The sequence below is a fragment of the Sorex araneus genome, chromosome 6, assembly GCF_027595985.1.
Source record: "Sorex araneus isolate mSorAra2 chromosome 6, mSorAra2.pri, whole genome shotgun sequence".
In the NCBI taxonomy this organism is placed as follows: domain Eukaryota; kingdom Metazoa; phylum Chordata; class Mammalia; order Eulipotyphla; family Soricidae; genus Sorex; species Sorex araneus.
In genome coordinates this window covers 26,462,620-26,534,232 of record NC_073307.1, presented here as the reverse complement: position 1 = coordinate 26,534,232, position 71,613 = coordinate 26,462,620, and the positions used below count along the sequence as shown (strand labels likewise).

The 71,613-nt window shown below is 44.8% G+C and overlaps 2 protein-coding genes and 1 long non-coding RNA gene across 4 annotated transcripts in view; 2 read left to right on the top strand and 1 right to left on the bottom strand.

Moving 5' to 3' along the window:
• The window catches only part of UBE2B (ubiquitin conjugating enzyme E2 B), a 16,575-nt gene extending 12,279 nt beyond the window's left edge, over positions 1-4,296 (top strand). Inside the window, exons 5-6 of the mRNA XM_004609867.3 lie at positions 2,157-2,245; positions 2,958-4,296. Coding sequence (XP_004609924.1) covers positions 2,157-2,245; positions 2,958-3,086 — 218 coding nt within the window. The 3' untranslated portion in view covers positions 3,087-4,296. The remainder of the gene's footprint in view (positions 1-2,156; positions 2,246-2,957) is intronic.
• Positions 4,297-12,858: 8,562 nt separating this feature from the next.
• On the bottom strand, positions 12,859-19,664 carry CDKN2AIPNL (CDKN2A interacting protein N-terminal like). 2 transcript variants are annotated; one of them, XM_055142286.1, is made up of 3 exons: positions 19,369-19,664; positions 17,622-17,721; positions 13,057-13,204 (listed from the first exon to the last, which is right to left on the bottom strand). In XM_055142286.1, exons 1-3 carry the CDS (start codon positions 19,605-19,607, stop codon positions 13,193-13,195), a joined length of 351 nt encoding a protein of 116 aa, XP_054998261.1. In that variant the 5' UTR covers positions 19,608-19,664; the 3' UTR covers positions 13,057-13,192. The 2 variants fall into 2 exon arrangements, with proteins under 2 accessions (XP_054998260.1, XP_054998261.1); XM_055142285.1 differs by lacking the exon at positions 17,622-17,721 and having other exon boundaries at positions 12,859-13,204.
• A 71-nt stretch (positions 19,665-19,735) lies between these two features.
• Positions 19,736-56,240, top strand: LOC129405626 (uncharacterized). Its single transcript, XR_008630706.1, has 4 exons — positions 19,736-19,838; positions 37,923-37,967; positions 52,759-53,040; positions 56,003-56,240. It is a non-coding gene; the product is annotated as an uncharacterized LOC129405626 (long non-coding RNA).
• Positions 56,241-71,613: the final 15,373 nt, after the last annotated feature.

The window sequence follows — 71,613 nt, the reverse complement described above, 5'->3', positions numbered from 1 at the left end:
ATCATCAACCTTTGTGAATTGTATTAGTTTAGTTTTCATACTCCTTCACATTCATAGTATGCTTCCCTTTTTTCCTGCTGTAGTACTTTTGTATTTTATTTAATTATTGGAGGGGCCTCTCAGTGGTTCTCGGGGGACTGGTCATGCAGTGTCAGAGATTGAACCTCTTGTATGCAAAGCATACATTCTAGCCCTTTGAGCTGTTTCTCTGACCCCTGTTTACAGTTTTTTCATAAGTTAATTTTATTGTTTACTTTCGCTAAATATCTTTATTGAAAGATAATTCACGTACCTGCTATTCATGCATTTAAGTTGTACAATTCGTGCTTTTTAGTGTAGAGTTCTGTTACCACCATTAAAAACAAGGACATTTTTATCACCATCCAAATATCTTGCCTGTTAGCAATCATGCCCCGTTTCTCCCTGCCCCCCATCTCTCTCCTAGGTACGCAGGAGTTTATATTCTGTCTCTAGATTTGCCTGTTCTGGGCATTTTATACAAGTAGAATCTTAGGTGGCGTCCTTTATTACTAACTTCTTTTTAGCTAGCATAGATATTATGGTTTATTTATGTTGTGATACTTACCTGTACTTAATTACTTTTATTACTGAATCGTACTCCATTGTTGAATACTGTATATTTTATTTAATTATCTAATGGGGTATTTCAAGTCTAGTTTACTTTTGTTTTACTTTAAATAATTTTTCAGAACTTTAAAAATGAGTTCTATGGATTTTGCAGATACTAAAAACCTGTTTACAGGTTTTTGTTTAGGCTTCCTAAGTTTGATATTCCTGTGGAATAGGCAGTGAGCAGTTGACTATACTACTTCAGAGCTGAGAGTCAAATCTGGTCTAAAACTAATAATTGGAAGTACTAAGCAACATGAATAGTAATTTAGGCCATGGGTGTAAATAAACTGTATGAAGAGTCAGAAGGAAGAGGCGCAGGCTGAGAGCTCTGAAAGGCTAGACACATGATTTGTGTGTAGGAGCCTTGGCCAGCACTGCATGGTTCCCTGAGCACTGCCAAGTGTCTCCTCAAGAAAAGGAGGACTGAGAAGAGTATTTAAAAATATTTCAGTATAATTTATCTCCTCTTCCTCAATGCTCTTTTTTTTGGGGGGGGGTCACCAGCAATTGCAGGGTTACTCCTGGCTCTGTGCTCAGAAATTACTCTGGTGGTGCTCGGGGGACCATATAGGATGCTGGGAATCGAACCCCGTCGGCCGCGTGCAAGGCAAACGCCCTACCCACTGTGCTATTATTCCAGCCCCCACTTCCTCAATGCTCTTAATCCTGTTTCTGTGCTGAGTAATCTAGTTGCATTTTCCCTTCAGCATTTATTCTTACAAGTACTTCTGTGGCTCTTTATACTTGATTTTTATAATTGTTTTGGGTTTGGGGCCATACCTGTGGTACTCGGGCTATTCCTGAATCATGCCTGATGGTGCCCTGGGAACCATATGTGGTACCAGAGATCAGCCTGGGGGTCATCTGCCTTAACCCTTGTACTACCAACTCCTATACTAGCTCTCCAGTTCCTACTCAGTGTCATTTAAAATGAGTAATTCCTTACCACCCCCCCCCAAAGGAATTTTCCTTCATTACTAATTAACTAGGGAGCAATAAAGTAATGTATTGTGTATACCCTTTTACATTCATTTACATGGTTTTATATTCTGGTGGCTACATTCTTACATACTGATTATATCTGGTTATATGAATGTGCCTTTTTTTTTTTTTAACAGTGCCCACTTTATAGGGCTTCTGGGAATTTTTGATCTTTCACTTTTATAGATAATATATGTCATGTAAACATATCAGCATGTCTGATTATTTCTTTGAAAATTTGAATATGGAATTACTCTTTCAAAGATTTAGCATACTTTTTGGTAAGGGTTTACTTAAGAATATTTAGAAATAGGGGCCTTGAAAATGATGCCATATGGTGGGAGGAGGAATAAGTCACTGACAGCCCCCGAATGACAGGTGCAAAATAAGATCTTCATTTTTAAAGATGGGTTTTCCTGCAGGTCAAACAGGTTCAGTTAACACCTGATGCTGATGTTAAAGCTTCTGATTGGGTCAGACATTTTGTTTGTGGTAAAGATTTCACTTACAGATAAGAGCATCTAATTGTATTATCTTTGCAGTGTATGCTGATGGTAGCATATGTTTAGATATACTTCAGAATCGATGGAGTCCGACATATGATGTATCTTCTATCCTAACATCAATTCAGGTGAGTGTTTGTGAAGGTACATCAGGATTCTGTAGAGTACACGTGGCCGCTTTAGGCTAATAATAAAGACCAAAGCCTAACTTCACTGAAGCCTAGGTTACCGTGCAGAAGCCATGCTTTTCCCGTGACTTGTCTGCTTATTTTATTAATTACCACATTGGACTGAAATGTACAATCCATACTTAGCTACAGGGGGACACCATAATCACAAAGATGATTTTCCCAGCCACAGAGGAGGGGGTAAGTGACAAACTGTCCTATAGCAAGAGTGGATATTGTTTGGAGTGCCTTGGGGCCCTTGAGGACACTGTTGTGAAATCCTACAACACCCCTCCACCATCACCACCAAATATCTGTTATTTTGTATGTTAACCAAAAAACTAAATGTCTTGGTTGTCTTGGTTAATATCTGAGTATGCTGAAGAATACTGTTGTTTTCTAATGCTTTGAAATTAGAGGTCTTCAAGCAGTTGAGAGCTGGGGTTTTTCTCTTTTTTTGGAAGATTAAATTTTAGTAGCAGGAAACTTTCTACTGTTTTATCAGAGCCATTTCTGAAAGTATTTGGACCTAAAAATGAGTAAGACTTAAAAACTTAAAATTGTTGCTACTTATTGCATTTGTTGTTCATGTAATTTTTCTGTTCCATATCCAGCACGTATAAATACAGAGAATAGCTCTTTAAATCCTTTCTTCTTCTCCCTTTCCTTTTAGTCTCTGTTGGATGAACCGAATCCAAACAGTCCAGCCAATAGCCAGGCAGCACAGCTTTATCAGGAAAACAAACGAGAATACGAGAAAAGAGTTTCGGCCATTGTTGAACAAAGCTGGAATGATTCATAATAGACAACTGGTCTGTTAATCTTTTTCATCATTGTTGTGTATAATTTACCTCTCAGTAGAAAGGCTAACAAATTTTAAGTGCCACAGGTTTTAAGGATTCTGCAGAAAAGAAAAAGAAAAAGTCCTTCAGTTTAGAACCTACAAAAGCTTGTGTATCTTGATTAATGTACTTTTTATTGCATGGTGTGAACTAAGTTATTGCTTACATAAATTTGTAATATATCCTGTTTGTATTTTTTTCCAAGTGTATAATGTTGGTGTGGAGTTTTCATGACAGAATATACACATTTTGTAAATCTGTACTTTTTTCAAATATTGAATGCCTTATTTTTGAATTCTTTAGATTTTTAAATTGGAGAAAAGCACTTAAAGTTTTTTATATATGAATATTACATGTAAAGCTGTTAAAATACATAACTTCAGTGCAAGAGACTTTGTCACTTATTTCCTTATCTGTGTAGGAGGGGTTAAGAAGTCTCTAGCTCTCCATCAATTGATAGTTTCCAATTTCAAAAAGAACAGATTTATATTTTATCAAGAAATTCTTCAAATTTGAGTCTAAACACCAATTATAATCTCAAACTTTATTTAGAATGTACCTATATTTTTAGTTTCAATTGAGCAATTATAGACATAATTGGTTTGATTCTGTCCGACTCTGTATTTAGGCTACTTGTTATGTTTCTTCATGCACTACTTACTGTCAACTTGTACCTTTTGGTATTTCACAATTTGCACCTCTACCATGAGGAATTGGTGCATCGACCGTAAACAAAGAGCTGATGCAACTTCTTTTGCTGTATGATAGCACTTTAAAAGAGTTATAATAATGAAGAAAGTAAAACCATAAACATTTACAAAAATCCATGCCCCACTCTTAGCATTGAGTAAGAATTTGGTTGCATTGGTTTTGAGCAAGGCAGATACTTGGAAGGAATCTTGGTGTAATTTAAGTATTTGAAAAATTGCCTTTTAATGCAATTGCCTATCTGTTTATTCTGGAAAAAACATGTTTTAATATCAGGGCCTGCTGAGTTGCTTTCTCTTGTGGAGATTTTTTTTTTTAATCTCCTAAGTTGTATAAAAGTTGTACTGCATCTTAGTTTACTGGATAAATTTAAAACACAGTATTGTAGAAAGCTAATACAAAGCTATCTTATGCCTTCAAATAGTATAGAAAATGGAAAATATACAAGTAAATTCTGTTGAATCACCTGTGTAGTCTTTCTAGTAGTTAAAAACAGCTATTTCAGTGACCCCGAGAGTTTCTTGTCACATCCATTCTAGCTTTAGGAGTAAGCTAACAGCTTCTCCTTTACTAGAAGACTGTAGGGTAGTGATATAGACTGCTTACATAAATTAAGCAAAGTTAATATTGCAAAGATAAGTGTTTTGGTATTTCCCACTAAAAGTTACTGCTTTACACATTGGGGGTAAGTGTATGAACTTAGGGAATGAGAGTGCACTCACTGGAATCATGGCCAAAACCCCTGTTATGTAAAGAAACTTTTTGCTCATATTAAATATATGATGCTTTCATATTCAACTTTAAAACAAATTGTAGCTTCTCTAGGCATTTATTACTCCAGTGACGACTCTTAGATACTTTAAGCCAGATACTGACTTAAATACACCGTAGCTATCAGAGTCTTTTTTCATCCAGTGCTGTTTGGAGACTGCTTCAGAATCTATTTCTATCCTTATCTTGTTTTCCATACCCTTAAAACATGAATACTTCAATCTTGGGATAAAGGGATTGATAATTCCATACATGCATAAAATTCACATCTAGCCCACATTCCTATTGGAGAATATTACTAGGAATGTTCTGTCTGACAGATTCCTGTCTTTGGTTGAGTATCGGGTAAGTCTTCAATTTACTAGCTTACATTATACCAAAATAATGTTTACCTTTTTGTTTTTGTGTTTTGGGGCCACACCTCGCAATGTCAGGTGTTACTCCTGGCTCTGTACTCAGGAATTACTCCTGACTGTGCTCAGGGGACCATATGGGATGCTGGGGATTGAACTTGGGTTGGCCACGTGCAAGGCAAACCGCCCGACCCGCTGTACTATCTCTCCGGCCCCAATAAAGTTTACTTTTGAAGTTGTATAGCATGGCAAGAGGCTAGAACTATGTTATTTATTTTGGTACAGAACTATTTTTGTTTTGTGTTTTGGACCACACCCAGTTGTGCTCAGGGAACCCTGATGGGGCTGAGTACTGTATTATGTGGTTAAGTGTTTGTATGAGGCAGCTCATCTGTAAGGTACTTCTGACATTTAACTCTGTAAGGCATTCTAAGCTCTTTATCGTACTGTCATTTCAAACTCAGTAGTCCAATGAAGTAGGTATTGTTTTAGATGTTACTGAGAGATAAAGCGACTTGCCCAAGGGCAGCCAACTTAAATTGATACAGCTGGAATTTGAACCCAGGCATCTAATCATTTAACCAATAATCCTGCTAGCCCTTAAGAGATATCCTCTGCCACAGCCTCGCATTCCCTTACCACAACCTCAGCCCTTTTGTTGAAACACAGTTCAGTGGACTGAGAATCATGGATAGGGGAACCCCAGGCCTCCTGACCACCTCTTGAAAAGGTCCCCACTCCAAAAACAATGCATTTTTTAAATTGGTCTTTTTATTTTATTTTTTTTTCTGTTTGGGGGCTATCTATACTGGACACACTGTTCACGGCACTCCTGGCTCTGCATTCAGGGATCACTTCTGGTGGAGGTCAGGGAACCATATGGGGTTCCAGGCATCAAACCTAGGTTGGCTTTGTGCAAGTCAGTCATCTTACCCACTGTACTATCACTTTCTAGCCCATCTAATTTATTTTACTCTCTCAGTTCTCCCATGTTTTGAGAACTAGGGATTTCTTTTTATTAGTGTTTATCAACAGCTCCTTTCTTACTGTATGTTGAAGCCAGTAGTGCTGTTGCCTCTTCCTGTCTCGTTGGGGAAAACAACTGTCAGCTAAGGGGAAAGAACCTCATTAGTTATTTCTAGTTAGACAAATTTTATAGTTGTTGAATTTACTTTCCTCTGTCTTTTGATAGATGAAATGCATGCATTTTTTCAGTAAGTACTCCCTACCATATTTTTCAAATTAAAAAATGTTGACGGGGGTCATACCTGTTTGTGCACATGGGCTACTCCAAGTGACCATGGAATACTAGTGATCAAACACATGTACTCTAGTTCAGTGAGCCATCTCCCCAGCTTCTGGAGAAGTCAGGGACTTATTTTTAGTTCAGGTAAAAAGATAAATGAGTTGCGTGCTTTACAAACTTTGTTGGGCATATGACTTTCAGGAACTTTAGCTCCTGGATGCTTGAAATAAAGAAATCTGGAAGAAGAGCAAGCTTCAAGCTTCTTGCTGGAATAAAGAGGGTTCAGACTTGGGTGAGAAGCCTGAATGAATCAGTTTTCAGGGACTAGTGCCATTTGCTGAGTGCTAAAGCTTGGCCACATGACACTTGGATTTACCAGTGCATTCTGGAATCAAGACAGCAAATAATCTTTTAGGTGTCTATCATCTGACTTTCTAATGAAGTCTTTACATGATGCTCTTCGGTAAGAGGCTTCAGGGTCTTAGGGGTGTATGCTAGTTGATCTAAAGCCTTCCCTAGAAAACTGATCCTAAAAGATGTCCCTAAGTTATCTAAAGGGGGACAGAACCGTCCCTGAAAGGAGGGTCCTTTTTTGCTGCATGTGGGGTTGCTCCTAGCAACACCCACATACATTCACTACTATCTTTTGAGCTATCTTTTTTTCTATTTGGGTCACACCCTGCGTTGCACAGGAGTTACCCCTGGCTCATGCACTCAGGAATTACTCCTGGCAGTGCTCAAGGGACCATATGGGTTGCTGGGAATCGAACCCAGGTTGGCTGCATGCAAGGCAAACGCCCTACCCTGTGCTATCACTCCAACCCAATTGTGCTATCTTCTTAAAGCCAGCTATTTTGTTTTGAATTTTGGGGCCACTCTGGCCATGCTCCGGGGCTTCTCCGAGCCCTGTGCTTTGGGGACTGTGATGCCAGGGATCAAACCTGTATGAAGGCATGTTTTCCAACCCCTAAAGTTAACCTCTTAAGAGTTTCTTGTTGAAAGCCCAAAGAATGTAATTTTTCTTTTACTTTTCTCTTTTATTCCTGCCAGTTGAATTTCACTAAGCAGCACTCCTGAACAGGCTAACGCAGAGGGGCTTGGAGCTCTTTAGCCTCTACATAAAGCCAAAGTTGAGGTGTTTTATTTTTTTTCCCTTTTTGTGTTGGTGCCAGTGTAAGAAATGGTTGACCTGATAAACCATCCCAGGCAGAGAAAAGGAAAAATAATTCAGAGCCTCTTAACCCAGTGTCACCAGCTTTAGCTAATGACTTGGAGTATTAGCTAATGACTTGGAGTATCACCTCCAAAGAAGTCTAGTTAACAACCTTCCTGATAAATTCAGCTTTGTTGTATTGTACCTGTTTGAGCACTTAGGCTGTGGCTTGGGGTGCAGATTCCCTGAAACATAAACTAGACCACCACTTCTCACCCCCTGGGCATCCCCAGGATTTACCAAGGGGACTACTTGTGAAAGTACTATAAATGGGGAAGGGAACGGAGACAGTCAGTAGAAAGGGGGGTCATAGGAAGGAAACATGATTAGAAGGGGCCACAGTAAAAGGTTGAGAAACACTGAGCTATAGATTGCCTTAAGAGTGAAGACTAGGGGGCTAGAGCAATAGTTTAGTGGGTAGCTTCTTGCCTTGCATACAGCTATCCTAGGTTAATCCCTGGCACCCCCTATGGTGCTTGAAGCACTGCTAGGAGTGATCACTGAGCACCACTAGGTATGGCTCAAAAAACAGAAAATGCAAGCTAAAGAGACAGGTTAAGGAGCTTGCCTTGTATGCAAGCAAACCCAGTTGGATCCCTGACACTGCCTAGTCCCACCCACCCTCACACCTGACCAACAAAAGACATTTCCGGATGTTTCATATGAAGAGTTGGGACCATCATCAGTAATACTCAGGACTTAACTCCTGGTTCTGTGCTCAGGGGTCACTCCTGGTGGTGCTTATGTGGACTGTATGTGGTGCTGCAGATCAGTCACTGAATGCAAGGCCAAGCATCTTAACCCCTGTGCTATCTCCCCAGCGTGCCAAAGCATGTTTGGTGAGACAGGACAGTCCTGGGAGTTGGTGGTATAGAGATTGATCATCAGTTCTTCTGTTCAAGGCAAACTTTCCCCTCCCTGGCTTTGCCATTGCACTGGTTCTTTGGCAGGACTGAGGATTCTTTTGTACAGAGCAGTTTGAGAGCAGACTGCAATTCACCACAGCACCCTCAAGGGCAAGTCCGAATGCCTATGCTCTGAGAGCAGTGATACAAGCACCAAAGATGGGGACTTGCAGCCAGACAGCCTGTGGCTGTAGAGACACGGACCCAGCAGGAGGCTGGTACAACAGGGCCACCAGGTCCCAGCTCCAAATCCTCTATTAGCAGCTTTTGGGTTTGTTTGTTTTTTTAAAATAGAACATTGTCATAAAATGCAGTTTGGTAAACAAATGTGTGTGGGGGGGTCAGAGGTAGTGGAGGGAGGGGAACAGGAATCATTGTCTTACCACCTGAGAAAGCTGCAAAAAAAGGAGGAACTGGAGATGATCAAACAAACCCAAACTGTTGCCAGTCAGATGGGGCTCACAATTACAGCTGGTAGGTGATTCTGGCTTTTATGACAGACCTGCCGCCTTGCAGCAAGCTCACAAGCTGTCCAGGCTTTCAAGAGTAGACCCACTCAGGAGCGGAGCACTGCAGGGCTCAGCAGACAAGGCTCTCCTGCATCTCCATCCTGGAAGTTTTGCTTCAGAACCTTCTCCAGAGCAGTCCAGTGTGTCATTGGTACTGCATTCCGTGCCTGCCCCCTTTCACTTGGTCAACATATCTGGAAACCAAGGAGGTGCCACTGCCCAGCTAGGCCCTGCTATAGAACTTGAACCAGAAGTCTGCCCTCAGCTAGCCTAGTGGGGAGATGGAGGGTATAAATGATGGTGTGGAGTGCCTCATTGTCTTCACAGCAAGTCACTTTTTTTTCCTTTTTTTTTTTTTTTTTTTGCTTTTTTGGGTCACACCCAGGTAATGCTCAGGAGTTACTCCTGGTGGTGCTCAGGGGACCATATGGGATGCTGGAGTTTGAACCCAGGTCGGTCGCACACAAGGCATAAATGCCTACCCGCTGTACTATTGCTCTGGCCCCACAAGTCACTGAAGTGACTTTAGTCCCATCACTAAATCAGGACCTCCATCACTAAATCAGGACCTCTGGAACAATGGGGTTGAAGAGCCACATTTATCTAGCTGACTCACTAGCCTCATTTTCCTGGACTGAAGGATCTGGGGTGTGTTCTAAAGAGGATTCCCTGACTGACAGTACTATCAGATAAAAAGCTCTGACTGCCCAGTCTAGAATGTTAGTTCCTCCAAAAGAAGCAGGAGTGTGTCTCTTCTGTTTGGTAGCCAGAAGACCTGTTCCTCTGAGGTATTCTGACCCCACCTCCACAGTCCCTTTGCTGAATGGGCAAGGCTGCAGGGCTTCCTCTGTCCCCGGGGAAGAGCTCATGCAAAGGGCTCTCTTCTGCTTGTTATGATAAAAATCCTCCAGACAAAATGAGAAGGCCAACCAGCACTGCCAGCCCTGACCCTGGAAGTTGTAACTCTGAAGGGACAGTGAACTTTGGGGAAGAAACAGCCTCACCTGGCTTTCATTTAAATAAGAATTGGGCTTTCTATTTAATGCAAAGCAAGCCAGGCAAAATTCTAAAGATAGACATAATCCCCATAAAGATTCAGATTTGCACTGGGGGGTGGGGGGGATCTCCCAAGCAATGCTCAAGAGGGCCCAGGTGCCACTTGATCCCCTTTAAGATCTTTTGTTTGGGAGAGAAAAAAAAAATCTTTTGTTTTGGGACACACCCAGTGTGCTCAGAGCATACTCTGCTATGGGATCACTCCAAGCAGGCTCAGGGGACCCTGTGGGGTGCTGGGGACCAAACCAAAGTCGTGTGTGCAAGGTGAAGTCCATACCAGCTGTTCTACTGCTCTGGCCCCCAGAAAAAATTATTTTGATAAACTAGAGGTATTCAAAAAGTGAAGGATGGGGCCGGAGCGAGTGCAGAAACAGGACTGCTGAGCATCACCGGATTGTGACCCAAAAAGAAAAAAAAAAAAGATTTGGGAGAAGAGGTGAGGAAATGTGAGTCCACAGTTTAAGCTTCCTTTGATCGATGGATGTGGCTTTTCTGGCATACTTTTATTGGGGTATTTTTTTTCTTTTGTTTTTTGGGCCAAACCAAGTAATGCTCAGGGGTTACTCTTGGCTTTGCAACAAGAATCACTCCTACAACTCGGGACCATATGAGATGCTGGAGATCAAACCCAGGTTGGCATGTACGAGGAAAGTGCCCTGTCCACTGTACTAGTCTGTCCCAGGTATTTTTTTTCTTTATAAATAAGACAACTTGGGGCTGGAGTGATAGCACAGTGGGTAGGGCGTTTGCCTTGCACGCGGCCGACCCAGATTCGAATCCCAGCATCTCATATGGTCCCCTGAACACCACCAGGAGTAATTCCTGAGTGTAGAACCAGGAGTAACCCCTGTGCATCGCCGGGGTTATGCACAGGGGTTAAAAAATAAACATATGTGTGTATATATATATATATATATATATAAATAAGACAACTTATTCACGCAGTAATATTTGCTGTAGTGCTTTTGGGCAACTGCCACCTGTCCAGTGGTACTGGCTAAAACTGTCCCTGAAATGTCCATTTTTTACTCTCATCTTGGCCCCTTAGAGGGGAGGCCACATGTTGAAACATCTGAAGTAAGCTGGACATGTTTTTTCTGATATCCCCGAGGATCCTGATCACTTGGCCCATAGTGTTGCCCAGAACACAGACGCTGCATTGTGGGAGCAGCGCATGTGCAAACAATCCTCATAAGAAGCTCCTGCCTGACTTCACTGTCTGCCCACTTAAGGACTTGCAGCTTCCTATTCCTTTTGAGCAAGAGAAAGCTGTCAGAACTCTGATGTGCTGCTGGCCACATCCAGAGTAAATCCAGGACTTCTATGGCCAGCCAGGAGAAAGGGAATGGAATTTCTGAGTGCAGGCTCAGGGCATTGTATCTCCTAAGGTATTACACGTTACAGATAAATCAACCCATGATGATGAGAAATGCATTAAGTGGATGATTTCTTTTTCCATTTTGCAAATTTGGCTTTTTAAGCCTCAGAGTTGAGCAGATAAATTAAGGGAAAGACTAAGCTATGTTCTGAGGAAGAGGCTAAGGGTTACGAGCTGTGCTTGACCCTCCAAATAGCTTAATCTTTGCCATAGTTCCTGTAGGGATTCCTACATCTTCCACTTTCCAGGGAAGGTAGGAGGAAGAAAAGCAGCTTATTTATTCATGGTTATAGGTCAGAGGTGCTGGCTTCACTTGGTCCAGCCTGGGGGTTGCTCCTGATTAATGGTAAGATGCAGAGCTGTGACCTGCCCAAGGTGTGCTGCCATGGCTGTCTTCCCACGTCCTTGCTTCAGGACATTGTGTTCCCACAGCCTTCTCACTCTCCCACACTTTTTCCAATGATTCAATTATCTGAATCAACTGCCACCATCCCTGTTACCAAACACAATGAGTGAATCCTACTGTGAGTGATTTACAATGCTGCCCCCCAAAGGAAGTCTCTCAGTATATATGCCTCAGACTAAGTATTAACTGGTAGGTATCAAACACAGCCAAAGAAACATAGCACTAAACAGGCATGTCCTGAGGGGCTATTTGTAAGATAATTCAAGCCTAGAAGACCAAAGCCTGTCTGGGTATGTGATTCAGTGGTGGAGTGCATGTCCTGCATGTATGAAACTCTGAGTTCTTTGGTCCGGACTGCCACACACACAGACCTCAGGCTCACTACAAAACAAGTGTGGATTTCACTTGGTAGTCAGGGAAACCTACAGGACTGACAAATCAACTGTGTCAATTTTAAAATAAGTTCAGACACGCTCTTTTTTTTCTGGTTGGGCTGCATCTTCCTCTGAGCTGAGCTGATACCTGAGGATTACTATTTGTTTCTCATTCAGCTCTTGAAAAATTATAGGGCCAATAGTCGAGCTAGCAGAAGTTTAGGTGCCTGCCTTGCATGCAGCAGAGCCTCATTCAAATCTCTGGCTCCACATATGGTCCCCTGAGCGTCACCAGGGATCACACCTAAGCACAGAGCCAGGAACAGCCGTGGTTCCACCAGTTGTCCAAGCAATGCATCACATACATACACATGAGGTTGGGCCAGAAAGACAGCACACAAGTTTAGGCTGTGCACGCTGCTGACCCGTTTGATCCCTAGCACCACACATGATGGTGTAAGGAGCACAGAGCCATTGGGTGTGGACAAACCCCTTCTTTTCCCCCCAAAAAATTTTTAAAAGTATACCAGCAACATCTAAGGATAGTTGAGGCTGGAGAGCAAGGACAGTGGGTAGAGCACTTGCCTTGCACATGGCTGACCAGGGTTCAGTCCCCAGCACACCCATATGGCCCCAAGCCCTTCCAGGACTGATCCCAGAGTGGAGAGCCAAGAATAAGCCCTGGGTACAGTGGGGGTGGCCCAGAAAACAAAGATTTTCATGTATCTATGGATGGTATATACATCAGACATAATAAAATAAGGGTTCTGAGTTACCTTTGAGGGTGGGGAAAAAAAAGACCATGAAACAGAATCACTCTTTAGGTATGTTGTTGAAAAAGCAAAATTATAAAATTCATCACCTGCCATTATTTAAAAAAGGGTTTTATAACACAAAGTTTAACATGAAAACTGAAGGCATGATTTATAAATAAATATCCATGCATACTTGCTTAATAATAGGTATTGAAAGAATGAGAACTTTTAAAATGCTTATTTAAGCAAGACTCCTTTTCATTCCAATTGCCCTTTCCTGCATGCTGGTAACACCAGGAGTATGAAGAGGGCAGCGGTGGTCAATGTCACATTCATCCCAGCCTCCTCTGGAAGCCTCAAGCTGATGACGGAAATGTGGAGCATCTTCTGCCTTAGCTATGATGCTAGGAAAAAAGGAAAAGATGATATAGCCATATTATGTTTCATAGGTTTTCATAGGTTTCAACAGTGATACAATATTTAAATACTACCTAGATGGTATGTAGCCCGGTAGCACTGTCACACTGTCATCCCGTTCATCAATTTGTTTAAGCGGGTACCAGTAACGTCTCAATTGTGAAACTTGTTAACTGTTTTTGGCATTTCGAATACACCATGGGTAGCTTGTCAGGCTCTGCCATGCAGACAGATACTCTTGGTAGCTTGCTGGGCTCTCCGAGAAGAGAGGAAAAGAACCTGGGTCGGCCATGTACACGGCAAACGCCCTACCCGCTGTGCTATTGCTCCAGCCCAGATGGTAAGTAGACCCAGAAATGACCATTATCTTACTATAGGTAGAAAATTCAGCAAAAACAATGACCATACAATCAACTGGGAAGCCAGACAATTGATTTTGGTTTTTGTTTTGTCTTGTCACCTGTGCTCTATAAATGTTCACAAGTGATAACAGAATACTTAAAATTTAACTTTTTGTCCTGGTATTTGTGCTCTTCAAAAAAGAGTTCTAAAACCAGAATCACACAAACACATTGTTCTAAGTTGAAAAAAAAAAAAAAAAAGCTGAGTCCAGGTAGTAATTCACAACATTTCACATTGAGTCAGAATATTTAGGAGATGTGAAGGTTAGATATTTCTGGCTTTCACACTATTAGAAACTGCAAATGCATGTCTTCAAATAGTGGAGAATTGAAGTGGATATATTCTATCTGAGTACTCTCTAGCACCTTTGGTAAATTTAAACTGGGCTTTAGACAACTTTTAAGCAGGGTGTGAAGAAATCATTTTGGCTGTCACCTTGTATTTGAATGGATTTCCTTAACATTTAACAGTTCGAGTAAATCAATCGGAGTCTTTTTAGTAATCAGTGTCTTCAAGGTGTGACCTATTTCCTAGCTAAGCCTGTCATTATCTTTCTGAGAAAAAACAACAGGATTCCTCAGCAAAAACAAAATATAAGAAGTCTATCTCTGGCCAGCAAGATGGCTCAATGGGCTAGACAGCATGCCTTGCCTTGGAGTTCCTGGGTTGGATCCATAGCACCATACAGTCCTCTGAGTACTTCCAAGAGTAGCCCCCAGCACTGGCGGATGTAATCCACTACCCACCCCCACCACAAAAATGTCTCATTGGGTGTGGAGGTGGGTCAGTGGTAGAGCATGCATCCCATATGTATGAAGCCCTGGGTTCAGTCCCCCGCACCACAAAAATAAAGCCAAGAAGTCCATGGCCAGGGAGATGCTCAGAGGTCTGGAGCACACACTTTACATGCAGAAACTTTAGATTCAATCCCAGGAACCACATGGTCCCCCCAAAGCCGGAAGTATGTCTTGGGGGAAACCTGGTTAGGTTTACTTCAAAGAGAAGACTCTCCTGAGCCATCTCTCCAATTTCCAGGAGGAGAGACAAGATCAGCAGCAGCACGATAGCTGTTAACTGTGCGGGCTGCCCGCAAAGATGCTCTTTCACAGAGTGCGCAAGTGATGCTCCCACCTGGGGCATGAGGCACCGCTGCGCCATGAGGTGGGACACGGCTGCTTGGGCTTCGATTTCTCGTGAATAGAGAGGAAAATAAAGGTAGTACCAGTAAGCAACTTCTAGGGATACAACACAAAACCTTACCTGACAAACTTTGGGTTTGTGGTTTGTTTTTTTTTTTTTAAATCTTTTTGGTTGGGGCAGCGGGGAGCATCAGGAAGTGCTTGGGGCCCCACCAGGACCACACACAATAGCAGTTTGGGGTGGGGAATCCATGTGTAATGCCATGCCAGAGACTGCACCTAGGACCGTCCACATCTACTGCTGCTGCCCTGGCACAGTTTTGTGTTCTTGTGGGAGAAGGGGAGGGTTTGGAGTCGTAGCAGTGCTCAGGGGATACTCCTGGCAGTGTCTGGAGGAACATATGCCATAGGCAAGGCAAGTGTCTTACTCCCTAGGCTGTTTTTTATCCTTTTTCCCTTTTTGTTTTTGGGTCACACCTGATGGTGCTCAGGACTTCCTCCTGGCTCTGCATTCAGGATCACTCCTGGCAGGGCTCGGGATGTGAGTGCTAGTGATCAAACCCGGGCAGGTCACATGCAAGGCAAACTCCTACCTGCTGTACTACCTCTCCGCCCCCCGGTTTTTCCTTTTCTTTTTTGGGGGGCCCTATCAGAGGGCTGAGGATCAAACTTGGTAGGTCACATGCAAGGCAATCACCCTACCTACTGTACTGTTGCTCTGGTCCCATACACCTTAAATCAAGCTCAATTACATTATTATTATTATTATTAGTTTGGGGGAGGGCCACACCTGGCAGTGCTCAGGGCTTACTCCTGGCTCTGCACTCAGGGATTTCTCCTGGCAGTGTTCAGAGGACCAATGGGATGCTGAAGAATGAACCCAGAATCACATTGTGCAAGGCCAATGCCCTCCCTGCTGTCCCATTATACCAGCCCCAGGTTGTTTTCCTTAATACCAACACGTCATTTTAGAACCACAGCTCTTCCCATCATTACCTTACGGTTTGTTATAACTGGACATAAAAACTTATGTTATTATGTACTAAGTTCCTTTCCGGCTGAAGAGTTTCTTTCCTACTTCTCATTCTAAAATAAATAACCCAATATAATGCACAAGAAAAAGACCCTCTTGAAAAGCATGCATCCTTGTTTTTCTAATTTTTCTTTCATGTTTCATCTATAGTCACTTTCCATACTGCCACTTTCCCTCTTTGATAAAAAATGTTCTCAGGAAAAATGGGCCAAGTAATTAAGTTGACAACTTCTTTCTTTGAATCAATAGTGATGAGGGCTTCCTCGTCAATCACTCTTCTTTCTTCCTAAGATAATGCACTGGAAATATTAACTGGCAGTCATAGTAATGACACCCTTGAGTGAGCTGCTATTCTTTGTTAATTGTTGCTCATTAACGGGCAAGCTGGTAAACCAGAAAAGCTGTCCATAGGTACCCAAGGATGGCTGAGATAACTAAGATTGTCCTCATTTTTTCAAAAGAAAAACTGTACACACAGCAACTACTTAACAAACCCCACCTGTCAGAGACCACTCATCACTTAGACCAAAAAAAAAAAGACAGACCCAGAGATGTACTTGTCTCAAAACTGCAGAACAACCAAAAAGTATTTTTATAATCTTAAGAGCATAAATCCTTAAGTCATCTTGACTGTCTAGTCTCAAGATCCCAGCAATGCCAGGCGATTTATTTCCACTTACTAGCTAACTTTAAAACCTAACTGAGCTCTAATTTTAGAGCTACAGATCAATTCTGGGCACAACTACAACAGACATTTTCAGGTATAAGACCCATGTCAAGGGTGTTTTGTCTTTGGGCTGGCAACGTTAATAAATGGTTGCCTGCCTCTACCTCCATCACATGCAAAAACTTCAAGCAAGAGACTAAAGACTTGCAGCAAAATTCCCAAAACACAGTTTCCAGTGGGTGCTGAGACTGACCTTCAAAACACAAGCATGGCCCACAACTCACGATTCATTCACAGGATGGGTTAATCTAAAGAGTTTTAACTGACAAAGCTTTTAGCTACCCTCTGTCTCACTTTTCAGGATCAATAGGAGTTTAAGTGGTATTAACTGTCTAAAGAATTGTCAACTGGGGCCGGAGAGATAAGGCACTTGTCTTGCATGTGACTGACCCGGGTTCAATCCTTGGCACCATATATGGTCCCCCAAACTCTTCCTGGAGTGATCTCAGCACAAAGCCATCTCTGAGCACTGCTGGGTGTGGCCCCCAAGCCATAAATAAATATAAATAAAGCAGGCCAGAGCAATAGTACAGCAGGTAGGGTGTGTGCCTTGCAAACAGCTGACAGAGCATCCCATATAGTTCCTGGCATCCCCAGCAACCCATGATCCCACAAGTCCCGGCAGGAGTGATCTATGAGCATAGAGCCAGGAGTAAGCCCTGCGCACAGGCTGGGTGTGGCCCAAAACCCAAAACTAAAATGAATTAAACTAAAGCATCATTAGCAAGGAAACATGTTTCATTTGTAGGAAATCAAAATATGTAATCCAAGGATGTTATAGCAGTGCAGGTTCCCTGCAGGCTTCTCCCGGGATCTATGTGCTAGTAATGAGCATGATGGCAGTGCCAGTTTCAGGAAGGCCATGTTAACCTCTGCGGGCTCCTCTCTGGAGGCTCACACAATCTAAAGACAGTGTCAAAAATACCCCAGGGTCAGAGAGAGAATGCAGGGGCTAAGACTACTGTTCCCCGGTTCATCTCTGACACTGCATATGTCCCCCTTAGAGCACTACCAGTATGCAGATAAGTGTCAGTCTGCAGGGGTACAAAGATGGAAGAACAATGATCTACACTGTTTCAAATGCACTTGAAAATCCTATTTACCTTTTTCATTAATTCACTCCGGGTAGTAAACTGTGGCAGGTCTTCCACTTCAATCCCATCACCCATCTCCATCACCTTGTCTAAAAGGTCTTTGTTGTAACTGCACAATAAAAAGTAGGGAGAAAAAAAAAACTTGGAAGAACTGCTTGTCACTGTGGAATAATAAATTGCAGGGAAGACCATAAACCCAACTCTCTGAGGACTGCTTCGATACTAAAGGAAACAGACATATATACTCAGCAGCAGGTTAGGAAACAGTTTTTCTACCTTGTAGCTACAAAATGGCTCTAGGAATGCCAAGAGAGCAGGTGTTTCAAGATTAAAAAAAAAGAAAGAAAAAGATTTACAAAGATGGAAGTACTATACATCTGGCATGTGTCGCTATGGAATGATGCCAAATTTTACTTTTCAAATTGGGATGTTGATCCCATAAAGAAGCTACAGATTAATGGGGCTGGAGCAATAGCACAGTGGGTAGGGCATTTACTTTGCATGAGGCCAACCCGGGTTCGATTCCCAGCATCGCACATGGTCCCCTGAGCACCGCCAGGGATAATTCCTGAGTGCAGAGCCAGGAGTAACCCCTGTGTATCACTGGGTGTGACCCAAAAAGCAAAAAAAAAAAAAAAAAGCGCTACACATTATTATTAAAACACTATTTTGTTTATTTGTCACATTTTCTGACTTTTGTCTAATCTTGAATACGGTTAACCAGGATTTCCTAGGCAGAGAAATAGGATAGGTAGAACTTACAGTACTACCTCCACAAATCCCATTCTCATAACCCCCAGGATCTGAGCAGAAAAACAAGTGCTTGAGGACTGGAGGAGTCAGGCAGCTATAACGAATATGATCTAATCCAATTTAAGGAAACGCAGAAATAATGGGGAGCTAAAGATTTGGCACATCTTCAAGGTGAGGTGAAAGAGGTGCCTTATCAAGCACTTCAAAGACAGATCCTCAAAGACCTCTTGTTGTTTACAAGGATTAACAGAACAGCAAGACTGACTCTTGCTTGGTTGGTGTCCAAGCAGACTGAGGAGTGAGGGGGAAAAACATGGACTAGGGGTGAGAGTACAGGGGTTACGGTGCTTGGCTTGCATGTGGCCGCTCCCTGTTCAAATCCCCAGCAACACCTATGGTTTCCCCCAAGCTCCACCGGCAGTGGTCCCCGGAGCACAAAAGGGTATGGTCTAAAAAAAATAAAGACAAAATTTAAAAAACAACAACAATAAAAAAAACCCAACCAACAACCATGATTACATTCGCCCTTCAATGACAAAATCCACCAACTTGGCCAGGCTCTAGATATACCCTTCGCTACCTTCAGCTTCTTCACATGTAAATTGAGGTTCTCGGTCTCCTCTGCACGTTTATCTAGTGGGTGAAAGGTGCTAATGGATTTAAAACGCGCTCTGCAAAGGTGATGTTTGCGCTAAGCATGGTAACATACAAACAGCAAAGGCAACTTTAGCGCCCACCTAATAATGAGCGCCTGGGAGACGGCAGCCTGTGCTAAGTGCTTTTGATGCCTTTTATATTGTAATCATCACGACAACCCATGGTTCAACAGAGGAACCAGAGACTCGAGAAGTTTGGGGGGGGGGGGGGGAGCGAAATCTCTGCAATGAGCCGGCTGGCGCGAGAAGCAGCCCACAGGCCCGGCCGCGGCAGGGGACAGCCTGGCAGAGGGCTACGGGGCCCACACCGCAGGGGACAGGGTCAGCCAGCCGGCGAGGGTGCGCACCTGCAACCCAGGAAGAGGTGATTGGCCCAGACCATGGAGAGGGACAGCAGCTGGTCCAGGCGGCCGCCGCCGTCGGGAGGATCGCGGTAGTCGGCAAGGTGGCGCAGGATGAATTCCATGCGGGCTTTCCAATGCTTCTCGCTCTCCGAGTAGGAGCGGAACTGCTCCGCGAAGTCAGTGGCCTGCCGCACCCCCGAAACCAGCTCCTCCACGGCGGCGGCCGCCTCGCCACCCACCATGGCGTCCTCCGTCGCCGAGGGCCCGGGCCCGCCCGCCGCTTTCCCGACACGCACTGCGTTTCCCTTCCCCCCGCACCCCCCCCTCCTCCACTCCCCGCCGCCTCCCCTCGCGGCGGCTAGAGCGGCCCCGGCGGCGCGCGACTGCTCTGGAGGACCGACCTGGAGCGCCCTCGCCGGGCGCGGCGGCCTGGTCCCGAGCCCCTCTGATCTCCGCAGCCCGCGGTGCCTGACGTGAGTTGGGTCTATTCCCAGGCTGCAGGGCGGGAAGCCGAGGGGGAAACTGAGACCCCTCCCACCCCCCTAAACTCAGAGTCGGTGGCCTCGGGCCTGTCAGCAGCTGGAGATACGTCCTCAGCCGAGGGGCTTCCCCTCACGCCGCCTCGCCCCTTTCCCTCACACCTCCGAGGACGTGCGTGGTGCGGGGCCCCGGGTCTGTCAGAGCGCCCCCGACACCCGCGCCCCTCCGCACCCGGCCCGGGTCGGGCTCCGCTCTCCCACGTCCCCGGGGCTCGGCGCGCCCCGAACCCCGCTCTCGAACTTCCCTGTCAGCCGCCCGGGGCTGCGGCAGGGCGGGCGGACGTTCGTGAGCGCGTCCCTCAGGCGCAGAAGGTTCGACGCGGACACGCTGAAGCGCGCAGGGACCCCCGACCGCGGGGAATGTGAATGAGCAAGGGGCGCAAGCCGCGCCGGGCCGAGGAAGCCGGGGTGCCCAGGGGGAGCAAGAGTGAGCCAACAGGCAGAGGCGGAGTCTGGCTTGGGAAAAAGGATTCTCTAGGGGCCCCAGAGAGACGTTACAGCGGGCAGGACGCTGGGACAGGGAGGGGCAAGGATAGGGAAGGAGGTGCGGGTGCACCAGGCCTCTGGCATCAGAGTGGGGACCCACTGAAGGGTTTTCACCAGAGCAGTGATCCTGGGTTTCCAAAATAACGTTGGAAGGGATCAGAATGGGATGTGTCTAGAGAAGATTAGCAGGTGGCCAAAGGATGTTATTTAAGGGGTGTCACCCTGCTCTCTATTATGAGGTGGGGCGGTGCACCTACTGTGAAATTAGAGCACTTCCTTCTAAATAGTATTTCCTGTCCCTGGAAGCAGGCAAGTGCGGTAGCTGAGACATCTCTTGAGCATCAGCTTTGAAAATTATTGTCCCACTAGGCCTCCCTGTCAACCCCCTTCAGAAGTGGTGTTGGGGTACAGAATTAAGTTCATCAGCCAGGCTCTAACAGGCCCAGTGTCATAAGTGGGGCCTAGGGTCAGAATCAACACATATGCTGTCTTCTGTTCCTATCACTGCTCTTGGACGAGCAGCAGTGACCTTGTACAGACTGAAATACCAGGCAATTCAAGGAGCCAACTGCACCTGCAGATCCAGCACCGGGATCAGTGATGTACTGTTAATACCGATTGGAGGCATGCCATTCTCCTGCAAGTAGGGAGAATGTGAACAAGATCTCAAAATCCAAGATGTACTCATTTCCTCCACAGCAATCAGAAATAGGTGTCCAGAGCTAGGCCTTCCAAAATGAAGTGTAAGTCACAACTCTTAAAGGACTTGTTAAAACAGCAGATTCCCATGACAGGATGTTCAGAGTTAAGATTCCTGGTAAGGCCAGGATTTGGCTCAACAGTAAAGCACCTGTCTTGCATGCACGGGACCTAGTTTTGATCCCTGGCCTCAGATGGGGGGAAAAAAGGCTAACGACCTGATAATTCTGATTCCTTCTAAAGCTAACCAAACTTGGAAATACGTGGAATATTAATGAGAGGTCTCTGAATCAAATTCTTGATTACCTGATTGTATGGTGAAGAAGCTGCCTAGAAATAGAAATCTGTTCTCTGTGGCCAGCAACTGCAGCTACACAGCTAATTCAGTCTCTTGGAGTGTAGAAAAAAAACTAAGGGGATCATCCAACAACTAGTTTAGTAAGTGTCATCTTTGAAAATGATGATTGCAATCATATATGTATATACAAACATTCAGGCAAGCACGCAGATTGTAAGCCAAAAAAAGTCACAAGTAGGTAATTTTTTTTATTTAGGGGGTTTTTGTTTTGAGGCCTGGGATTACTCCTGGCTCTGCACTCAGGTATCACTCCTGGCATACCCAAGGAACCACATGGGTTGCTGGGGATTGAACCTCGATCAGCTGCATGTAAGGCAAGAGCTGATCGCACTACCCCTGTACTATCTCTTTGGCCCTACCCCTGTACTATCTCTTTTTATATTATGAAATTGTTAACACTACACTTTCAAAATTCAAAATACTATAAAAATATTAGTATTAGAATTTTATAACACCCTGAAGTGAGTTTGATTACTGCTCAGTTTTATGATTCAAAGTTTTTTAAAGAATATATTTATTTAGACCTCATCTTTCTTAAATGATTTTTTGGTGGGCAGTGATCAGGGATTATTGCTTTCTCTGTGCTCAGAGACATTCCTAGCGGGGCTTGTGGGGCCTTATGGGGTGCTAAAGATCGAACCTGGATCAGCTGTATGCAAGGCAGGTGCCCTAACCGCTGTTCTATGACTCCTCTTAAAGGATCTTTATTGCAGTATAATCAAATTCCCATAATTTTACCAATCTAAAGTATATAATTTAATGGTTTGTTTTGTTTGGGGACCACACTTGACTATGCAGTGGGGGGATGGGGGTGGGGGATGGGAAACAAGAGCTAATTCTAGATGCTCAGGGAACCATTCCCAGGAACCCAAGGCTTACAATGCAAGGCAAATTTTCTACCACCGAGACACAACCTGGCCCCAATTTAATGATTTTAGTGTATCCACAGATTTGAAACAATCAACACAGAATAAATATGAGTGTGTGTATTTGTGTGTGTGTGTATGTTGTGGTGTAGATCTAAAACAGGGCTTCACACATGCAAGGAATATGCTCTACCAATGAGCCACATCCCCAGCCAGTATAGAACTTGTATCACTTGTCATCCCGTTGATCTTCGATTTGCTCGAGAGGGTGCCAGTATCATCTCCATTTGTCCCTGTCGCGTGCTAGTGTAGCCCAATTATATCTGCTCACTCCAGGAACAGGAAGAGCCTCAAACCATTCAGGGTGTTGTTGAAGAAGTCTGACCATCTTGTTGGTTGGTGGGCAACCACACAGTCTTTTGATGTCCCACGGAATCCAGTCGGTAACAGCTCTAGTCCAGTGGTTGTCTCTGAATCACATTACGTGTCCTGCCCATCTGATTTATGAAGCCTTGGCAGATGAGACAGCATCCCTGATTCTTGACCATCAATAGAGGTCGGAACTCTGGATTCCTTCTCTCACTTGAGTGAAACGTGATACTCCAAGCATAGCTCTTTCTATTCCTCTTTGGGATACCAGAATAGCGTTCTCATCCTGTTTTCATAAGGCCCAGCTCACTAAGGCATATGTTAGTGCAGGAAGAATGGTGGAGTCGAAAAGATGTGCCTGGAGCCAGAGGTTCTTCATCCTCTTAACCACTTCTTCGATGCCCTTGAAGGCGTTTCATGCTGCTCTCTTCCTCCTGTGCAGTTTTGGCACCAAGTCATTCCTCATGTTGAATTCTCAACCCAGGTACATATAGCTGCTGCATTCGGAGATGGTCGTTCCATTGAGAGCAAATGGAATGTCAGGGACTAGTTCGTTTTTCTTTTCTTTTTTTTTTCTTTTTGCTTTTTGGGTCACACTTGGCGATGCACAGGGGTTACTCCTGGCTCTGCACTCAGGAATTACTCCTGGCAGTGCTCAGGGGACCATATAGGATGCTGGGAATCGAACCCGGGTCGGCCGCATGCAAGGCAAACGCCCTACCTGCTGTGCTATTGCTCTAGCCCCGACTAGTTCGTTTTTCATGAACACTGTTTTGCTGAGATAAAGCTGCGGTCCAACCTTTCCACACTCGAGGTCGAAGTCGGCCAGCATTTGTGCCGCTTGGCTAATGTTTGGTGTTATGAGAATGATGTCATCAGCGAAATGGAGGTGGTGTAGTTGCTGACCATCTATCTTCACTCCCATTCCTTCCCTCCCATTCCAGTCATCACATGACGTTCTTGAGGGTGGCACTGAAGAGTTTTGGTGAAATGGTATCACCCTGCCAAACCGCTCTTTACGTCAATGATGACTTCCTTGTACAATGGTGAGATCCTGGTGGTGAATCCGTAATACAGCTCACGGAAGATCTTGATGTACTGAGTTTGAACGCCTTGTTTGGCTAGGGCTTCGATGACCGCTTCAGTCTCAACAGAATTGAAGGCCTTCTTGAAATCGAGGAAGGTTAGACAGAGAGGCATCTTGAACTCTCTCGAAACTTCGATGAGCTTGGTCACCGTGTGGATATAGTCAATGGTGCTGAATCCTTTTCAGAACCTGGCTTGCTCACATGGTTGTCCTTCGTCTAGTGTTCTGCCTATTCTATTTAGGATGACTCGAGTGAACAACTTGTAGACAACGGATAACAGGCAGATTGGGCAATAGTTGCCAATGTCATGAATGTCTCCCTTCTTGTACAACAGAACAGTCCTGTTGGTTTTCCAATGGGATGGAACCTTGCATACAGACAGATAGTGTGTGAAGAGCCGAGCCAGTGTATTGATGAGCGAGTACTGGCATCAGATTCTTCAGGTGTTCGGGTCTGCCTTGTCTGGACTGGGTGCTGTACTCGTCTTTACCGATGAAATGGCATGTTGGATTTCGGAAGGGAGGACATTGGGAACTACATATCCATCCTGTGGAATTTGGTATGTGGGCAGGTGGACATGGCTGTCGAAGAGATCTGAGTAGAAGACATGAATAATCCTCCTCTCCATTGCCCTTCTGGAAGATGTGATAGATCCATCAGGACGTTGGAGAGCAGTCATCTTGGTCTTGTAGTTGGCGAAGGACAGATGAGCATTGTGAATACTTTTCCCGGCTTCTGCCGCATCGGCCAACACTGCTGCTCTTCTCTCTTTGATGTATTCCTTTATCGCTTCTCTGCACAGCTTTGCGAGCTCGGACATTAGCTTGTGGCTGCCTGAGGCTCGTGCCAAACCACGTTGGCAAATGAGTTCAAGAGTTTCCGAGAGGTGTCTGTTTGTGGTTTTCCCACTCTCAGCATTCTTCACGCAGTCATGGAGGTGCTGAGCCAGTCGATCGTATTCCTCATCGATGTTGTCAACGATGGCATCTTCCCACGTTGCCGCAATAGTGCCAAAGAGCTCCCAGTTCGTGGTCATTCTGGAAGTTCTCTTCTTAAACTTTGCAGACCTTTCTCCCCATTCTGTGAAGTAGAATTTTGCATGAAGGAGAAGGTGGTCTGATCCCGCTTGGAATTTTGGGACAACAGCAACATCAGTCAGGCAAAACCTTCAGTTGAATATGATGTGGTCAATTTCGTTGTGGAACTGTCCACTGGGAGACTCCCATGTCCAACGTTTAGATTCGGCCTCTGGAACTGTGAGTTACCATGGATGGTCTTGGTCGACATGATGAATTCAGACAGTCTCTCACCCTGTTCATTTCATTCTAGGCCATGGGACCCAATGTGAAGTTCTTCGGGTGACCTTCTCAGTTCTATCTTGGCATTAAAATCACTAACAGTGATCTTGTAGAAGGTGTGGTCTTCTTTATAGAACTTCTCCAGCTCCATGTAGAACTTCTCAATTTCTTCTTCATCGTAGTTGGATGTTGGTGCATAGACGATGAAGATACAAACTGCCGGCAGTGAGCCACATCTATTCAAGCATAATCGTCCAATTCAGGTTGTTAGGCATTCGAATGAATCAATGCTCATGGCCAAGTTCATGTTGACAAGGACACCAACGCCACCAATGCCTCTGTTGTCACATGTTCCAAGGAACAGTTCTTCTCCATTGTCGAAAATGGCGTGATGTGATCAATGCCTTCTCATTTTGGTCAGACCAATGATGTTGTACTTGATCTTCTATGCTTGTACCATCAGGTCTTCAATGGATGCTTCCAATGCCAGCATATGTGTGTTGAAAGTACAGACAGTCATTTAAGTCTTTCTTTGTTTTGGCAGTCTAGTTTGTCCCTGAGATTTTATCAGCCTCTCCTTGCTCATCCTTCTTAACGCTGCCATATTGGGGGCTCTTTTGGTGTCAGGCAAATGAGGCCCATTGTTGTTACTGTTTTTGGCATATTGAATACGCCATGGGGAGCTTGCCAGGCTCTGCCGTGCAGGCGAGGTACTCTTGGTAGCTTGCCGGGCTTTCTGAGAGGGATGGAGGCTTTTAGGGCGGCCTCCAGTCGCCCTTACAGGTGTTCCCATGATTCACACCATATTTGAAGCCCATCAAATATGGTGCGAAAATTATGGAAAATGGGTATTAAGTGTTTTATGCTGTGTCATGAGGCCTGGAGCATGGCGGTGGCTGGGTAGTGGAGGTAGTGGAGGTCTGCTTGTGAGGTATTTATCTGGCTTCAGTAGGGTGGGCCGCCTGGGTTTGATCCCTGGGGTGGGGCGCCGGAGATTGGAGGAGGCAGACAGAGGATGTTGTTTCCGGGTCTCGTTGAGCCCGGAGTCCAAGTTTGCAAAGTTCTGCTTTACCTGGTTCTGTGGGGCTTCACTCATGCGTGAGGTTCGGCCCAAGTGTCTGAAAAGTGGCCTGGAGCGTGGAGGTGGCTGGGTAGTGGAGGTATAGAACATTTTCATAATTTCCAAAAGAAGCACTATACCCATTAGCAATTTCTCCTAAATCCTGCCAACGAGTGTCAACTAACCTACATTTTGTCTATCTGGATTTCTTATCTGGATATTTACATATATGGAATCATAAAATGTTTGGGTTTTATTTTATTCCCTTCTTTTTGATTTTTGGACCACTCTTGGCTGTGCTTTGTACTCAGGGTTCATTTCTTGCAGTGGTTAGGGGATATAGATAGTCTCAGGAGATTAAACCAGATCAGCTGCAAGGCAAGTAGTTTAAACCCTGTACTATCTGTCCAGCACAAAATATCTTTTTAAAATTAGATCTTTCATTTATGTAACATTTCCAAGATTCATCTATATTCTATCACATGTCAATATGTCTTTCCTTTTTATGAATTTCCTTTTCATAATCCACATTATGAATCTACCGCATTGTGTTTATACATCAGATGTTAAGTATTTTATTTATTCCTATCTGGTTGTTGTGAATAATGCTGCTTCAGACATTCATGTACATAATTTTATACAGACATATGCTTTCCATTTTCTTGGATATATAGTGAATTACTGGGTATATGTTTAACAGTTGGTTTTGTTTGTTTGTTTGTTTGTCACACCTGTTGGTATTTGGGAGCCACTCCCAATGATGTTTAAGGGATTGTGTGGTATAGGAGATTAAGTCCTTTGAGCTATTTCCCTTCCATGTTAATCTTTTTAAGGAACTGTGAAAATGTTTCCAAATATCTGTACCTTTCTACACTCCCTCCAGCATTGTATGCCTACTCTAATTCTCTATATCCTTGCCAACATTTTCTATTTGCCTTTTTTTATTATAGTCACTCTAGTGATGAAAAGTAGCATATTGTGTGGTCTTGTTTTATATTTAATGACAGATGACATTGAACAAACTTTGTTGGGAGCTTTTATACCTTCTGAAAGAAACTGTCGATTCATATCCCTTTCTCCTTTTAAAAATTATTTTATTTTTAAGAGCAATTTTAAGGTTTATAGCAAACTTGAGAAAAATATATAACATATCATTATTTCCCCTCTCCCCAACTTGCTACCCCCTACAACACCCCCAAAATCAAGGTATTGCACCATAATGGTGCAGGTATTATACGGACCCATCATTGTCATTCAAAGTTCATAGCTTACATTATACTTTATTCTTGTTATCATATAGTCTGGGGGTTTTAACAAATTCATTACTACTAGAGTGACTTATAGAATAGTTTTGTTTTCCTGCAATACTGGGATTGTAGAGTGGTAGAGCATGTGTGAGGCTCAGTTGTATTCTAGCAACACATGGTTCCCCAAACACACTGTAAGTGATTTTCTTTTTTTTTTTTTTAAGTTTTTATTTTTTGAATCACCGTGAAAAAAATGCAAAGCTTTCAGATTTAAGTCTCAGTCATATAATGATTAAACCCTCATCCCTTCACCAGTGCACACGTTCCACCACCAAGAACCCCAATATACCCCCTCCCACCCAGCCCCCACCTAAGTAGCTAATGATCTTCACTTTATTCTCTCTATACTTTGAATGCATTCAATATTTCAATAGAGAACTCACTATTATTGTTTGGAATTTTCCCCCAACAATCAGGCCTGCTGAAAAGGCATAATTTAATAATTTCTTTTCATTGCTGAGAATGAAGACTCTATGACTCTTCATTCGGTTTTGGATTTCTGATATTTTAGCTCAGTTCACAGTCTAGATGCATTTCTGTAAGAAGCTACTCTGGGTGCCAAAATGGGTTAGAAGATCATAGTCTTTTTTTTTTTTAGAAGATCATAGTCTTTAGGAGCAGAGGGTCCCTTTCATGCGGCAGCTCCGGATCTTATCTGGGCGGAGGGCGTGCAAATAACGCCCCATTCCCATGATCGCCTACGAGCCACATCACTGCAAAACTCATACCTCTGGGTTGGGAGTCTTAGGAGGTGGCTCTTGTCATGTGGATGTTGCCGCCGCTGCCATTTCCACACAGAAAAACAGGGTAGAGAGGGAAAATCCCTCCCCAGGTGGCACGGAGTTGTAGCACAGCTCATAGTCTAGATGCATTTCTGTAAGAAGCTGCTCTGGGTGCCAAAATGGGTTAGAAGACCTCTCAGATCATAGTCTTTAGGAGCAGAGGGTCGTGAGTGATTTTCTCAGTGCCAACATCCAAGAACCACCAGGTGTGACCCCCAAACTAAACAAACAAAGAAACAAGAAACAAGTTAGGGCTGGAGAGATAGTACAGCGGTTAGGGAACTTATCTTGCACGTAGCTGATCTGGGTTCCCTCCCATGCACACCATATGGTCCCCCCAAACTCCCCAGGAGTTCAGTGCCAGGAGTAAGCCCTGAGTACTGCCAGGTGTGGCCCAAAAATAAAAAGAAAAAAATTTAATTTGTTTTGGAAAGTAAAGGTTACATTTTGATGAAAATCTAATTTATTTTTGCTTTTGAGTCATTTCTTTTGGTTCTACCTACGTAATTTTGTCTAACCCAATGACATCAAGATGTTCTCCTGTTTTGTAAGTTTTATAGTTTGAGGGTTTTGTTTTGGACTTGGGGGCCATACCCACCAGTGCTCCAAAGCTACTACTGGCTCTGTGCTCAGAGGTCTCTCCAGAACATGCTCAGGGGACCATATGTAGTACCAGGGGGAACCAGGGTGGGCCACATACAAGACAGATGTCTTACAGAATCTGTACTATTTCTATGGCCCCTGTAATTTCAGATTTTACAGCTAGGTCTGTTAGTCATTTCAGGTTCATTTTTGTTTAGCATGGAAGATACGGGTTGTAAAGGGCTCCCAAGTGGTGTTCAAGAGGCCCAGTACAACCCCAATGACTCTTGGGCAACCAGGCTACTGGTTCAATGCAAGGGCCCAAGGATGAGATGCTGCATGGGCCCTGTCATGCCAAGGATGTCCCAGCCACCCTGGCAGTGCTGTATAACTCCAAGGCTACTCCTGACAATGCTTAGGGTACCTACCATGTGATTCTTGGTATTGAACCTAGGTCAAGCACATACCACTGAACTATATATCTCCTGGCCCCTGAAAAATGAAATTTTAACCTACTTGCAAGCTAATAAAGACTGTCCAAAGACATACAACCCCTATGACAGAGACAAAGAACTTTATTATTCACAGCCCAGCAAGCAGCACAAGTTTCATGTTTGCATTGGTTTCTCATGCCCCCACATCCCACAGGACCTATGCCAGAGACATGGTAGGTAAAATACAAACAGATACACATGGTGGATTTATAACAGCTGAAAACTTTTAGCTTAGGGAGTATCAATCTTTTATATAGGACTATAAGCAAACCCGCCCAACCTTTCCCCAAAGCAATACATTATCTTTTTATATCTGGGCAGTAAACAAACTTGCTGTTTGCTCTGGAGGCAAGAACTATCTCTTGATATTTCATGGGACAGACATCCTGAAAATATAGTATGGACCAAAAGAGCAATTGTGCCTAACTCTTCAGATGTTTGGAAACATGAGAGGCCATGGAGAATTGTCTCCTAATGTAGGTTGCATTTATCCCCCCCCTTTTATTTTCTAATGATTCAGTATAATTTCCTGAAGACATGAATGATACCTTTGTCCAAATCTTTATGTGAGTCTACTGTAGCTCAGGAGTTAGAAAAATTTTTCTGTAAAGGATTGTCTACCTGTAATTCCTGTTGCAAATGTTTCTTCATTTATTGTGATACTAGGGGTCCAACCCAGGGCTCAAGCCATATGAGATATGAGTGCTACCACTGAGCCACATCCCCAGCCTTCTTCATTTCTTTTATGTCAATCATTTAAAAATGCAAAAACTTTTTTTTTTCTTTTTGGGTCACACCCAGCGATGCTCAGGGGTTACTCCTGGTTTTGCACTCAGGAATTACTCCTGGCAGTGCTCGGGGGACCATATGGGATGCCAGGGATCGAACCCGGGTCGGCCGCGTGCAAGGCAAATGCCCTACCTGCTGTGCTATCACTCCGGCCCCAAAACTTTTTTTTTAATGCAAACCCTTTTTTTTTTTAATAGCTACATGAACAAGAAAAGAGCTGGACTACTATCTAAACCCAAATACAAACTAAATTAAAAGTGAGTAAGGGAGCTAGAGCAATAGTACATTGGGTAAGGCACTTGCCTTGCACACAGCTGACGCAAGTTAGATCGCCAGTACCCCATATGGTACTCCAGTCCCACCAGGAATAAGAACTGAGTACAGAACCAGGAGTTATCCCTGAACACCGTGGGCATGGCCCAAAACCAAAACAAAACAACAACAAAAAAATGGATTAAAGACCAAGATGCATGACCCCAGACCATAAAGTATATAGAAAACACTAGGCAAAATATTCCATGACATTATTATTAATATTATTATTATTTTCACTGTATTTTGGATTGATAGCACAGCGGGTTGGACATTTACCTTGTACATGGCTGACCCGGGTTCGATTCCTCCATCCCTCTCAAAGAGCCCAGCAAGTTACCCGCATGGCAAAGCCTGGCAAGCTCCCCATGGCGTATTCGATATGCCAAGAACAGTAACAAGTAACAGTACCAAGTCTCACAATGGAGATGTTACTGGTGCCCGCTTGAGCAAATCGATGAACAACAGGACGACAGTGCTACGACAGTACAGTGCTACAGTATTTTGCATCAAAACTAGTAGTATTCAGTGCTTACCCATGCTTCTGTGCTGAAGGGCCACTCCTGGTGGTGCTTGGGGAACTATATATTGTGTCAGCATCCAAACCAAGGTCTGTTATATGCAAAGCAAGCACATTCACCCCTGTATTATCTCTCAAACCCCATGACATTAACATTAGAGAAGATTTTGGGGATTTCATCCCAATATCAAGGAAAATGAAAGAAAACAATTAGGAACTGCATTAATCTGCAAATCTTCAGTATAGCAAATGAAAATACATTCATACAGAGACAAAAGATAGAACCAATAGCAGTAGAGAGATAGTACAGGGTTTAAGGAGGTTGCCTTACAAAAGACTGACCTTAGTTTGATCTCAGGAACCACATGTGGTCCTCCATGAGTGGTCCCTGAGCACAGAGCAAGGAGTAAGCCCTGAGCACTGCCAATTGTGGCCCATTTCCCTACCTCCAAAAAACAAACAATAAACAAAAAAGAACCTATACAGTTTGACTGAAAAAAAAATCCAAAACCTTAAACATTTCAATTTTTTTTTAAAAAAGGGCCAATTTGCACTGAAGGTTTTTTTTTTAATTTTGTGCAGATACAGACACTTGTTCCAATGAAGATAGACAAAAGACACAAGACAAAGTGTTGAATATCACTGATCATCAGGGAAATGCAAATTAACACCATAATGAGATATACTCTCACATCTGTGAGCATAGCGCACATCAAAAGCAGCAACCACAAGTGTGGGAGAAGGTGTATCGGAAAAAAACTCCCTAGCACTGTTTGCCAGAATGCAAATTGGTGTGGCCAGTTTGGAAAAATCTATGGAGCTTGCTTAAGGAGCTAAAGGTAGGACCTTGAGAGACAGAACAGTGATGAAACTTGGTCTCTAGCTTGTGGACCTTACATAAACAGGTTACAGGTTAGATTTAACCTTGGACTAGAGTTTATTAGCCTCTGATGTAGCTTTATATTATCTTACGGTCAAATAGTTTGAGTCTTCCAATGGTGTTGGGTTTTTCTTTTTATAAAACTGTTGACTATTTTACCCTATTGCTTTTCAATACAAATGTTAACCTTAGTTTGTTAATTTCTAGAAAAATAGCTACTGGGGATTTAATTTGATCAATTTGGTGACTAGTAGCTTCTTAATAATATTGATTCTTCTAATCCATGAAAGTAGAATACCTCTTCATTTATTTAGCTTCAATTTTATGCTATATTTTTTAATTGATGGGACATTGAAATTCTATACTGATTTACCTACCACTTTTTGGATTTGTTTTTTTCTTATTTCTTAACTTCCTTCTAGTTTTATTTTCTTCCACCTAAAAAAATTGCCAGTATTTCCTTTAGTACTGTCCTGCTGATGGCAAGTTCACTTTTTTTTCCCAACCTGAAAATGACTTTATTTGGATGGAGCAAAAGTTCAGTAGGGCTCGAGGGCTGGAGCGACAGCACAGCGGTAGGGCGTTTGCCTTGCAGGAGGCCAACCCGAGTTCGAATCCCAGCATTCCATATGGTCCCCTGAGCACCGCCAGGAGTAATTCCTGAGTGCAGATCCAGGAGTAACCCCTGTGCATTGCCAGGTGTGATCCAAAAAGCAAAAAAAAAAAAAATATATATATATATATATATATATAAAGTACAGTAGGGCTCTTGTTTTGCAGGTTTGATCCCCAGCACTCTATATGGTCCTCCAGGCACTGCCAGGAGTGATCTCTGAGCACAGAGCCAGGAATGAGCACTATGTAATACGGGGTGTGCCCGTCCCCACCTCCCCACAAAAAAAAAGACTTTATTTTACCGTCTGTATTGGCTATAGCCAATTGATTGGATAACAATTTACTCCTAAAATACTCTGAAATTTATTATTTATTTAGGGGAATTGAGGCCACACTCAATAGTGCTCAGGAGCTGCCACTGGCTCTGTGCTAAGGAATCACTCCTTGCCATGTCCAGGAGACCACATGCCATGCTGGGGATCAAACTTGAGTCAGTTGAATGCAAAACAAACACCTTATATCATCTTTCTGACTCCCAAAACTTAGTGATTTAAAGCATAAGCATTTATTGCTTCACAGTTTCTGACTTAGAAACTCAGGAATGGTGTGGCTCAGGTTGTCCAATGAAATTTCAGTGGACAACACTGAAATTGCAATAGCTGGCTTCAACTATGTGAAGACTTGCTTGGGGTTTGAGGACCCTCCAAGAGGGTGACTATTTGTCATGTGACTATTTGCCAGAGACCTCAGTTTCTCATGACATGGAACTCTCCACAGGGTTCTTTGTCATGAACATTTGCAATGCAGACATTTTGTCCCTCAAAATTGATCATAAGGCAATTTTGTTATAAAAGAACAGCGGGGGCTGGAGCAATAGCACAGCGGGTAGGGCGTTTGCCTTGCCCGCAGCAGACCCAGGTTCGATTCCCAGCATCCCATATGGATCCCCCGGCACTGCCAGGAGTAATTCATGAGTGCATGAGCCAGGAGTAACCCCTGGGCATCACTTGGTGTGACCCAAAAAGACAAAAAAAAAAAAGATAGAATAGCTATTTGACAGTTTGGTTTGACAGTCTGGTTTTAAGTTTGGTTTCAACTGATGCAGTCACTCCTGTTTTTATTTTATAAAAATACGGTGATGGAACTTACTGGAAGTGTGAAATAAGAGTGTAAAGCCAGATTGCATACTATACTGAAAAACGATAAGATATTGGTTTACAAACCTTTCTGTGAGCATTCATCCCTTTCACCCATCCAAACCATGCAAGACAAAGCTGACTGGCCAAAGATGCGGTAGCGTGTATATTTTATATATATTAGGCTTTAGGTATGATTCCTCACATTCAAAACCAAATCAAAGAACAAAAATACAAAGTTTACCAACCTATGGCAAATATAAAAGTGGACGTTAGTTATTTATGAGTCTTCAGAAACATTAACTTTGATTTGATTTGATTTGATTTTGCTCTGCACTCTGGGATCATTCTTCAGAGATCACCCTGGAGGGCTTTGAGAAACAGTATGTGGTACAGGAATTGAACCTGGGTCAGGGAGATCAAGTACCTTACCCATTGTACTGTCTCTCAGCCCTCTTTTTTATTATTGAAGGGGGTTTAACCTCACTGATGGTGCTCGGGGGCTACTCCCAGCTCTGTGCTCTGAAGTTACTCCCAGCAGTGCTTTTTGGACTATGCTGTGCCAGGGACTGGACCAAGGTCTTCTGAAGGCAAGGGAAGTGCCATCTATCTATGTAGATATCCCTGGCACTCTTTTTGGCCCTCAATTTAATTTTATTTGTTTGTATTTGGTTTGGGGCCACATCAACTGTGTTTAGGGGTTACTCCTGACTCTGATCAGGAGTGATTCCTGGCAGTGCTCAGAGGATCATATGCAGTGCCAAGGATCAAACTAGGGTTGGTTATGTGCAAGGTAAGTGCCGCCTTCATCCTTACATTATGTTTCAGGAATTCAGATTCTTTTTTTTTTTTTAAATTTCTTTTCCTTCCTACTCCTCCCCTTTCCCTTTGAGGTGGATTTTTTTGTTGTTACAGTTGGGGGGGCTTGGGGGGAGAGGCAGGGTGTTCAGCGTGCATACCTTGGCAACAGAGCTGGCACATTTTCAGCTGTGGTTCCCAAGGTGGTTGTAACATAGGTTGTGGTATTTGCATACTCAGTTGTAGTGCCACCTTTAGTTGCTGCGCATGTGCTCATCAGGAGTTGAACGTCTTGCTCATGGTGGTCTCATGTCTTTTTAGGAGGTTTTGTTTTGTTTTGTTTTTGTTTGTTTTGGGGCCATATCCGGCTATACTCAAGGGTTACTCCTGACTCTATACTCAGCAATTACTTCTAGAAGTGCTCAGGGAACCATCTGGGATGCCAGGGATCAAATTTGATTCTGCCTCATGCAAGGCAAATGCCCTACCTGCTGTACTATTGTTTCAGCTCCCATGTCTTTTTAGTTTTGGTGCATACTTGGTCTTGAACTCCCTTTTTGTGGTGCTTCTACACATCTGACTGCAGTGTAGCTGGAAATCACTTGCAGTATCAGAGATTGCAGACAACCGAACAGCCAGGTGGGAACAGCAAAGCTGCCACAATTACACTCAGTGCATCTAAGATATCAGGGCTTTGAACTTATGACTGTATGATTGTACTTGTAAGGCCAGTGCCCTATCTACTGAACTTTTCCTCTGGGTCTGATTATCAGTAATTCTTCTTTTCCTCATTTTCCTTGTTCTTTTTGTCCTCTCTCTCTCTCTCTCTCTCTCTCTCTCTCTCTCTCTCTCTCTCTCTCTCTCTCTCTCTCTCTCTCTCTCTCTCTCTCTCTCTCTCTCTCTCTCTCTCTCTCTCTCTCTCCACCTCCGTCCCTCCCTCCAAGTCCCCATACCAGTGATACTCAGAGCTACTTCCAGATCAGTGCTCAGTGATTGTGCTCAGTGATTGCTCCCAGTGGTTCTCAGGCAACAAGACCATATGTGGTTCCAAGAATCATACCTAGAGTTGAGATTTGACCACATGCAAGGCCTAAATCCCTTTATTATCTCTCAGTGCCCCTCCCCCCATTAGCAATTCTCTAGCTAATTTAAATACATAAGCTTGGTCCTGAAAGATAGGGTTGGAGCACATGATTTGCATGTAAGAACTCAGATTTAATCCCAGCACCTCATTGGCCCCAAGAACCACTCAAAGTAGTCCTTGAGCACTTTCTGGCATGGCCCATACAAACAAACACATCAGCTTGCTCTCTGAAACTATCTTTAGCAAAGGTATGCCATATTAGAAGCTGGAGAAAGAGGCCCAAGAGATGGTTCAGGTGTTAAGTCACTTGCCTTGCTTTCAACCAATGCTAGTTCAATTCCTCAGCACCACATATGGGCCCCCAGATACTACCAGGATGATCTTGAGCACAGAGCTAGAAATAACCCCTGAGAACCACTGAATGTGACCCCAAACCAAAAACAGGTAGACAGAAAAGTTAAGCAAAAAAACTCAAGCTCCAAATCATCCCAGTTCCCCCAAAAGGAAATGATTATATGATTCCTGGTAAGTTTAAATTTCTTAAAAATGGTGACACTTGAGCTGGAGAGATAGTTTAATAGGTTAGAACACATGTACCAAGATTTGATTTCATGGTTCCTCAAGCACTACCAGGAAGACCCCTAAGCTCTGCCAGGTATGACCCAAAAACAAAAATTATGGTACATAATTTGGTACATATCCTGCTATTTAATAAGATGCTATAAACAGAATTTTGTTATTTGGCACAGAGTCTGGCTTAAGTGATTTGGTGAAATACAAGGACTGGGCATGTGATGGAACATTGAAATGTCCTCCAGTTGTACACAGCCAACCATGTATGTCACATAGTCATGACATCTAGCAGAAGTTCTGCTCTGCTCCTCTGCTCCTACTTCAACAGTGTGGAAGACTTCTGCAGTAGGGTGCAAGGCTCAGTTACAACTGTGTATCCTAATGGAGCATCCGGAAACTGATACTTTATGAAAGAAGAAACATAGGGGTGCCGGTAATATTACAGTTTGTAGGGCATTTGCCTTGCAGGCAGGCTGAATACGAGTATCTCATATGGTCCCATGAACCTAGCCATGAGTGATCCCTCAGCATAGAGCCAGGAATTAGCCCTAAGCACCTATGGGTGTGTTCCCCTGCACCCCCCACCACCCCAAATAATTTGCCAGCATCATGGCCAGCAGTTGCAGTCTCCAACAAGCACCTGTGTAAGCCCTGTGGCTGCCCTGGCCAGATTGAAAAGAGAGCAACCTCTGGGTATGTGTGTACAAATACCACAACTAAAGGAGTACAAACCCCAATGAGCCCTGCAGCTCACAGTATGGAAACCACAACCTGATGTACAAATCCCTGTAAGCATGACAACCAGACATGCATGTGGTCAATATCTACAACAGGATGGGAAGGATTTGGGTGGGGATGGGTCCTGGAGGGGGGGTGGTGAGAGGAGCATGATGGAGTTTGTTGGTTTATTAGTTTTGGTTTGGGGGCCACATCTGGATGTTCTCAGGGATTACTCCTTGCTCTATGCTCAGGGGTCTCACCTGGCGGTGCTGGGGGGACCACATGGGGAGCTGGGGATCTAGCTGGGTTGGCTGAATATAAGGCAAATATCCTACTTGCTATACTTTTTGACCCCCCAAAATATTTTTAATTAGTAGATTCTTGGTGCCAGAGTGATAGTACAGCAGGTAGTATGTTTGCCTTGCATGCAGTTGATCCAATTCAAACCCCCAGCATCCCATATAGTCCCCCCCAAGCACCACCAGCAGTAATTCCTGAGTGCAGAACCAGGAGTAACCCTGATTATCACTGGGTGTAGCCTAAAAACAAAACCAAAAAAAAGTAGTAAATTCTTTTTTAAAAATTGGAGAGGGGACAGAGCCATACCCGACAGAGCTTAGGGGCTACTTCTGGCTTAGCATCAAAGGTTGGATGTTATTCCCAGTAGTGAGGGATCATGCTGTGTCAGGGACCAGAAGCATGGATTCAGCTTGTTGAGCTGTCTCTCCAATCCTAAAATTTTATTTTAGAGTTTTGCATTGGCTGAGGAGATAAGTGCAAAGGACTATTGCATAGGTTTGCACACTAGAGGCCTGGGTACACTGGCACCTGATGGTCCTCCAGTCTTCCACACTGGACCGCTTTGCACCATCAGTGTGGCACCCAAATTGAAGATATTTGCATTGGGCATAAGAGATAGCCAATGAGCTGATTTCATGCTTTCCATGTGAGAACTGAATTGATTTTGGCACCACATAGTTCACTGCCAGTTGTGACTTGAGCACAGAGGTAGGAATAGGCTCCTCTTCCCCTGGCACTGCCTAACCTGGCCCCAAAATCATAACCAAAAAACAAATTTTTTACATTGATATTTATAAATAAGGTTATCATTCTTCTTTTCTTATAATTTTTTTATATTTTAGTACCAATGTACTTGTATTTACTTCATGGAAATAATTTGTAAATTTTTATTGTTTTTCTAGGTATGGAGCATTTGAAAACTCACTAGATTCATCTGTTGTTTAAAGGTTGGTATACATGTGAATTCTTCTATAATAAACCTATATAAGGGGCCTGGTCTTCTGTTTTTTTTTTGGAAGTTGGGGAATGAGGCAAATATTGACAAATGTCAAATTCTGTTGACATAATTATTTATTATAACTTGACATTTTAACTGTATATGTTATCTTTTTACATAGTATTATTTAGTAAAATTAGTTTGACAAATTATTTTATGCAAATTGATTGATTTGGGGTTTTTGACCACATCCAGCAATGCTCAGGGGTTATTCCTAATTCTGTATTCAGGGTGCCAAGGATAGAACTGGGATTGGCCGTGTGTCTTAACCCCAGTCCTATCTATCCTACCCTTGACTTTTGCTTTCTATCTTTAATTTTCTGAGAAAATATACATTTTGGAGGTTGCTGGGTTTTGAGCCACATCCGGTGGTGCTCAGAGCCTACTCAGGGCTGTGCTTGAGATGCTCAAGCACCATTTTGACTGCATTCAATCCCTGTACTATCTTTCTGGCCTTCCAAATGTACATTTTATATAGCTTTTCAAATTTATTTGTATAAAATTGCATAAGCTATTTTCCTATGTGTTCTGTGTTCCTTTGGTTTCTTTTACTTTAAAGTAAAATATACATTTAACAATCTTATTGGCTCTGAATATTCAGTGATTCATAAATCAAGCATCATTCACTCTCAGAAAGAGGCTCCAAAGAGCTGTACAAAATGAAAAACAGACTTAAGGGAAGGGCAACAAGGAAGTTATACCAGCAAAAAGTGGATTGCTATGACATGGCCAGTTTCCTTTAGGTGCCTATCTAACAGATTTCTTTACCAGTGCAAATCAGATCATTTCTGACTACTTGAAGATTTTATTTCTGGGAATAGCAAAAAAAATAATCATGTTAGAGCTCAGTGTGATAATATGAGAATTATCATAAGAGATTCCATTTGGGGCCTGCTATCTTTTATCTATTTTTTAAATAAGTGATTTTATTGATTTTTAGAATTTTATTATTTATTTATTTGGTTTGGGGGCACACACAACTGTGCTCAGGACCCACTCCCGCTCTGCATTCAGGGACCACTTGTGGTGGTACTGAGGATATGTGGTTCTGGGAATCAAACCCAGGTCCACTGCATGCAAGACAAGTGCCTTACCCACTGTACTATCTCTCTGGCTCCCAAACTTCTGGGTTTTTTAAATGTTTTTGAAGTATAAGTTTTGTTGTCCTTGTAGAGTGTAAAATAATTCAGAACTGTTAGTTCTTTCTGAAATGTTTTCTTATTTTTTGTTTTGCTTTGGGGTCACAACTGATAGTGTTTTGGGGTTCCTCATTACTCTGTGTTCAGGGATCACTCCTGGTGGGGATTGGGGACCAGGATCAAACCTGGGTTGGGCTCATGCAAGGCAAGGACTTTACCCTCTGTTCCATCTCTACAGCCCCACCAGAGACCATTTCTGGGAGTTTGGGGAACCATATGGGATGCCAGGGATGGAACCGGTATTGGCCTCATGCAAAGCAAATGCCCTACTTGCTGAACTGTAGCTTTGGCTACCCTTGATTTTTAATTACAGGAAAATGTTCGATCAGTGTTTCTCTGATCAACACTTTCAACCAAAGTTCTATGGATATACAGGTTTTTCCCCCCTTCTGATAAACCCTTAAAGGTGGCATTCCCAGTACAAAAGAGCTTGCACACTTTTACCGAAATTCTCCAAAGGACCTTCCAGAAAGTTTGTACTTAAAATTTCTTACCTACAGGGGCTGGATGGATAGCACAGCGGGTAGGGTTTTTGCCTTGCACGCAGCCGACCCAGATTCAATTCCCAGCATCCCATATGGTCCCCTGAGCACCGCCAGCGGTCGTTCCTGAGTGCAGAGCCAGGAGTGACCCCTGTGCATCGCTGGGTGTGACCCAAAAAGGAAAAACAAACAAACAAACAAAATTTCTTACCTACAGTTACAAGCTTCCTCTTCAAAGCCTTTCAATAGTTAACTACAATGAATGCTTTTGAATTTTCACTCGAACAAAATCTTTGCACGCTTCCTACTTCATGACCCATGTTCTCCAAAAGGCCCCCACCCCTACCTCATGAAACTTGGACTGGTTAAACAGCTAGTCCAAATTCTTCATCCCAGACTTAGAGGTCTTCTGTTTTGATCTTGATTTTTAAAAGGAGGCCAATACCTTACCAGTAATGGTACCCACAAGAAGTTGCTCAAGGAGGCCGCCTAGTGGGTAATCAGATAGGAGCACGGAATTTTGGATTCAGGGTTTTTCCTTTTTCTTGCACCACAGACAAGCTCGGAAACTTAAATTCATTGTGGTCAGGGGAAATTTTTAAAACACCATATCTGGGACTGGGGCGATAGTACAGCAGTTAGGGCGCTTGCCTTGCACGCGGCCGGCCTAGTTTGGTCCCCAGCAGGAGTGATTCCTGAGTGCAGAGCCAGGAGTAACCCCTGAGCAGCGGGTTGTGACCAAACAAAAAACAAACAAACAAACAAGCAAACAAGCCATACCTGACAAAATTGTTTAAAAATAGACAATGTACAGGAGAAATTATTATATTCTTGCTCATCCTGCCATGCTGAAAGTTGAAGGCATTATCTAATGTCCAGAGCTCTCAGAGCTTGCCCTCCAGTCTCTACTCAGGTTTTCCCATCAAAAAGTTGGGAATCACTTAAATCTTTCAAATCTTTCAAATACATGGCTACTAAAGTAACTAAATTCTCAATATTCCTTTTCTAGGGCTTCTTTCCAACTAGTCATTCCAACAGCATGGAGCTCTCACAAGGACAAATAATATGCAAAACTTTTTTTAGTCTACTTATGATAATTGCCTCAAATTAACATCACAAGGCAATGGAAATTACGTTCCCCAAAGGCTTCCTACTGCCGGAAGTTACACAGTTCCTTACTGTAAATGTAGTAACCATTAAAATCAGGTTAGCATCTGTTTTGCAAAAGTTAATCTGTTAATTCGTTATTTACGTTAAATAAGGTGGTGTTTTTATATCAAAATACATGAATGGTTAACCTACAGTAAACATAAATTTAAGTTTTTTCTGTTGAATTAGTCTTCTCTATGCCTGAAACCTTAAAATTGATGTTCTAAAGCATTCAGGGCTCCTGCTTTTACCTAATTGAATGGATGTTCAGTGTTCTGATCACAAAAAGTTATAGTTCTTCGGTATTTTGTACGCCTCAGGCCATACCCGAGAACTCAGCCTGAGTGCTTTATTTTAAGCACAGCATTGATGAAGTAAAATGCTCTGGTGGAAGGGGATAGAGGGGGCTTGGACCTGGTAGCACAGGAGCAGGGGACACAGTTGGAGAGGCCCTGTGACTCTCTTCAGATCTCTGAAGGGCTGCTTTGTAGAAGATGGCTCATTCTTCGTGGTTTTTCAACACAGGCACAGGGCCAAAGCGTGAAAGCTATATAAAGTCAGATTTCATCTTTAAATAGAAGAGCTTTAAACAATGAAAGCTGACTGAAAAACACAAAATACTTCTTTGGAATGAACTGAGCACCCAGCCTTTGGAGGATTCAAATGAGTGGTCATCCCACAAATCTAATATAAATTCATTATTAAACTAAATATACAAGATAGTTTATGACTTATAAAATAACTGACAGCTATTTGATTGTTAGACTTGAAAATGTTGAAGCAAAGCAAACTTTTATTATTATGGCCACTAGTTTTGTAGGACACCATGGCTGGATTTTGTAATGCCAGTTGAATCTCTGTAATTTTGTTGTTTGGCGGGGGCAGTAAACCCACACCAGAACATTGATGTGCTGTGCTTGGAATGCAGACCTCTAACATGCAAAGCATGAGTACCAGCCTCTTTATGCTGCTGATCCAGGGTTTGGTCCATGTCCTTGGTAACTCAGACAAAGAACTAAGCGAGACTCAAGAAATAAGAGGCAGAGAAAGAATTTATTAGAAAGTGACAGTACACTCTAGGAATCAGAACTAGCAGAGTAGGGCGGCTCAAGGCCCAGGGGACACATATTTCAGGTCCCCTTTTATTACATACAGCCTGGTCAGAGTGGGGGGTGTTAGGGTGGCATGCTCAGTGGCTAGGGATCCTTAGCAGGACTTGCTTGATGTATGCAAGTTGTGACAGGATTCCTCCGGAGTTCTGGAGGTCTCAGTTTCTCTGCCTCTGGTCATCAGTTGCCTGGGAGGGCTGTGTCTATTCCAGTTGCTGGCAACTGACATTTGGTGGCCTTTCCGTAGTCCTTATTCTGTGTCTGTCCTGCTTACTTTGAGTTTCCTCCGGCCCACCAGCTGGATTTCTAAAACCTGTTATCTGCCTGCCTGAGGCCGACATCTGCTCACATAAGGAATAATTGATAGCGAAACAACAACAACAATGCTTTATATTCGTGTTTCTTCTCATTTAAAAAAAATTATCATTTCGCTTTGGGGACCATACCCAACAGTGCTCAGAGGCTATTCCTGGCCCTTTGCTCAGGAGACCATATGCAGTACCAGAAATCTGACTGGGATGGAAGCAGGGCCAGCTGCATGCAAGGTGTAAGCACCTTGAACTATCTCTCTATACTATCCCTCTGGCCCCCTTTTTCTTTAAAAAATTTTTAGACTGTAGGGGCTGGAGCAATAGCACAGCAGGTAGGGCGTTTGCCTTGCACGCAGCCAACCTGGGTTCGATTCCCAGCATCCCATATGGTTCCCTGAGCACCGCAAGGGGTGATCCCTGAGTGCGGAACCAGGAGTAACCCCTGTGCATTGCCAGGTGTGACCCAAAAAGCAAAAAAATTTTAAAAAATTTTTAGACTGTAGATACACATAGGTGCATTTATTTTATATATATATATGCATATGTATATATGTATATATATATAAAGAATGTGAAAATATACATAAGATCCATTTATATCAGGTTAGTAGGCTAGAACTGAATGCCCACTATTTGTCTTTAGCAAACTCCAGGACTCCTTCCCCTGGGACAGGAAGTGGTGCTGCTTCCCCCACCCAAATGGCAGGAAGGAGGAAATCCCCTTCCTCCAGCACCAGCCCCTCCAAAGACAGTGTTGGTTTCAGTTCTGGGTAATACCTGTCTGTCTCTGTACTTTCCCAACTACTTTTGCTGGGTTGCTGCTGTTTGAGAATAAACCCATTCTGTTGGTAGAAAAACTGATTATTTTTATTTGTGGGCAACAACAGTATTTACTGATACCAGAAACTATCTTAGTTTCTGGGAATACTCAGATCTTACTTAAAAACAAGTTTAACAAACAAAGGCAAAATGTGGTGACATGGGTCTGATTCTATTCCTGCACTGAGCTATGTTGTTTTTCATTCTGCCTATCCTTCCTCACAGAAGAGAGTGCAGCACCGGGACTGGGAGTCCCCGACTATCTCCTGAGCCCTGAGAAACAGACAGGCTTTAGGCTTTCAATGTGCTCTGCTACCTAACACTAGCCAAGACAGCACTCCTTAAATATCTGCAGGGTCACGGAGACTGTCCAGGCACTCGTTGGCACCAGGCCATTGATGTCTCTACTAGATACCAAATCGCTGCTCAGAATCTGACCAGGAAGTTGTTGGGCTTTGGGGGGGGTTTTGGGATTTTTTTGCAAGAGAGTAGGGGCACATGCAATGGTTTTGTGCTTGTGCAGGGAATAGAAACTGGGCCTTCAGTATGCAAATCATGCTCTTTAGCCCGACCAGAAAATTTGGTCAGTTTCTAGTCACATCTACAACACTGTGAATACTCATTGCAAAAAAAAGTTATAGTCCCATTATCTCATTAGCCACTGTCCTAGCTACAGAGCTAGTGAAAGAAGTTCTGTTTTAGGATACCAGATGTCCTTCCTTCCTTCCTCCCCTCTCTCCCTCCCTTCCTCCTTCCTTCCCTCCCTTCCTCCCTCTTCTTTCCCTCCCTCCCTCCCTCCCTCCTTCCCTCCCTCCCTCCCTCCCTCCCTCCTTCCTTCCTTCCTTCCTTCCTTCCTTCCTTCCTTCCTTCCTTCCTTCCTTCCTTCCTTCCTTCCTTCCTTCCTTCCTTCTCTTTTCCTCCTCTTTCTCTTTCTCACCCTTCCTCTCTTTCTCTCAATCTGTTTCTCTTTCTCTCTCTCTCTTCCTGGGTTTGATCCCTGGCACCACACATGGTCCCCAAACCCACCAGGAGTGATACCTGAGCACAGAGCCAGGAGTAGTCTCTGAGCTTTGACAGGTGTGACCCAAAACCAAAAGGAATAAAGAAAGAAAGGAAAAAAGAAAGAAGAATGAAAGAGAGAGAAAGAAAGAAAGAAAGAAAGAAAGAAAGAAAGAAAGAAAGAAAGAAAGAAAGAAAGAAAGAAAGAAAGAAAGAAAGAAAGAAAGAAAGAAAGAAAGAAAGAAAGGGAAAGGAAAGAAAAGAAAGACGGGAAGGAGGGAAGGAAGGAAGGAGGGAAGGAAAGAAGGAAGGAAGGAAGGAAGGAAGGAAGGAAGGAAGGAAGGAAGGAAGGAAGGAAGGAAGGAAGGAAGGAAGGAAGGAAAGAAGGAAGGAAGGAAGGAGGGAAGTTCATTTTAGATGCCTGGTTTGATTTGAGTTTTAAATAAATAACAAATAATTTATGTATTTACCATGATATTTTCTTTTGTTTTTAATTTAGGGCTATACCCAACTCTATACTCCTAATGGTACTTGAAGGACTATATGGGATGCTGGGGCTCAAACCCAGGTCAACTGCATGCAAGGCAAAAAACCCTACCTGCTATACTATCTTTCCGGCCCCAATACTATTGTATTTTTATTTGAAAAATCTGTCACAGGGGCTGATAGCATAATACAGCAGATACTACATTTGTCTTGCATGTAGTCAACCCAGGTTCAATCTCTGGCATCCCATATGATTCCCCCAAAACTGCCAAGAGTAATTCCTGAGAGCAGAGACAAGAGTAACCCCTGAGTATCAACAGGAGTGACCCAAAAAATCTATATAAATAAATAAAATGCTAAGGGTTCTGTTAACAAAAAAAAAAAAAAAAGTAAAATCTATCACATTTTCTAGTCAATATTTAAGACATTGAGGGGTTGAAGTGATATTGAAGTGATAGTATAGCGGTAGGGCGTTTGCCTTGCACTCGGCTGACCCGGATTCGATTCCCAGCATCCCATATGATCCCCTGAGCATGGCCAGGAGTAATTCCTGAGTGCAAAGCCGGGAACAACTCTTGTGCATCACCAGGTGTCACACACACACATCACACACATACACACACACAAATTTAAGACATTGAAAGAAAAATGATTGGATCGATAAATGAACTAATAGAGGAAAAACATCAGTACGATAGTAATAAATCACAAGATGTATTAATTATTACCAACACTCACTTGGGCTGGAGTGATAGCACGGTGAGTAGGGCATTTGCCTCACACACGGCTGACATGGGTTCGATTCCTCCGTCCCTCTGGAAGAGCCCGGCAACGTACTGAGTGTATCCCACCTGCACGGCAGAGCCTGGCAAGCTACCCGTGGCGTATTTGATATGTCAAAAACAGTAACAAGTCTCACAATGGAGACATTACTGGTGCCTGCTTGAGCAAATCAATGAACAACGGACGACAGTGCTACCTAACACTTATTTTGTTTGGTTTTGGGACCATACTTAATGGTACTCAGGGAGGCTACTTCAGACTTGATACTTGGGTGACTTCATACTATTGGGAATCAAATCTGTAGTTCCAGCATGCAAAGTATGTGCTGTAGCTCTTTAAACTATCTCTCCAGATCTGATATGTAACACTTTTAAACATGTTTATATTGTTCAATTAAAACATTTCAAACATGGGCTGGAGAGAGAGTACAGTGGATAGGACACTTGCCTTGTACACAGCCAACCTGGGTGAGTGATTCCTGAGTGCAGAGCCAGGAGTCAGCCCTGAACACAGTTGGATGTTCCCTCAAAAAACAAACAAAATATTACTTTGTTTATTTATTTATTTATTTATTTGATTTTGCTTTTGGTTCATGCCTGGCAGTGCTTGGGGATTATATGGTGCCAGGGATGGAACTCTGGTCAGTCATGTGTAAGACAAGCACCCTACCTATTTTATTTATTCATTTATTTTTCTAATTTTGGGGCCACACTGGTGGAGCTCAGGGCTTACTCCTGGCTCTGTGCTCAGGAATCCTGGTGGGCTTGGGTCACCTTATGTGGTGCCAAGAATCAAATCGGGTTGAGTGTATACTAGTCAAATGCACCATTCACTGTGCTATCTTTTTGACCCACAAAATCATAAAGAAAAAACCCAGAAAACTTTCTATGAGGGCCCGTGAGATCTCTTAAAGTGTTTGTTTTGTGTATAGGAGCCCCAAGTTTGATCCTCTCCCATCACATGGTCTTCTGAGCAATTGTCAAGAATGACCCTTGAGCACTGATCCAAGAGTAGCCCCAGCACTGCCCAATGTGATTCAAAAATAAAACAAATTAATAAAGTAAAACAAAACAGTTTTAATGCTGATGAGAACACAGGCATCAAAGCACTTGCCTTGTATATAGTCAAACATAGTTCGATCCCTATCTGGTTCTCTAACTGTTGTTGGATGCAGTTCTGAAGGCCACTGTCAGCCCAACTGGCTGAGAATTACCTAGAGAGACCCCTAGACATCCTGAGCATTGTTTGGGATACATAAATAAATAAATGTTTGTTAATTTCTCCTTTTAAATTTTATTTTTATGAAAATAATACATGTACACACAAAAACTGAAATGTCAAATAGTACCACCATGGCTAAAATGAAAAATAGCAATCCCTATCCCCAATTCAACCCCAGTCTGATTCCTCAGAGATACCCAGTGAAACGACTTTCGCTGTTTCTCCAAGTTTTAACTTTCTTCCCTAAATTTCTAAAGAATGTGCTTCTACTGTATTTTATTGCCTTGTGAATTTTAGACGTGACCATTTCCCTTCCACTTATGGGATATGAGGGTTTCTTTTATTCCTCATCACCTGCATGTCGCTCTCTGTTCCCCAGCTCCCCAACATGGTTAAGTTGTCTTTAACTCAATCAGTAGTTTATATTTACATTATATTGACTATGAAAATTTTCTGGAGTTGCATTTTTCTTTTACAGTTTGTATTGTGACATTGGTTTATTTTTTCAAAGAGGATTTTTAATAAACTTATGAGTAACTCTTACAACCCTCTAGTAGCAGTAGCCACTCGACCTAATTTTCCTCCTAGTAACACCTGCTAGTTAATCCATGTAGGCTGTCTCTGTTCTGAAGTCATTTATTCTCAAGCACAGAGGGGCACTCTTATCCTTGGACCTATTGCCTTACTGTCATCTACAGATAATCTTCTTAAACTCATGTGGGAGGGCCACGTCACTGAATGTGGGGGTTGTGAAAACTTTATCAACAGTAAAAGATTTCTGGTGTGCAATAACCAAGAATTCATTCAAAATCGGTTGTATCATGAATCTAAAGTGTTTCTGGCAGGTCTCACACGTGAAGCATTTCCTTGGAGAAGGGCAGCTGGTAGTGAGGGGGGGAAAACTGTAAGAAGCCCTGCTCTGGAGTCTTCTTTGCCATGGTCCTGCCCATTGCTTCATCTTTCCTGGGCATATGGTGGGCATTCTTGGATGGCTCTTTTCTCTGGTCAAGGAGCTTCCTAAAATATAGGAAACATAGTAGGCAAATTATTTGTGATCTCCAACATATAAAGCTACTTTGTTGGTAATGGTGAGTTTTTGTTTTTATTCTTTGATTGTTGGCAATGCTGTGGATTTCCAAATACTGAGGAAAGAACTTTAACTTGCAGCCTGCAGGAGATGCAGGTGTGGGTGCATCCAGAACCTCCCAGGGCATCACAGTCCTTTTAGTCCCTTCACATGAGCCTTCCGGAGTCTTTTGTGTGTGTGTGTGTAGAGGGGGGAGTGGAATGTGTATGTGGGAGGGGAAGGGCGGTAGGGGGATGGTTGGAGTCACTCCTGATGGTGCTCAGGGCTTACTCCTGGCTCTGTGCTCAGGAATCATCATTCCTGGCAGTGTCTAGGGGACCATGTTCTATGTCAGGGATTGAATTTAGTTGGCCACATTCAACTCCTACCCATTGCATTATTTCTGACCCCATGGTGGGTTTGTTTTGTTTTGTTTCCTTTTGGTCTCATTTGGTTGTGCACAGGATGGATGGAACCTAGGGCCTCACATGTACAAGGCAAGTGCTCTATTGCTAAACACCATCCTTGATGCTAAAACAGCTTTTATTCCTCCATTTCTCTTATAAATTGTTTGAGTCTCAATTCTCAATTTCTTTCTTTCTTTTTTTTTTTTTTTTTGCTTTTTGGGTCACCCCCGGCGATGCTTAGGGGTTACTCCTGGCTTTGCACTCAGGAATTACTCCTGGCGGTGCTCAGGGGACCATATGGGATGCTGGGAATCGAACCCGGGTTCGGCCGCGTGCAAGGCAAACACCCTACCCGCTGTGCTATCGCTCCAGCCCCGAGTCTCAATTTCTAAGCTATAAATAATTCTCATTCAGAATTCATTTTTATTTGTTTATTTTGTTTTGAGTTCCCATTCTGCAGTGCTCAAAAGCTATCCCTGACTCAGTGCTTGGAAATTATTCCTGGCAGTTCTCAGGGCACTGTATGATGCTGGGGATCAAACCCAGGCCTTCTGCATACAAAGCATGTACCTCAGTCTTTTTTGTGTTGTTTTGTTTTTATGTAACACCCGCTGGTGCTCAGGGCTTTCTGTGTCCAGGGTTCACTCCTAGTGAACTCAGGAGACCATATGGGGTGCCTGGAACCAAACTGGCGTCAGCTGCATGCAAGGCAAATGCCCTGCTCGCTGTACTATTGCCCTGGCCCCTCTGAGCCATCTCCTGGATCCTTCATTCATAAATCCTGTTTTTTTTTCCCCTTTTGGGTCACACCTGGCGATGCACAGGGGTTACTCCTGGCTCTGCACTCAGGAATCACCCCTTGCGGTGCTCAGGGAACCATATTGGGTGCTGAGAATCGAAACCGGGTTGGCCACGTGCAAGGCAAACACCCTACCCACTGTGCTATTGCTCCAGCTTCTGTGTTTTTTTTTTTTAGACTGATTTTTTTTTAATCATCATGAGATACAGTTATAGACTTACAAACTTTCATGCTAACATTTCAGTCATGCAATAATCAAGCTCCCATCCCTCCACCAGTGCCCATTCTCCCCCTTCCCACCCCCTGCCACTGTGGCAGGCACTTTCCTTCTTACTCTCTCTCTCCTTTTAGGTGTTATGGTTTGCAATACAGGTACTAAGAGGCCATCCTCTTTGGTCCATAGTCTACTTTCAGCACACATCTCCCATCCCGAGGAATCCCTCCAACCATCACTTACTTAGTGGTCCTTTCTCTATCCCAGCTACCTTTCCCCTCAGTATGTGAGGCCGGCTTCCAAGACATGGTGCGATCCTCCTGGCCCTTATCTCTACTGTCCTTAGGTGTTAGTCTCCTATTATGTTACTTTATATTCCACAAATGAGTGCAGTCATTCCATGTCTGTTCCTCTGTGACAAATTTCACTTAACATGATACTCTCCATGTCCACTCACTTCTATAGCAATCCCACTTTTGTCCATTGGTTTAGTTGGTTCTGAGGCCACACCTGATTGCTCCCAGGACTTCTCCTGGCTCTGCTAAGGGATCACTCCTGATGGTGCTCATGGTACCATATGCAGTATCTTTACAGGCTCCTAAATGGGTTTGCTTATGTGTAGAGTACTTAGGAATATAAATTTTATTTTATTTGCCTGGAGATTTTATAGCATTTGAGGAGCTCCACACCAGTGCTGAGGGGCAAATGGGATGTGTATGGGGGTCCTTGGAGGGGTGTCAGTTCAGTCAGTATGTGGCCCTGCAGTGTTTAGGCCCAAATATGCAGTACTGCTTGGCATGAAAATGTTGGAGACCACCAGAACCACACCTAGCTATGCAGAGGGGACCATCCAGTGCTGAGGATCAAATTCAGGGCTTCCCTCTAAGCCACCTCCTGGCCCTCATTGCATTTAAAAAGTTTTATTCTCACTGAACTTAAGTATCTTGCCCCCCTTCTCTCCCCACTATCTCCAGCACACCCTTCTCTCTTGGCTAAGCTTCTCTCCTGGGAATCTTGGCTACCTAGGAAAATTTAGAAATGTGGCACATTAATTATTGGCTGGTCAAAATGCTTGGATGGAGCTTAGGGTATTCTACTTTCCAGTGGGGTAGACCTGTATGCCTTTGGTGGTAGGGGCTGGGGGGAGGTTGGCCTTCTCCTTCCCGAGAACGCTCTGTAGGTATCAAGCCCTCAGCCTCACCCACGCTGCCCTTTGACTCACTGTTCCTTCCTCCACTTCCCACCTTCTGAGAGTGTGCTGGCATTCTCTTTTGCTGCTATCTCCTCTCCACTTCCTCTCATGGGCCTTGTGGATTTGTGATTCTTGTAACTCCATTATAGTTTTTTTTAAGTAGGGTTTTGGGAGGAAGCAGATGGAGATTTATAAGAAGCTCTTGTGCTACATGTAAGCAGTTCCTTAGGGTCAGCTTTCACTGGAGTACTTCAGGGGAACAATTTCCAGGTCCCATTCTGGAATCACTCCTACTATCAGTCAACACAGCCATTTTTCATTTTATTTGGGGGTGGGTGTTTCTTTACAGGACATGGAGCAAAGTCCAAGCACACACATTGTTTAATCTTATTGTAAAAACACTCTTGACCTTTTGAATAAGATCCAAATGTGTTTCTCTGCTTTTGTCAATGAACGGGGAAAAGGGGGGTACGGAAAAGAACGAGTGGATTTTGAAGTATGGTCACGGCCCTGGCCCCGGCCCCGGCCCCAGCACTTACCAGAACTGCTCTGTCTTCTGAGCTTGAATAAAAGCAAGGAGAACGCCGAAATATCATCTCCTTTGAATTAATCATGAGCCCCACCTCTGCTGCTATCCTGTGTTTACACATTACTGCCATTGTGCTGTATCTGCTGGCGGATCTCCTTTCATCTGCAGGCCACACAAAACCCTCTTCATTTAAAGCTGCACACATGGCTCTTGAATTAAGAGGGGCATTTGAGCAATAACTCCTCATTCCTCTTACTGAAGGACTCCTAGGCTTAGGGAGGAATCCCCGTGTTCTAGTGTTCCAATGCTTCAGTGTTCCAGAGCCCAGCTGACATCTAGAGCCCTGGCCAGCTCAGAGCAGAGCCAGGAGGCTGTGGCAGGGAAAGGCTGCTCTGTGGGCTGGGCCAGGGGCTAACAGGGGAGAGAGTGGATGGGGCTGGGAAGGACCTTGAATGCAACGCCAAGGATCCCAGGCCTGCAAGGAGTGGGGAGTCACCTGAAGAGCAAGAGAGTGACTTTAGACACTTAAGCTATAACTGTGGGCAGAAGGGTTGAGAGCAAGGAGCAGCCTGTGTCTTGATGGTCAGTCAGACAAATAGGTTCTTAGCTTTAATTGCATAGATCATTTAGAAATCCAGACCCTCACCTCTACCCTGTACGATTTTGGTCCACATGGTCTGGGAAGAGCCCAAGAATCAAGTCCCCACTGCATTCCCCTGGTTCACACTGTGATGGAAGGTGCTCTTGAAGAGCCAATAAAGAACACTGGCAAAAGGAGAGAGAGAGAGAGTAAGAAGGAAATTGTCTGCCATAGAGGCAGAGGGTGGGGTCGGGTGGGAGTGACTGGAGGGATACTGGGAACATTGGTGGTGGAAATTGCGCACTGGTGGAGCGATGGGTGTTCGATCATTGTATGACTGAACTCAATCATGAAAGCTTTTTTTTTTTTTCTTTTTGATTCACACCTGGCAATGCACAGGGTTACTCCTGGCTCTGCACTCAAGAATCACCCCTGGCAGTGCTCAGGGGACCATATGGGATGCTGGGATTTGAACCTGGGTTGGCCGCATGCAAGGCAAACTCCCTACCCGCTGTGCTATCGCTCCAGCCCCAATCATGAAAGCTTTGTAACTGTATCTTATGGTGATTCAATAAGATAAATTAATAAATTTTAAAATAAAGGGCATCAGACTGGAGGCTGGAGCTGTGACTTGGGGAGACAGACTGAGGCCTGCCTGTGGTAGGAGTGTTGCGTGCAGGGCTCCCACCTGACCCCGACTGTTTCAGAGACTGAGGGGAGGGAGTCATAAAGAAGACTGAGAGTTGTGTCTGAAGAGCCTAATGGAGGCTAGTGACCTCCATGCAAAAGAATAAATTTGGGAGGCAACGGTGACGGGGACATTCCAAAGGTACCTGGAACTTGGAGGATGATGAGTCGGTGACTATCTGGCTTCTACTTAGTGCGGGGGTTTGTGGAGGTGGGGAAAATGATTCCAGGTTAGATCCTGAGTTGCACACATATGTACACACATGCACTGGAGCCTGTGGACGCACACACAGTGTCTTCTGTAGGAGACAGAATGAGTGGTGTCTCCTCAGTATGTGTGAGTGGGATCCACAGCCTCCTCACCTCCGGAAAGACAATGATGCCAGCAGTTAACTCAGTATGGATATTGCAATGACTTGATGAGATGCTGCCTGCAAAGGCTGGGCATGGAGCCTGGCACGCAGGGAGCACTCTGTAAGTGGTAGCTATGAGTAATACTCAAAAAATGCCAGCTCCTTCTAAAGCTAGAGAGCCATAAAGTATTCCATTCAGTGTATCTCCCTCCTGTAGCCAGAGAGCCATAAAGTATTTCATTCAGGGTCAGGAAACAAATCCGACAGGAAGACAGGAAACCTTTCATTTGTTGCTACCCATCTCTGGTGGTTTTCTGGGGGGTGTGTTTGGTAAGTCCTTTGCCTTTCATTTCTAGGACTCCTGGAGAAATGACAGTCCCTAGCTGCTGTGTTTAATTGGAGAGGCACTCAGAGACCCGAGATGACAATTATGACGCCTTAAATGTCGAGCTCTTCAAAATTCTGCTGTTGCCCTTGCTGTCACCCTGAACAGCTCTGGGAACCCAAATTCTGCAGTGCCCCAGAGCATGCCCTGGGTGTCTCAGTCGGGCCTCACCTGGGAAATCTGAGGCACAGTGACGCACAGGCAGCAGGAAGACGCACACTAAACCGAGGAGCCTGTGATGAGCTCAGAAGAGGTGAGTTGATCTGCTATTTATAGCCTCACTAAGAGGCTCTGGCCGCCAGCTCCATGTGAGGCTGGGTGGAAATGATGCCTTCGCAGAGCTGAAAGCACAAAATGAAATTGGTGATTCATGGGCAGCAGCCACTTGCAATCCGAACACTGCTGCCCAGCCCCACTGGCCTTTCAGACTCCCATTTGGGAAATGTGTTGAACCGAGTTGCTAGCCTGCTGCCTCCTCATCTGCATGCATTTGCATTGAAATGGGAACAGAACAGGCAGGTCCTCTTCCAACAAGGGGCTTGAGCTGGAGTGTCAAGCCCCCTGGAGAACCTCAGTCACCTCTCCAAAAGTGGCAGCCTGAACCAGGACAGAGGTGCACGAGGCAAACCCAGGGATCCAGGGGCCACCTTTAGATGCTGCCTGGACCTCCTGAGGTCAGACATAAAGGCTTGTTCCTGCCCCTGCCCACTGTTTGCATGAGCAGTACTGGCCATGGAGTGGCTTCCCGATGACATGTATTCTGCTAAACATGCGAAAAGGTACAATGAAGAAAATCTCACGACTCCCCCTGAACCCACACACACAATTCTATAACACAGCACCTGCACCTAAAATAGCTGTTGTTTATTTTCCTGGCTAACATCTTGGCTTCCAGACTCCTTTAGAGGCTCCAAAACAACTCACCCCATGTGAGGAATGTGTTGGGGCGGAGGGTTGGGGTGTGGGGAGGGCAATGGGCTCTTCATTTCCTGCTAGCAAGGCTGGAATGAAAGTGCAGAAGTGTGGGCTGGAGAGATAGTACAGCAGATAGGGCACTTTCCTGCATGTGGCTGACCCAGGTTCAATCCCTGTCATCTCATATGGTTCCCAAGCACCTCCAGAAGTGATTCCTGAGTGCAGAGCCAGAAGTAACCTCTGAGTGTGGCACAAAAACAAACAAGCAAACAAATAAGTGCAAAAGTGGAATCTTGGAATCATGAGCATAAATCAATGGAACTCCACAGCCAGACTGACTGACCTCAAGTGCCAGCTGCACACTTGCCAGCTCATGGCCTCCATCAAATTTCTCATGGGAAAAATGAAGAAACAAGCAGAAGAGACTCACAGGGCTGTGAGGGAGATGAAAAGGTGGCTTGTCTGCTGTGACATCAGCCCTTCCCCACAGCCTGGAGGTGTGCAGGGGTGCCTCATGGAGGCATTGCTCTTGTTCCCCCTTGGAGACACTCTGTCCATCATCACGAACACATCCTGTCTGACCTCCCAGCAGATTTGAACTCCCCTCCTCTTGCAGGTTAGCCTGTGACCTAGGAATCTAGGACCTATCCCTTGAGTTGGGTTTTGCCTGATCTTGACTATCTATCTACTCTGGGTCCTGAGGTGTCCCCTTTGGGGCATTAACTGTCACTGTCCACTGGAACACTTTGTCTAAGGTTCCCAGATGCCTGCTTAAGGCCTGTAGCCCTCTGGCTGCCCACCAAAATGGGGTGGGGGGAGGTGAGGGTAGGAATGTGAGGGGTGTGGTGGTGGTGGGGGCCACAGAAGGATGGGCCCGCTTCACCACAGCTAGACACAGCGCAACTTGCTGACTCATGGAGACTTGTGAGGCCTTGGCTATTTGTACATTCTCTCATCTCCAGCTGTCGGCCAAAACATAATTGTGGCTGTCACTTTGGCAGAGAGATACTGTGATGTGTCCTAACGCAACTGCCGCTGCTGCACAGCCCTGAGCTCTGGGAAAGTGGGAGGAATCTGCAGCTGTTCCCGGGGAGAGTGCCGTTCTGGAAAGCCGCCTGTGTGAGGTTCACCCAGGTGCAGCCGGGGTGGTGAGAGCACCAGAGGGAGGCCCTGCCTGCGAACAGGCGCCGACTCGCCTGTGCCTGCCGCTATAGTAAGGCAGTTCTGATGACGTCAGCTAGTCAGAGAGAGGCTGCCATTGAAACGAGGCACTTGGGGGCAGCTCTCAGGGCTGGGAAAACAGCCTTCAGACTTCTGCTCAGGTCAGACTCATGCCTATGTGGAGGGAGGGAGTGGTTTGACAGTGGGGGCCACGGGGGAGGGAGATGGCATGAGAGAAATAGCAGTAATCACACTGGGAAATAAGGGACTTGATGGCAAGCCTTGGAACTTGGACTTCATCCCAGAGTCAATGGGGAGTCACCTAAGGAATTAAGGGAGGAAAAACGATGCTCTCACCTGACATTTGGAGTCTGGGCTCAAACGTCCCCAAGGAGGGGCACTAGAAGGAGGCCCTCCTCCCTCTGCTGTCAGAGGAGAGTGGGATGCTGCTTAGGAAGGCGTTCTGGAGCTCTTGGAACCCGTGTCATCTAGCCCCAGATTGCAGACTCTGTGCCTGGAGGGGAGTAAGTATGAAGGGCCAGTGCTGTTCAGACCAGCTGCACACGCTCTGCAGGTGAGAGGAGACAGGCTCCTCCTTACCTCGGCCTCAGTCCTCCCAGGCCAGGAGATCCCTTATAAGGTACCCATGTGCCACCAGCAGGATAGTGCACACATTCGGACCAGGCTCTAGGGCAGGCTGCATGCCCGAGAGATGCTCCCTCCATGTGTGGTTATTGCCTCCCTCACCTGCACATCCCCCAAACCATCCGCCCCCTCTACTGTCACTGTCACTGTCATCCCGTTGCTCATTGATTTGTTCGAGCGGGCACCAGTAACGTCTCTCATTGTGAGACTTATTGTTACTGTTTTTCGCATATCCTATATGCCACGGGTAGCTAGCCAGGCTCTGCCATGCAGGCGCGATACTCTCAGTAGCTTGCCGGGCTCTCCGAGAGGGGCAGAGGAATTGAACATGGGTTGGCTGCGTGAAAGGTGAACGCCCTACTGCTGCGCTATCGCTCCAGCCCACCCCCTGTCTAAATGCAAACTAAAACACCAGAGACAAACACCGAAGTCTGGCCGGTGGAGCAGTTCCCGGAAGGAAGGTTCTATCCTCATACACTAATACTGTTTTACAGATTGGCGCATGAAGACAAAAGAATCTGCTCTGTTGGGAACCACTCCCCATGGAGAAGCCACCTGTGACGTGGAACCCAGAGCATGTCTGCAGCAATGGCTGAGTGGGAAGGGAGGCAGGACTCGGTGGGCAAACACTGTGCAAACAGTGACAGGCAAGGTCTCTCCCTCTCAGCTACAAGCCGCCAGAGAGGATCACTCAGGTTGTCAGAGGAGAAGCAGAAGGAGGTTCCCATTGAATATTTCTTCCATCAGAATTCCCACAGTTGGGTTGTCAGGGCACCAAGAAGGTGGAGAGGTTGTGGAAGGGGAAAAAAAAAGAAAGAAAGTGCAAAAGTGGAATCATGAGCAGGAAACAGGAAGGTCTCTCACATGGGCAATCACCCAAGGGCACTGTAGCCCTTGAGCACTGCTGGTGTGGTCCAACACCCCCACCCCCGGTATCTATAGCTATATATTATATATGTATAGATACTTAAATGGTTTTAATTTAATAATGTGTTAGATTTAAAACAATGTTTATTGGGGGAAGAGAAATAGTACAGTGGATAAGTTGCTTGCCTTGCATGCAACTGCAGCTGAACAAAATTTGATCCCCGGCACCTTGTATAAAGGCCTGAGCATAAGATTCAAAGTAAGCACCGAATACAGCTGGATATGGCCCCAAACCACCCTTAAAATTGTTTATTATAGTATATATTCAGAAAAGTCTAATTAAGGGGCTGGAGCAATAGCACAGCGGGTAGGGCATTTGCCTTGCATGTGGCCGACCCGGGTTTGATTCCCAGCATCCCATATGGTCCCCCGACACTGCCAGGAGTAATTCCTGAGTGCAAAGTCAGGACTAACCACTGTGCATCATCGGGAGTGACCCCCCCCAAAAAAAAAACAGAAAAGTCTAAATAAACATATATATAGTGGAAAAGTTGATCCCATAATTTAACAAAACTTCTTTGATTTTTTTTTTAAATCAGGGGATCATATGGGGTACTAGGGGTTGAACATGGGTCAGCCATGTGTAAGGCAAGTGCCCCACCCATTGTACTATTGTTTTGGTCCCTGGCCAAATATTTCTTGAATCTGCTCCCTCTGCTCCTTCCTCAGTTCAGGCCATCATTACTCGCTTAGCCTCCTGTTGGGTCTTTATGTCTCTGGTCTTTTTCCTTGCAATATGTTCCAAACAAGAGCCAGATATTCTTGTCAAAGCACTCCTGTTCATACATGAAATGTGGATTTCCCTCTGAGGTGTCCAAGTCCCCTTGTGACTGGCCCCACTGTCCCCTTCAGCTCTTCAGCCAGATCCTTACCTCCCCCGACACACTCTCTACACATGCCTAGCGCATACATCTTGGTACTGCTGCTAAGATACCCTTTGTTTTCTTCTGGTTTGTAGATATCTTTTGCAATAGATCTTTTGCTTATCCTACTCTTTGCTTGACTCAGTGGTTCAGTGCCCCAGTACTTGTCATTCAGCAAATAAATGAATGAAGATGACCAGAGGGTGCTTGTTCAAGGTACAAAAAACCCTCAATTTAAATAAACTTGCCGGACTCTGAATGGGCATATCCTTCTTGGGAGAGGCAAGGTATGTATATATTTATCTATGAAATCTGATACCTTGCATCATCAATTAATCATGACTGGCCATTTGCACAAACCCTTTTCTCCCTGAGCACTTTGCATAACGGGGCTCTGCTCTGCTGTCCCATGAGGACTGTGGGCTCAGTTCCCACCATGTGACTGAATTGGCAGGAGATTTACACCCAGGCCTTCCACTGGACATCCCCGCCCCCAGCAACTCTGGGAGGCAAGCTAGAAAGCAGCATTGGCCCTCCCCTGACTTTTGTTTTTTTAATCTTTCAGGCCACTCATGGCACTAATTGAAGGCTACTCCCTACTCTGTATTCCAGGATCTCTCCCTACAGTACTGGGGATTGAGCCTAGGTCTAAAGCATGCAAAGCTTACACTCAAATATATCTTCTGTGTTATGTCCTCATTTTTAGTTTGTTTTTGGGCTATATCCGGCAGTTCTCAGGGCTTAGCCTTGGCTCTGTGCTCAGGGATCATTTCTGGCGGTGCTTGTGGGACTGTATGTAGTGTCTGGGAACAAACTGGGGTTGGCCACATGCAAGGCAAGCTGTCTCTCTGGTCTTCCACATACAAGGTAAGAAAAACCTGTTTATAGAAGATGGAATGATTGTTTTCTGGTATAAATTATTTCCCACCATATCACTGACCATTGTTCCTCCTGCCTTCTGAGGTTGGCATAATGCTCCAGGGCACTCACAAGGCTCAGATTTGAAGGATATGACTGAGGTCCCTGGTTCAAAATACATCTGGTGGGTCTGGAGCGATAGCACAGCGGGGAGGGCGTTTGCCTTGCATACGGCTGACCTGGGTTCGATCCCAGCATCCCATATGGTCCCCTGAGCACCGCCAGGAGTAATTCCTGAGTGCATGAGCCAGGAGTAACCCCTGTGCATCACTGGGTGTGACCCAAAAATCGAAAAAAAAATACATCTGGTATGTATTCTTTAAGGGAGTGATTGGAACAAGCCCCTCCCAAACTGACTACAACATAAAGGAGATAGTCACAGAATCTAAATGCAAAAAGTCCTCCCAGGGACCAGGAGCTGTTTGAACAAGTATTTTATCTTTCATGCTGGACTGCAGGTCATTCCTCTATGTGTTTCGGATCTGTTGTCTTTTGTGCAGAGCCTTGGGCCATCTTCTATAAGGGCCTGACATGACCACTTGCCCTGAGCTGGTGTGAGTCACAACTCCAAGGACCCCCACCCCAGAAGCAGTGTCACACATGCTTGGGTGCCCCAGCCTAGGTGATAGCTAGTTCTCCTACATAGACTGTCCTGTCACCTGGAATCCGTATAAATAGGGCTGCAGGACTTGTGGGCCAGGGAAATCCTAGGAGGGATGTGCTAAGGAGTGAAAAACAAGAGTATGAAAAAACTGTGAAAGATGTTGAAATTTAATGGCATCCTAAATAACTCATCTATAATTTACCCATATAAGTTATCTGTGTTTTTTACTATATTTGACTCGATACTCTCAGTTCTAAAGATGGAGATTAAGTTGGAAAACCTTGATAACAATGCAAATATTTCCTGTCAAGAGAAATGCAGATCGTCTGATAGAATACAGCTGACTATTGTGACAAGGCTATTGACCAGATTGCAACCTTTTCCGAAATCATCCCAGAATTCCTTATCATGTGTGATACTTTGAGTTCTCCTTTGAGCTAGTTGTAATTTTTTTGCAGCTCCTTCATTACTTAATGAGCTAAATTAAATCCTTGACACATATAATTTTATGTCATGGGAGAGACATGACTATACCCTCTTTAGTTATTTATTATTAAATACAGGCAAAACTATATTATCACATGCTCATTTTGGAAATATTAAGAAAAAAATTAAGGGGCCAGAAAGATAGCTCAAAAGGCTAGATCGCACACTTTGTATGGGGGAGGGCCAGGTGAGTTCCCTGGCACCAAATGGTTTGCTGAGCAATGAGCTTGAAGTACGCTCTGAGCAACACAGGCTATATCCCAAACATACAAGAAAACAAGAAAAAAATATGTAGAAGGACACACAAACTATTACTCTTTAAAAAAAGTTGGGAGGGGGCAGGGAGAGAAGGAGGCACTTTTATGGCTAATCTTTTAAAACAATGTTTAAAGTAATTTCAGGGAAGTAATCCAGGCAAAGATTTAAGAGCCATTTGCTTTCTTTTATTTGCACGTGTCTGTTTAAAAAAAAAAAGGGAGGGGGCACTTAGGGGACCAGAGATAACTCTGTGGGAGGACCTGGCTTGTATGCCTAACACCACAACAAATTAATTTTAAAACTATGGTTGGGCCAGAGAGACAGTACAGTAGATAGGGAGGTAGGGTGTTTTCCTTGCATGCAGTCAACCCAGTTTGATCTCAAGGGGCCACACATGGTCCCTTGAGCCCCACCAGGAGTAATCCCTGAGCATAGAGCCAGAAGTAAGCCCTGAGCACTGCCAGGTGTGACCTAAAAACCAGAAGAAGAAAAAAAAAATGCTGGGCCAGAATCAAATATGAGAAATGAGACAATGACAACCCTGATATTTCCACTCAGGGTGACAGTGTAGGTGGGAGCCCTTGTCCCAGGAGAACGTAAGACAGGTGGGAGTAAAAGCACAGTGGGGAGAGGGCTGAGTGAGAAGAGTATAATATATTGAACACTTATTTTGTACAAAATACCTGGAGGCATCCAGGTGGATGCTACTAGGGGTCAGGGGGCTCCACAGAGGTGGGGATCCTGGGGAGTGTTTTGTGCTTTGAAGCTGGGGAGAGGAAAGTGGAGTGATTGTGGACAGAGATAAAAGTGTCTGGGTGTGGTGGGGGAGGAGGCAGTGGGGGCAGCAGCAGAGGAGAAAGGTTGTACTCTTGTGCCCTCAAATTTTCTCTTTCTGAGAGAGGGTGGGGGGGGAGGGGCTAGGGGCAAGGGGGGATGTTTAGAACACTTACTTCAAAATTGTTTTAAGGGGCTGAAGGGTAGTACAGTGGGTAGGACACTTTCCTTGCATGTGGCAGACCCAGGTTTGATCCCCAGCAATTCCATATAGTCCCCTGTGCACCTCCAGGCATAATTCTTGAGTGCAGAGCCAGGAGTAACCCCTGAGCATCAACAGATGTAGCCCAAAAGAAAAAAAAGTTGTTTCAAATCATGATCATGATCACGAAATCCCGTTAATCATTGATTTCTTGAGCGGGCTCAGTAACCTCTCCATTCATCCTTTCCCTGAGATCTTAGAAGTCTCTCTCGACTGGGCTCTCCCAATGTCACACTGGAGGCTCTTTCAGGGTTAGGGGAATGGGATCCAGCTTGTTACTGGATTTAGCATATGAATACACCATGGGAAGCTTGCAAGGCTGTCCCATGTGGGCAGGAAACTCAGAAGCTTGCCAGTTTCTCCCAGAGGGAGAAGTAGGCTACAAGATATCGCGCAGACACTTTCTGGGAGCTTGCTTTTAAGTCTCTGGATGTTGGCCGTTGATGGGATTACACACACCTGGGTTCCTCTGCCAGTACCTTCATGCGTGAGGCCAGTTCGAACATGTGGAGAGGGGCCTTGAGCATGGCTGTAGCTAGGTTCCAGTGGAGACTCTAACCCAGGTTTTACAATACATGGGCCCTTCTGACTTTGGAGGTCATATAGAGTCCTAACTCTATAACTCTGCATTGATACTGATCTCTACATGTTGGCATTTTCTCCAGGTTGTAGAAGACTGGAGGGCAAGTTGGTCTTTAGTGCTTGGTCTATAGTCTTGCTAGGAGAGAGAGGCAGAAATAGAGAAATAGTATGGGGTATAGCAGAGAGAGCTAACTGGTCACCAAAAAATATTGTCATCCCTGTCCATCCATAGAATAAAGTTGAGCCTAAAAGGGGCTTCTTGGCAAAGAGCACATTTCCCAGCACACACCCCTCCCCTCATATCTACCACGTCTGAGAGGGACTAAGTGACTCATTCCTGCTGGTGGAATGTTGTTCAGGGACGATGTGTGCCATTTCCAGCCCTAGTTAGTTTAGAAGCAGATGGTGGGGGGCGTTGGGGAGATAGTTCAAGTGGTATGGCACATTTTCAGCATGTGTGAGACTGTGAGTTCAACCTATGCCCCCCCTCGACCCCTATCCTCCAAGCAATACAATGTATAATCCTTGTGGTCCCTGAGCACTGCCAGGAATGACCCCCAGAAAGAAAAGAAGCAGGAAGCTGGAGCAATAATACAATGGATAGGACATTTGTCTTGCACGTGGTCAATCCAGGCTCAATCCCCGGTATCTCCTATGGTCCCCTGAGCACTGTCAGGAGTAATTGCTAAGTGCAGAGCCTGGAGTAATCCCTGAGCACTGACAGGAATGACCCAAAAGTCAAAAAAAAGAAAGGAAAAGAAGCAGATGTGTTTTCCACCCTTCCTTTCTCCTGGTCTCACTTGGAAGGCTGGAGCGATAGGACAGTGGGGAGGGCATTTGCCTTGCATGTGGACAACCCGGGTTCGATCCCCGGCAGGAGTGATTCCTGAGTGCGTTGCTGAGTGTGACAAGAAAGAAATAAGGAAAGAAAGAAAGAAAGAAAGAAAGAAAGAAAGAAAGAAAGAAAGAAAGAAAGAAAGAAAGAAAGAAAGAAAGAAAGAAAGAAAGAAAGAAAGAAAGAAAGAAAGAAAGAAAGAAAGAAAGAAACAACCCGGGTTCGATCCCCGGAAGGAGTGATTCCTGAGTGCATTGCTGAGTGTGACAAGAAAGAAAGAAGGAAAGAAAGAAAGAAAGAAAGAAAGAAAGAAAGAAAGAAAGAAAGAAAGAAAGAAAGAAAGAAAGAAAGAAAGAAAGAAGGAAGGAAGGAAGGAAGGAAGGAAGGAAGGAAGGAAGGAAGGAAGGAAGGAAGGAAAGAAAGGAGGGAGAGAGGGAAGGAGGGAGGAAGGAACCACATGGAAATAGTTCAGTGATAAGGAAGGAAGGAAGGAAGGAAGGAAGGAAGGAAGGAAGGAAGGAAGGAAGGAAGGAAGGAAGGAAGGAAGGAAGGAAGGAAGGGAGGGAGGGAGGGAGGGAGGGAGGGAGGGAGGGAGGGAGGGAGGGAGGGAGGAACCACGTGGAAATAGTTCAGTGACAGGCAGAAAGATTCTGACCCCTGAATAATCACTTAAAGAAGAGACACCTTGGTCAGAAATGCTCACTTGTTTTCTTGGATGTGTGTGTGTAGAGAGAGAGAAAGAGACAAAGACAGAGCTCTTGAGACACAAACACAGAGACAGACACAGACAAAAACACAGAGACAGAGAGTATGAGCAAGCAAGGGAGCAAGAAATCAACTATGTTGTCTGAGCCAGTACACATTCTGGGATTTGTTTGTTATAGCATCTAGCTTTACCCTAACTAATAAAGGGTTTAAGAAAATTGATGGTTGTTCAGATGATTCAGATGGTTCAGGCTGGGGAAACAATTGAAGCCTCTAGGAACAGAAGATCTTTATTAAAGTCCTAGTGTAGGAGTGGAGAGAGGACTGGAAAAATCTAGAGAGCAGAAGGTCAAGGCCTCTGGTAGAATTTAGGAGGCTAAGATTTTAGAGACACTCTCGCGGCCCAATGGGAAGTGAGGAACATTGAGCAGGCCCAGGAATCGTCATTCTGCAGGTCAGGAAATGTGTTGCCTGGTTGGCCCACTTGGAGGTTGCAGTCTGAGAGAAGCAGGATGTGGGGTGGAGAGGAAGCCTCTGGGGTCTGGCCATTGTCTTGGAACCAGGGCACCAGGAAGGTGCATATTAATACAAAGGATGAACTAGCAGGACTGCCACCACACAGGCTGTGACTGAGTAGATCCATGGCAGGGCATCTGACTCTGAGGACTTGCTTAGTGAGCCACAGACGAGGCACCTAAAGGTCATACCATGGAAGGGACCCCCACAGTCCAGAAGCAGCCGGGTTCTCAGTAGGAGTGCCCTCCGCACTTGGTAGAGCAGCTTGGCACGCTCCAGAGCACTTATTTACAAATCTCTAATGCCACAGCTACCCTGGGAAAGTCACTGTGCCAGGGTCTCACCTGAAGTGCTGGGTGAGATCCCTCAGGGAGCATGGAGCCAGGTGCCTCTGATCTTTGGCCTGTGGCTCTCATTTTAAAATTCCTTTAAAAGGTCAACTCAGAGAAGCGATCACCAACTACATTGTAGTCGAAGGCCATGTGGGGGAAGGGAGTTGCGGGCTGAATGAGGGCTAGAGACTGAGCACAGCGGCCACTCAACACCTTTATTGCAAACCACAACAGCTAATTAGAGAGAGAAAACAGAAGGGAATGCCTTGCCACAGTGGCAGGGTGGGGTGGGGGGGAGATGGGATTGGGGAGGGTGGGAGGGACACTGGGTTTACGGGTGGTGGAGAATGGGCACTGGTGAAGGGATGGGTTCCCAAACTTTGTATGAGGGAAGTATAAGCACAAAAGTGTATAAATCTGTAACTGTACCCTCACGGTGATTCTCTAATTAAAAATAAATAAATTAAAAAAAAAAAAAGTAAAATTCCTTTAAAGCCATTTTTAGAAATTAACTTCCTGTTAGCTTAGGGAGATTCAGTCCCAACATGCCATTGGCAACAAGAATGACTGAGATGGCCTCCACAGGCACTTCCAGCTTGCGAATCTTAGAAGTGTTCCTGAATGATGCCAAAACAAGAATAGCATAGCAGTAGGAGTGTCAGGAGACTCAAGATCATAGCTGCAAAAATAACCTTTATTTGCTTTTAAAATTATTATAATCACTACTATTTTGCAATTCCAGTGATCAAACCCAGGGCATTACAAAACAAAAGCTTTATTAATACCAACTAATTAATATTATTAGTATTAATACTAATACTAAGCCCCAGTTAGCGTCTTCTGAAAAAAAAGTCTGAGAGAGGAGGGCTGGAAAGATAGCTCAATAGGCTGAGTGCATGCTTTGCATGCAGGAGGCCTGAGTTCAGTCCCTGGCACCACATGGTCCCCTGGTCAGTGACAGCAGTAACTCCCAAACACTGAGCCAAGGAGTAATAGTCCTTGAGTATCTCCAGGTATGACTCAAAGACCAATCCACAGTTCCAGAGGGCCAAGATTTCTTCTCTTTTGTGGCTAGTGGGAAGCTCTCCTGGTAAAGCTTGAGTGTCCACATTTTTCATGAGCCCTCCTCACACAAAGCGTGTGCTCCAGCACGTTGAGCTGTCACCTCAGTCCAGCTCAGTGGTTTTAAACAGCAATAAACAATTAGACAACAACAACAAATATCACATTCTGTATATTTGGAGTTAGGGAGCAACTGAGAAGGGTGAGGTTTGATTCAGGTTCTCTCATGAGATTTCAGTCAGGATATCAGAAGAATCCTTGGTCACCTGAAGCCTTGATTAAGACGCTCACATTGCTGGCAAGTCATTTCTGGCTTTGGAAAGGCCCAGTTTCCCAGCATCTACAATCCTCCATAGAGTTGCTTGATTGTGCATATAACTTGGCCCTTGGCTTCTGCACTAAAAGGAAGATCCGGTCCTAAAAATCCTGTAGCTTCTATAGCAAATGATCCGAGAGAGTAAAACAGAAGCTTCAGTAGCTTCTAATGATGTCATCTCAGAAGCCACATTGTGCCAGTTCTATAATCTGCAGTACCAGGGATCAAACTTGGGAACCTCATGCAATGCAAGCACTCAAGCACTTTGAGTTATTACCCTAGACCCAGGTCAGGGTTTTTAGTGTGAAAGAGGACTAATGAAAACTAGACATTGAAAATCACAAAAGAAAATCACTGGAGTCTATCTCAGAGGTTAGACTATCAAAGCTACCTTCCTCAGCCCCTGGCTTCCTCGTGTTCTAACGTCTCTTCTCTCACTTCTGCTATCACATCACAGAAGTGCTTTCTAGTTAGCATGAGGAAGGAGAAAAGGAAGAATGGCATGCATTTTCCCTTTAAGGACACTCTCCAGAAATTGGAGACACCATCCTATTTCTATCTCATAGGTTGAAACTTAGTCACATAACTGGGAAATTTAGTACAGCAGTCCTTGAATAACATCATTTCATTCAACATTTTGTTATAATGTTCGATGAGAAAAAGAAAATTGATTTCTAGCCAGGACCACTGTCTGTGTTGAGTTTGCACGTTCTCCCAATGTCTGTGTTGGTTTTCTCTGGGTACTTAGGTTTCCTCCCACATCCCAAAGATGTGCATATTAGATTCATTGGCATGTCTGAGTTGTCCCAAGCTGAGTGTGTGTGTGTGTGTGTGTGTGTGTGTGTGTGTGTTCATACATGCTCTGTGACAGAAGGGTGTGCTGTTTAGGGTTGGTTGGCAAATATAAATAGATTTGCAGAGCAGTGGTTGGTTCATTACTGGTAGTGCTCAGGGCTACCCTTGGTAGTTGAGGAAGACTTTATGAGGTCCCAAAGATTGAACTGAGTTCAATCACATACATGCAGGGCAAATGCCTTCACTCTCTCTGGTCTCTGGTTCTTTCTTTCTTTCTTTTTTTTGGGGGGGGGCTTTTTTTGGGCGATGCACAGGGGTTACTCCTGGCTCTGCGCTCAGGAATTACCTGGCCGTGCTCAGGGGACCATATGGGATGCTGGGATTTGAACCCGGGTCGGCCGCGTGCAAGGCAAATGCCCTACCCGCTGTGCTATCTCTCCAGCCCCTCTCTGGTTCTTTCTGAATTACTAGGACCAACAACAACCATACACTGGAAAAGATGGTTGAAAAATGAATGGATGGATGAATATAGTTGAATATTAGACATGTTTTGGTCCTTATCTAGAAAACTTTTGATGTTTTTGTGACCAGAAATATGCTACTGGAACTTAACTCCTGTCAGTTAGTCTATGGTTAAATTGTTTTTGTATCATGTCCTTTTCACTTAAAGTTGCAATTTCCAAGAACCTATCAACAACCTTTATTTGTTCTGGATGGCCATGCACTCAGTTATATTGAGAGATAATATAATTGCCACAGCAGCATCAATGTATCTGAGTATATTTCATAGAATGGAAGTGGGAAGGGGACGAGTAATATCACTACCTTGGGTTACTGACCTGGCAAGGACTTATGACCCATCTTGTCTGAGAAATAATTGCATGTGTGGGGGCAGGAGTGCAGGGGCTTGGAGGAGTGTAGATTAGTGCTTTACCCTGTAATTAGTGAATCTCAGTGTAAAGAGAAAATAATCCTTAAAAGCTCAGAAGACAAATGAGCATAAGCGAGACCCAGTCCCAGGAACCCAGCCAAGTGTGGTCCCAAGAATCAAGATGATGGGCAAATGAGAAGATCATCACAGGAAGCATCATGAGGGCAGCCACCTTCTGCATCCAGACCTGCAGGTTTAAACAAATCCCAGAGAGCCCAATTTACTAATCCAAATGTAGAAGCAAGCACAGATGGGTAACTCTACCAGCTGTGTTTTGAAAGGATCATCCGATTCCTGATCAATGAACTGAAGAGACCAAATGCAGAAATGTGTAGAGTGGAGCTGCAGATCTTCCTGAAGACCACATCCAGGTCTTAGAGACCAGAGCCAGGGTGTGAGCAGTCAGCTGGATGCTGACTCAAGCTGGGGTGGAGTGCGGGGCGGGGGGGGGGGGGGGGGGGGAGGGGAGCTAGGAGGGTGTGGTCAAGCTTCTTTGAGGCCTGGCTGAGCAAGAGATGAGGCATCTGCCAGCTAGAGAAGGCTAGAGCTGGAGGAGCTCACAGAAAAGCTGTCCTGGCAGAGGCTCTGATTGGGCAAGTGGTGAGTGCTAGGGGCACTGTGCTCCTAGAGGAATGCTGTCTGAGCAAGAAGCCTGGGGCAGGGTGCCAAGGGGTTACAGGTGTTGCCAAGGCTCTTGGAGCAAGGACTGGCTTTCTCCTCTGCTGACAGCCTGCCTGGACAGCAGATCCTTCTTGCAAGGGTGGGCGAAGGACTCAGAGAAACTTGATTCATGGCTGGTGGCTGGGTGTCTCCTACCTGCCTGGCCGATCTCACGCTCCCTGCCCATGGCCCAAGCTGGTTGGTGTCCTAGGCTCTGGCCTGTCACCTGGCCCTCCAGATGGCAATGTCAGGACCCCCTGGGCAGGCAGCATGCTGACTCACTCAGGCCATGACCCAAGCTCTTGACTGCATGCAGCTTGTACATCATTACCACAGGCTGTTGCACAAGGATCAATATTCAGAGCAGGGAGGGGATATTCAAAGCTCCCAGCCTGCCTCCAACTGCCTTGGATTGAGTCCCAAATTCACCAACAAGAGCTAAGGAAACCCCACAAACTCCTAGTTTTGGGAGATGGGGGGCCTGGAGACCATTTCCGATGGTGCTTCAGAGGCTATTTCTGGCTCTGTACTCAGGAATGTCCCTTGATAGTGCTCAGGTAACCGTATGTGATGCTGATTCAACCTGGAGAGGTGGTCTGCAAGGCAAATGCCTTACCCCCACTCTCCTTAACCACCTCTTCAGCTCCCAGACTCTGACTTGGACAGATGGGGAAGTCCTCGGGAGCTCACTCAGGTTGTGTGGGGAGTTAATGGTGAGGAGGGGAAAGTGTCCCAAGGAGCATGGAATTCATTTGGGATTCTGGGACTTGGCTTTAGGGTTCTGTTGCACCAGTGCTTCCAGGGTGTCTGCTCAATGGGGCAGCCACGAGGCTATCCCTGGGGGACACAGAATAGAGGACTCATGACATCACCTCAGACATGAAAATAAAGAAAACAGCAGAGGATGCAGTCTGCTGTGATGGGGTAAGAACAAAGTTCAGAAGAAGAGGGAGTGTACTAGTGAGTGGTAGGAGAAGCTTTGCAGAAGAGGCAATCCCTGCAAGAAAGAATGGGAGTTCTCTGCCAAAAGTGGGAGCCCCAGGGAGGAAGAGCATCCTGGGCAGAGGAAACAGCAGGCCTCAAGCTCTAAGCTATGAGCCAGCAAGGGTAAGGAAAGGGGATTTCCCTGATTTGTGTAACTATTGGGCTCTAAAGTTCCTGGGCCCTTCAGAGTAGAGGGTGGCCTCTGCCACTTTCCCCTGAGCAGTTCTGAGGAAGATGACCTCTCTGCAAGGGGTTTGGTTGGGTTTCATTTCTGTCTGAGTCCTCAGTCCCTGATAATGATTGGAGGTTCAGTTACTAGGAAGGGCAAGAGGCTCTAGTCTTAGAGTAGCTGTGTAAACCCAAGGGGAAGGAAACCTCTTTATAGGATGCCAAGTGACACTGGACAGATCCTAGACCTGACCATCCCCTGCTGCCTCCTGAGGCAGATCTGGAAGGGATAGAGGGAGCACTCTGGCCACCCCTTACTCATGTCAGACCTAGTCCCTTCCCTAGCACTGCTAAGGCATCTCCTTACCTCTTATAGGCAACTTCAGTGTGTAAAGTGTCATGCAGGCACACCCTAGTTCCTGTGGTCTACAAATCTCCTTTTCCACAAGGATCCAGGAAAATATGAAATGCAAATGAATCATCAGGTCACTCCCAAACAAACTCTATGGAGTTTTTCTAGAAAGGTAGGTAGAACCAAAGGACCCAAGAGGCCCGTGGGCATTTTACCTTCCTGAGTCAAGGGGGCCAGGGGGATTGCACCAGAGCTAAATTGTCCCTAGCTCCAGCGCACGGGGAACCTCTGCACGGAGCTGCCAGTGTGCAGTGAGACTCTGGCACAGAGTGACAGAGGACCTTGATCTTGGATTTGAGATCATGGCCAGCCCAAGTCACGCATTGAAAAACACCTTCCCCTGGTTGTTCCACACAGCACATGTACACATAATCTCCTGGAGCCCTGACCTTTCTTTCATCCTTACTATCCCTAAGGGTAACTCAGGTTACATCCTTCTAACTCAAACCCCTTAATTACAAGCACCTTGGTCTAGCAATCAAGGCTCTGTTGCAAACTTAAACCTCAATATACTTCCCTATGCCCTCCCCCAAGTCTTTTAGACTATAAATATGAAGCTTCTTTGAGCCCTGGATCTTGCTTTTACTTGGCTCAAACACTCACTCTGCCATTGCTATAGACATTCAGCCCACTGACCAGGCTGGCTGGAGTGTCTTCTTGTCTGCCAGCCCAGGTTCAGAGGGCAGTCACTCTCTGCCCTCTGAACCTTTGGCCTAAGGCATGGAGCTTTTTACTAGATTTGCATCTTTAATTATAGGGATGGTACATGCTTGTAAAAACATTCCCACATAACAGAAGTGTGCTCAGTAAAATGAGTATGTGTCATCCCAACTCCCCTTCCCTAGACTCAACCCAGTTAACAGGAAGGCAGACACAGGAGTACCTATCTTACTCAACAGGCTCAGGGGAGCATGGCCTTGGGGACCCTCCCTAACTGCTTGAAATGATGGTGACATGTGAATGAGCATAGTTGAAAGGTTATAAAGTGGTGACTTGGGCTGGGCTGACTTTGAAAGAAAATCCTGAAAGTCCCCTGGTCCCCTGAGGGCTGCTGGGACTAACCACCAAGAGCAGAGCTGGAAGTAGTCCCCCCTCCCCACCACGAGCAGAACTACCAGGTATGACCCAGAAGCAAAAGCAAAATCCTGAAGGTGAATCTATAGGACCTTTTTATTTCTTTCAAAGAACAGAGGTCCAAGAAACTCTCCTTAGTATGTTAAAAGTTGAGCTATTTTCCCCAGAGCCAGTCACTTGAGTACAAAAAGCAAAGTAGGCCACTGGAGAATCCTTTTGACGGGGTCAGACCACTCATCCCAGGCTGAGCTGAAGAAGTTGAGCTGCTTTAATGATGTGGCCACTCAATCAGAGAAGAAATACAGGAGTCTGGCCTTTCACTCTCCAATTGGAGCCATTGTTTGCCTGTCCCCTGTGGGCCCAGTGTTCTGGCTGACCAACCTGGTCCCCTCTACCTGCATGTACCCTTCTGGCAAAGCAGTGATTCTTCCATCAAGATGGCCAAGATAAGAACCTACCCTAAGAAATGTGGACTCACCCTTCTTGGGATAGGAGGTGGACAAAAACCAGGTCTGAACTGGCATTTTCTTCTCCAGGGTTACTAGCCCATTGCTACTAAATAATCTGAGAATGGAACAAGCTATTTTCCCTCAGTAACCAAAGTGGACACATCCGCCCCCACATTCTAACGTAAATACACATTAAAGTAGGGATAAGGGGTAGGTGCCAAGATGGGAATACCTAGCCCCAATTTAGGGATGTTAAGAATGCTCTAAATTTACACCTGAAAAATAAGCCAGAGGTGGCAGATGAAGGTGAGAACTGTAATCACAGAAGGAACACTATGGGCAAAGGTTGGAAGTTAGAGGGAGGGAGCAGGACTTCAGAGAAATGGAAACTCACTGTGTGAGGGGGAAATGTGGGAACGTGTGTGGAGAGACTGAAGAGCCAGGCCTAGTTCACAAGGCCAGAGGAAATCAAGGAGGAGTTCTTAAAGGAGGCATGACCTTTTACACAGATTGCACTTGTTACCACATTGACATGACTCAGAGGCCACCAGTTCGGAGGAACTGAATGCTGCTGGATGAGCAGTGATGGCTTAGAGGTGGGCAGACGTGGTGGGATATGAAAAGTAAAATTCAACACAGCATACTGAGGAAATCACCTCTGTAATCTCCCAGTGGTTCTGTCCAGCCGTTCTCTCCCTGAGGACCGAGGACTGTCCGTTCTTGTCCCTCCCCAGTCATGAGGAAACATGCTGTTCCTAGATCAGTTCCGAGATTGTTGGCTAGACTGGAGGGATGACCTACCCAGGGATTGAAGTAGAGACCAAGCATCGCCACATCAAAAATAGCATTGCAGTTCCTCCGAGTCAAGACAGAAGTGTCCGGGTCTAACAAGCCCACAGGGGACATGGAAGGACTGAAAAACTTCAATGATAAGCCAGAGAGATAGTACAGGGGTTAAGGCACTTGGCTGACTGGAGTTTGAGCCCTTGTACATATATGGTCCTCCAAGCGATGCCAAGTGATCCCTAAGCATAGAGCCAGGAGTAAGCCCTGAGCATAGCTGGGTGCGGCCCAAAACCAAATGAAGCAAAAAAATAAAAACACAAAGGAGGGAGAAGAGGGAGCCCTGGGAGAAATCTTTCTTTTCAGTGTGTAGGAATGCAATGCCCATTGCATACCTAGGTGGGCAAAC

Coding starts and splice junctions, on each gene's coding strand:
- CDKN2AIPNL (XM_055142285.1), bottom strand. CDS start 19,607: ATGGTGGGTGGCGAGGCGGCCGCCGCCGTGGAGGAGCTGGTTTCGGGG. Junction 13,205..19,368: donor CACCTCTTCCTGGGTTGCAG/GTGCGCACCCTC, acceptor CTTTTTTCCTAG/CATCATAGCTAAGGCAGAAG.